Source organism: Panthera leo, chromosome F2, assembly GCF_018350215.1.
Source record: "Panthera leo isolate Ple1 chromosome F2, P.leo_Ple1_pat1.1, whole genome shotgun sequence".
NCBI classification, from domain to species: Eukaryota; Metazoa; Chordata; class Mammalia; order Carnivora; family Felidae; genus Panthera; species Panthera leo.
Genome location: NC_056695.1, coordinates 6,296,934 through 6,368,749, shown reverse-complemented (window position 1 = coordinate 6,368,749; position 71,816 = coordinate 6,296,934). Strand labels below are relative to the sequence as shown.

Below are 71,816 nucleotides of genomic sequence, written 5' to 3'. Positions count from 1 at the left end.
TGTGGCTAAACAAATTGATAAGTACTCTAATTTTAAACCATCTTTGCATTTCTGGGATAAATACTAATTGATCTCAGTTTAGTTTTGTAATGCATTGTTGGATTCAGTCAACTATTCTATTGAAAATGTTTATGCCTGAGAAATTTAACAGAAGACCATAGGGGAGAGGAAGGAAAAAAAAAAGTTAGAGAGGGAGGGAGTCAAACCATAAGAGACTCTTAAAAACTGGGAATAAATTGAGGGTTGATGGCGGGTGGGGAGGATGGGTGATGGGTATGGAGGAGGGCACCTGTTGGGATGAGCACTGGGTGTCGTATGGAAACCAGTTTGACAATAAATTTCATATTAAAAAAATTAAAATAAAATAAAATATTTATGCCTACGTTACAAAATAAAACGGACCATCTGAGGCTAGAGAATTTGGGGAGGAACATTTTTAATTACCATTTCAAATTCTTTAACGATTGTTAATTTGTATTTTCTTCAGCCTATTTTGGCATTTTATATTTTTCAGAAATACATGAATTTCATTTATGTGTTACCATATTTTTCTTTGAAAATCTCTCTTGTGAGTGTATATTTTTCTTTTTTATTATGAAGTTTGGTATTTCATTTTCTTCTTGATTGATATCACTACAGATATATCTGCTTTACTGATCTATTCAAAGCTTCTACTTTTTTGTGTATTTCCTCTGTCTCTAGCTCCGCCCCCCCCCACCTCCTCCCAAAACTTTTAGGTAGTTAGGGTTAGGCTCATGTGCAAGTTACAGGAGAACTCAAAATATCAGTGGCTTAAGATAAAGTGTTTCTTATTTCTTAAATTGAGGAAGTCTGCAGGTAGTTCAGGTCTGTTATTTACTCTGAGTGTCAAGGATCAAACTATCATATCCTGCTGCCCCACCTGGCATGATTTCCAGCTTGATCCAAGATGACTACTGAGATTCTAGTTATTAAGATTATATTTCTGGGGGCACCTGGGTGGGTCAGTCAGTTAAGTAAGTGTCCAACTCTCAGTTTTGGCCCAGGTCATGATCTCACAGTTGTGAGTTTAAGCCCTGCATCGGGCTCCATGCTGGGTGTCAGCTTACTTGATTCTCTCTCTCTCCATCTCCCTCTCCCTCTGCCCATCTTTCTCTCTCAAAAAAGAAAAATAAAACAAGAAGAATACCATATTTCTTCCAGCAAGAAGGAGGAATATCTTTTAAGGACACATTCCAGGAGCTGCACATACAATTTTACTTACATCCCATTGAGCAGAATTTGCGCAGAAACACTCTTAGCTGAAGACAGAATGAGAAATGAGTCTCTATCGTGGACAGTTTTGTGCACAGATCAAGATTAGGTAGACAATTGACAGGGCCCGATGCAAAAGGAAATGTGGGGCCCCTTGTTATACAAGTATTAAGAATTTCAAGATGGCAACAGCAAAGCATTAGAGTAATCTTGGGACGCTCTGAGCACTGCATCGTGGGTTACTGCCCATGAAACTGATTCTGACCCGGGATTCTCTAAAAATTGGGGTTCTCTAATGAAGAGGAGGAGGAAAACATACACTGAGGGACAACTCAAAGTCTATGCCTCATTATTTACTTTTTGAGACTCATACACAAGAAGAAGACCTATCCAACTAGTCAGATAATACTGACTTTCTTCCCCAAGGTCGTTTATTTAAATTGCAGTTGGTTAAGATACCGTGTAATATAAGTTTCAGGTGTCGAATTCAGTGATTCCTCACTTACGTACACTATCCAAAGCTCATCACAACAAGTGTACTCCTTAACCCACTCCCCAACCCACATCCCCTCCAGTAACCCTCAGTTTGTTCTTCATAGTTAAGAGTCTGTTTTCTGGGTTGTCACTTTCTTTTTTCCCCTATGTTCATCTGTTTTATTTCTTAAATTCCATATATGAGTGAAATCATATGGTACTTGTCTTTCTCTGGCTGACTTATTTACTCTCTAGCTGCATCCATGTCACTGCAAATGGCAAGATTTCATTCTTTTTTGTGGCTGATTAATATACCATCATATATATATGTATATACATATATATATACACAGACATACGTATATGTATATACATACACACATTTGTATGTATGTATATGCTACATCTTTATTTTTCTTCAGTGGAGGCTCTTTCTTTTAATGTTTATTTATTAATTTTTGAGAAAGAGAAAAAGAGCACAAGCAGGGGAGGGGCGAGAGAGAGGACACAGAATCTACCAAGCTGTCAGTACAGAGCCCGACACAGGGCTCCAACCCACCAACCATGAGCTCATGACTGGAGCGGAAGTCAGACGCTCAACCAACAGACCCACGCAAGCGCCCCTACATCTTCTTTGTCCATGCGTTAGTCGATGGCTATTTGGACTCTTTCCATAATTTGGCTCTTGTTGATCATGCTGCTATACACATCAGGGTGCGTGTATCCCTTCAAATCAGTGCTTTTGTATCCTCTGGGTAAATACCTCATAGTTTAATGGCTGCATCATAGGATCGTTCTGTTATTAACTTTTTGAGTAACCTCCGTACCGTTTTCCTGAGTGGCTGCACAAGTTCGCATTCTGACCGACAGCATAAGAGGGTCCCACTTTCTGTGCACATGATATAGGTTTTATCCCCACTTTACTAACCGGGAAACAGAGAGAGTCAATAAGTTGCTTGATGTAACACAGCTACTAGGCGGTAGAGGGAAAATTTGAAGCCGGGCATGATTCCAAAGATCATGCTTTTCATTAATGCATTCCATTACTTCCCAGCCTTCTCCATATCAAACTTTCAAGTCATATTGATAATATAAAGGCAGCTCGATTTGCTGGATAGGGTATTGTAACAATGAAAATTCTGTCCTCTAAATTTATGGTTACGTCATGTCATTAAAGGGTATGCAATTGGTAGTGACACAACTCTGGGTAGCAAAGAGGGGGAGCCATTGACAGCTGGTTTGGTGGATTTAAGAATATGAAGATCTCTCTCTCTCTCTCTAGTTTCTGTCTCTCTCTCTCTCTTTCACACACACACACACACACACACACACACACACCACCTCTTGGTGAGATATGATTACTTCTTGGGTGAACTAAAGAGAAAATGAGCAGTAATGATCTTTCTTTGAGGAACAGGAAACGACCGAGAAGAATAGGGGCTGAGGGAAAAATGGTCCTAACCAGAAATATACAAAAGGTCAGAGGGGCAGATTGTTTTCCTTCAGAAATGAGAAGTCGAATTCCCAAAGGAGGGAATGAGAGCAGGGACCTCAGGGATTTGTTAGAAGACGGGGTTAAAGAGGAAAACGTTCAGGGGATTTGTTAGAAGATGGGGTTAAAGAGGAAAACGTTCAGGGAAACTGAGAAGGGAAAGAGGTCCCAAGGATAGAAATTCTCACAGAGGCGGGGCGCCTGGGTGGCTCAGTCGGTTGAGCGTCCGACTTCGGCTCAGGTCACGATCTCGCGGTCTGTGAGTTCGAGCCCCGCGTCGGGCTCTGGGCTGATGGCTCAGAGCCTGGAGCCTGCTTCGGATTCTGTGTCTCCCTCTCTCTCTGCCCCTCCCCTGCTCATGCTGTGTTTCTCTCTGTCTCAAAAATTAATAAACGTTTAAAAAAAAAATTAAAAAAAAAAAAAAAAGAAATTCTCACAGAGGCCACCCTCTTTTTGGAGGCCCCAGTCCGAAAAGCTTCACGTTCCCATATAAGGAACTCCTGAAGATGAATGGGTTCAAGTCTCTATTTCTCCTACCCCTTGCTAAGAGCTGCCTCCATAAGCAATTTTGTATACTTTATGTGGTTCTTCATTTGAGTGAGATTAGTAACACAGGGCAGTTCAAGAAGGGTCAGATTTCACCAACCCCCTAGTACCCAGTGACTCTAGTAGAGATGGACAGGATGTGTTATACCCACATATAAACTTAATTTCTTTAATTCAGATCTTAAACTATGTATCATTTATACCTTAGTTTCATCACTTAATATTAATTTATTATTTCTCGTGTCAGAAAGCATTCTTTGAAAACATTATTTCTGTTGTTGCAAAACATCCATCTTAGGGATGCATCATAACTAATTAAACCATTCACTTCTTGGATATTTGGGCCAATCAGGTCCTGCTTTTTCCGGTTATAAATAATGCTGCAGTGAACATCCTTACACATATATCTTTGATCATCATCTCTGATGACTTCCTTGTTTGCATTTCTAGATATCAGGTCACTAGGTCAAAGGAGATGCTTTTTTCAAGTCTCTTGAAACAATCTGAAAACAGTCCTCCCCAAAGACCTCACCCCTTTATGCTTCCAGTGGCAAAGCATGTGAGTACCGGTCACATAACACTTGCCAGCATGCTGGCTGTGATATTTTTGGGGAAGAAAACGTTTTCCCCAAATAGCCAGGACACATGAACTGATAGAACTTAGCCATCTGCCAAGAAGAAATTTGAGAAGTTTGGTCTAAACATGGATAAGCTGATTGCCCTTGTCACAGATGGCGCCCCTGCAAAAAAGGGGGAAAATTGTTGTCAATACCTGATTTTCATCAGGAAAGAAGAGTTGTGCAAGCCCAGACTCCATGCCTCTTTCAGAAAAAGGGTGCGTGGTATGAAACAGTTGTGCTGAGTCCTCTGTGGTTTCATGGAGGTACAGATCAAGACCTCCAACTTTACTCATGCTCACGCCCTTAACTGGTACTTATTTATGGTGTATTTGGAAGAAGACGAAGTAGGGTGTGGACACCTAGTTTATTTTAAGGACATGAGATTACTTGTTTAAATTTATTAAAGAAATAAAATAAAAGATTCAAAGCTAAATGACTCAGAACTAAAGGACTCCATTTTGGTAGGTCCCCCAGTGTCATTAGGATTAGTCTTTCTTGGGGCGCCTGGGTGGCTCAGTCAGTTAAGCGGCTGACTTCGGCTCGGGTCATGATCTCACGGTCCGTGAGTTCAAGCCCCGCGTCGGGCTCTGTGCTGACAGCTCAGAGCCTGGAGCCTGTTTCAGATTCTGTGTCTCCCTCTCTCTGACCCTCACCGGTTCATGCTCTGTCTCTCTCTGTCTCAAAAATGAATAAACATTAAAAAAAACCAACTATGTGCTTAATAAAAAAAAGAGAAAAAAAAAGAGAAAAAAAAGATTAGTCTTTCTTACTGATATGACAAATACTTAAACACATTGAAACTTAAACTTTAGGAAATGAACCAAGGCAGCAACTGACTTCTTCAAGGAAGTGAAGACATTTAGATAGAATATGAGTCCTAGAACCTCATTCTCCAGTACTCAGAGGAGTAACAAATTTTAGAATCATAAAGTCACATGGTAGAAATAGAGTGAGTGTTTCAGAAGAGATTCACAGATTATGATACCAAAGAACTTAAATATCCAGAATTGTTGTTGGAGTGCAAATTTCAGGATGTGCTCAAATTAATATACATCTCTTCTATTAGTTTTAAGAGGAAGTGATTGGTATGTAAGTTAACTACGTCCAGTAAACGGTCACAGTATCCCTAAAATTCTGTATGCAAATATATAAATCTCAGAACTATCTGAAAATTTATGCCTATGTAATGAAATGCTTGGCCATGATTCTTTTTAATACAATATGTGAAAAGAAAGCTGAATATCATAAGTGATATAAGTCTGGAATTAGAACTGAGATGTTCTCTGATTTATAAACACAGCAGTTTTCAAAATAGTTCAGCCAGATAAAAATCTATTTCCTCACTGAACTGATCAAAATAGGTCAGTGACTAATCGTAGGCCTAAAGCTGTATATTTCTTTCCTAATTAGTCCATATGATTAATTTTTCCAAAACACTTTTATTACATGTTAATACATCTTAATTGGATACTTTTGAACAGCTTAAATGCTTCACTTCCCATCACTGTATTATAGAATGTGACATGTATAGGTAATATACTATGATAGGCACACGCTTTGGAGCGTGACAAGTCTAGCTACAAATCGTGGCCCCATCAACCCATACAGCTCTGTCCTAGGCCTTTAATGTCCAACATGACTTTGCTGGGCCTGACTTTCCAATCTCTCCTCCTACCGCATTCCTCCTCATTCACCAACGCTCCAGTCACACAGGCTCCTTGCTGTTCCTCAAACACCTCAAGCTTGTTCCCCTTTGCATCTTTCACTGTTACCTGTTTCCTGTTCCCTCACTTGGGGTTCCCTTCCCTCATATCTTCACATCATTTGCTCTCTCATCATTCGGGTCTCTATTCAAATGTCACCTTGACAGAGAAACCTTCTCTGAGAACTCAATCAAAACAGCTCCCACATTCAAGCATGCATTATCACATTATGCTTTTTTTTTTCACCATCTACAATCATAAATTCTATTTAATTTTTTGCCTACTTATTGATTGGCAATCTTCCCCACCGTAAGCTCCATGGAAGTAGGAACCCGACCTGTTTTGTGCCCTGCTGTATCTCCAGCAGCTAGAACAGCTTCTGACACAGAGTGGATGTTTAATAAGTAGTCTTGAATGAATGAGTGAATAAATGAATAAACAAACAAAAGGTAAGAAAGCTCTGTGTACAGGTTTTGGGGTCCACAAAGGAAGTGTGCCTAATGTACACTTGCAATTAAAATGGACGAATGATCGAAGGAGATTTCCTAGAGTCAGGTAAAATGTGAATTGAGTTTTGAAAGATAAGTAGGGAAGAGGGAAGAATCCTAGGTAAAGGAGCCAGTAAGAGATGTAAAGAGCAGAGGGTAAGAGAGAACACAGCTTGAATGCTCAGGAAATGCAGGCAATCTGGGATGACTCCCAGAGGAGGGGAACAAGGGGAACAAGAGAAAAATGGCTTCTGTGTGGTACAGGAATGGAGTATAGTCTGATGTCGTATAGTGATTTGAACCCCATAGGTGCTAAAAATATCTTCTGTCCAAAGGCCCCCAAGTGTGATCAAAATAATCTAGACTTTCTTTCCGGTAGTTTTCAGTGATACGAGAAGTTAAAAACATTTGTTGGGGGAGTTCTCGTCCTCAAAATTCTCTATAGATGCCTTGTCCACCCCCTCCCATGCCCACTCTCCAACTAAGATTTAGCAGGCACCTGGGCCCACTACCCCTCAGAACATCCAAGAAGATCTATAATCATAAACCAGCTTCTGATAGGATTAGAGACAGATTCTGTAAGGTAAGGGCATCTCACGTAGCTGTGTTTAAGGTTATCCAATGATTAGTGTTGTTGCTCTACACGATCCAACTGACATTTTAAGTAGTAGACTCCCCCCCCCCCCAACACCTTTCCACGATAAACTGATTGCAAAAGACACAGTTTCATACATGGATATTTTCACAGCTCCTACAGATGTCAGTTTAGGAGTCACATGTCCTCTGGATTCAGAGGGAGAAAGAGTACACGTTGCTTTGCAACAGGTAAAATGGTGCAAACAAAAAACCACATCCATACCCCAAGGAGTTTGCAATCCCAAAGCAAGTGTTCCATGCTATGGAACACCGCAGAACAATACCCACACCATACAGGCAGATGGAGCGGCTTATGTCCACCACAGCTGGAATGCTTTGTAAACCATCCCCCAAAGCATTGCTGGTCTTTGAACACTTCCCCAGTTTAAACTACGAACACCATCTATCATCAGCCAACTCCGAAAAGCCAAATGAAACGTTTAAAAGCAGCCTTGAGTGAAGGTCATATTCCTAAAGGGTGCAGACCTGAAAAATAAAGCTCTCTGATGAGAAGCTAACCACTGCCTGCTCTCAGTGGTAACACGTTCTATATCCTTGCTGTGAGAGACAAACACAATTCACGGACTTTTCCTGATAAGATGCTACTAACCAACACTTAAATAAAGGTCTTAGATAAATGTCTTTTAAGGTCAAATAGGCAGGAATTATTCATTTGACTTACGTTCATTAATCATTAAAACCCTAGTGCTGTTAGTGCTCGCCTTGCTGCTAACCTTTGGGAACAATAGATAGATATGTAACTAGACATTTAAACTAGAGTCAGAACAATGTTTGATTCCCAGCAAGTCACTTCATCTTTCTGAACTCTACTCTTTCGAACTGCAAAATGGAAGTAAATAATGGTATCTACTTCACTAGATGGTTTAAAGATTAAATGAAATACTGTATATTAAGTCATTTCCTAAACTAGAGAGTAGTGGATAAATGTTGGAGCTTATTATGTAACATTTATTGTGTTCTCTTCAATCCCCACGGAAGCTCTTTGAATGACCCTGCGAGCGTTTTTATTTGTTAGTGTTTTTTAATCAATTTGTTTTTTAGAACAGTTTTAGATTTATAGAAAAGTTGACAAGCTAGTATAAAGCGTTCCCTTACACCCCACACCCAGTTTCCTCTATTATTGACGTCTTATATTAGTATGGTATATTTTACAATGAATGGACCAATATTGATACATTATTCTTAACTAGAGTCCAGAGTTACTCAGATTTCCCTCGTTTTCCCAAATGTCCATTTTCTTTTCTAAGATACTATGCAAAATACCACATTCCATTTAGTTGACAGGTTTCCTTAGAATTCTCATGTTTGTGACATGTTCCCAAACTTTCCTTGTTTTTAATGACCTTGTCCATTTGGGAGAATAGCGCTCAAGTGTCTTGTTGGATGCCCTTCATTGCAATTTATCTGACGTTTTTCTTATGATTAGGCTGCAGTTATGGATTTCGGGGAGGAAGACCAAAGAGGTAAAGTGCCGTCTACATCATATCACATCAAGGGTATATACTATCAATATGACTTATGACATTGATGTGGTTGATTGCAGCCCATTTGTCTGGGCCAAGAGGCCAGATATCTGTTGAAACGTCATTGTGAATGTTTCAATGAGAATGTTCTTAGGTGAATTTACTATTGAAATCAGCGGGCATGGAGTCAAGCACACTGTTCTTCCCAACGTGGGTGGGCCCCATCTAATCAGTTGAAGGCCTGCATAAAGGAAACGGCCAACCTCTCATAGGCCATGAGGCTCTCTCCGGCACACTACTCTTGGATTCCATCTGCAACACTGGCTCTTCCTAGTTCCATGGTAGACAGCTTTTGGATCCAAACTACACCTTCCTCTTGGGTCCTCAGCCAGCAAGTCTTCCCCTTCAAATGTTGGACTCACCAAACTTCCATAACCACAAAGGCACCTTTCCTTTAAAGAAAGGAATGCTGCCTTGAGAGAAAACAGCAGCATCTCAGCTCACTCACTCCATACAACGAACACCGAAGTGCACAGTTGAGCGATGCCCCATAAACGACATGGGAAAATCCAGGCACACAGCAAGGGTGTGTGTGTTGACAGTTATTAACCCTAGACTGCAGACGATGACCTACAGAATGAAGACTACCCTCTGCTTCCACAGCTTCTTTTTTTCTGTAAAGAGCTCCGGGATGGTGACATGGGAATATTGAAGTAAGACCCCTCCCCAGGGGCAGGATCCTTGGGCATGAAGATGGGGTGTTTGGTTAGATTGGCCCATGGGGCAGTGACGGAAGTGCCCCTCAGGTTGACCTGGATGATTTTACTGTTTTTCCTTTTAATATTTTTATTACTTATTTTTGAGATTGAGAGACAGAGCACAAGGGGGGAAGGGGCGCGGGGAGAGAGTCAGATTCCGAAGCAGGTTCCAGGCTCTGAGCTGTCAGCACAGAGCCAACACAGGGCTTGAACCCACGAACTGTGAGATCATGACCTGAGCCGAGGTCGGATGCTTAACTGACTGAGCCACCCAGGTGCCCCTGGACATGTTTTCATACATAGAATTGACACGTCTTGTTTAACTGACACTGCTTAGTGTTGCCCCTTTTGCTTCTGACCCCGAGGAGGGAAGTAAGCCCAGATGGGCCAGCTGGGAGGAAGCAGCCAAGAGTCCTTGGTCATCTGGTACTCACTCCAGGCAGAGTGGGAGCATCACCGGAAGCCTGGCTGCCTGGCAATAATGTACAAGCCACACAGCTTGGGATCAATTTTACCCTGTTGCATGCTTTGGATACGTCATCTGTACCAAGGGCTGTGAGGGGTAATCACGTAATCCATAGAGTTTTGGGGATTGGAGATAGCACCTGACCCTTGGAATTGCCAACGTGTGATTCTGCTCTTGGTGCATCAGGAGAGCACCCGGACCCTCAGACTTGGAACAAGGAAGACCTTTTGAATTTGTGGGATCAGCAGACAGTGAAGGGGCTGGTCTGTGAAGCGGTGAGCTCCCTGCCCTGCCGCGACATTTCTTGCTGACTCAGCAGGCAGCAGCAAAGCTCCCCATGGTGGCCCACACAAGATCTCAGACAGTCCTCATCCCACAAAGGCTGGGGGCAGAGCTCAGGCAGATACAATTTCCTGCCCGCCCATGCAGCTTCTGTGTGGTCCGTGGTCCCGCCTCACTGGTCCCTTAGCTAAATTATTTCTCTAGGACCTGACAGAGGTATGGTCCTCTGGTTTGGGGGAAAAGGTGTCATCCTGTCTGGATATTGAGAGTCTGAGATCAGGATGCCATGCTTGGGTCTGGGGAAATCTCACACAGCGGAGAAAGAGAACACAAGAGCAAGCTGTTTCCTGGCTTTATAAAGCTACTGCTCCCATGGGCTCCGCCCTAATCACCTCTCCAAGGCCCTGCCTCCTAATACCTTCCGGCTGGGGGCTAGGGCTCCAACACAGGCGCTTGTGGGCAACACAACTCAGTTCATGGCAGAGGGGATCTCAGCTGGGCCCCGCCTGCAACTAAGGATCTCACCTGAAGAAGGCACCTGATGTCTCACTTGTCTCAGCCAATCCGAGCTTAGACAGGAGCATGCAAAACAAACACTTCCAAAATCCCTTGTCCCTCAGAGTGCCCACGCATCCGTGCTGGCCACTCATGACCTGACAGAAGTGTCTTCATAGGACCCATATGAATGAGGAGGACGTGATGCAAACAAACAAAAATGGGCCAGAAGGACAGCCAGGGGTCACGTATGCAGTTACCTGCTGGGAATTCTCCCTCTCCCTGCACCCCAGCTCCAGAAGACCCTCACACCCATCTCCCCCCCGCTTCCACTCTTCCCCATGGTGACCACCTACTCTGAGAGCAGATGCAGGAGAGATCAGCGGAGATGTGCCTCCACCCTATTGGGTCTGAAGTGACCAAACGAAGAAGCAGAAAACTCCTCCCCCACCAATTTACCCAGCACACGCCTACCTCGTTTTATTGTGCTTTGCTTTTTTGAGCTTTGCAGGCGCTGCATTCTGTGCAAATGGAGGGTTTTTAGTGACAGTGTGTAGGGCGAGTCTACTGGGGCCACTTTTCCAAGAGCATTTGCTGCCTCCAAGTCTCTGCTTTGCTAATTCTTGCCCAGTGTTATATTCTTTTCATTATTATATCTGCTATGGTGATCTACAATCGGTGATTACCTATTGCTGAAAGCTCAGGTGATGCTTAGCATTTTTTTTAACACGAAAGTGTTTTTAAGGGGCACCTGGGTGGCTCAGGTGGTTAAGCACGGACTCCGGCTCAGGTCATGATCTCACAGCTCCCGGGTGGGAGCCCAGTGTTGGGCTCTGTGCTGACACCTCAGAGCCTGGAGCCTGCTTTGATTCTGTGTCTCCCTCTCTCTCTGTCCCTCCCCCACCCATGCTCCATCTCTCTCGTTCAAAAGAAAAATGACTATATTAAAAATGTTAAAAACCATAAAGTGCTTTTTAATTATGGTATTTTTGTTATTTTTTTCAACATAATGCTATTGCACATGGCAGACTCCAGTCAAGTGATAACTTTCATTCCCACTAGGAATCCAAAGGATTCATTTGAGCTGCTTGGTAGTGGCATTCATTTTATTGCAGTGTTCTGGACCCAAACTCGCAACATCCACGCATTCCGGAAAATGCCTCTGGGAGATGCCTGTGGTTGTGCGGGATCAGGCATTGCAGCCAGATTTGGATGGAGGAAATGGCGCTGGGCTGTCCCTCCCTTGAGAGCCAAGGAATGACCATGGTTGGAAGGACCACACTGGCTCTTGGTGAACCTGTAAAGGAGGCGACATGTGTCATGTGCTGAACTCATCCCCCAAATCTGCCCCCTGGCTGAGCTGGAGTAATCCACCAGTTAAGATGCTGGACCACAAGTAAAAAAAAAAAAAAAAAAAGACTATGATTGTGTTTTAATTAAAATGCAATGCTAAGCCATGAAAACAAGCTCTCCTATTTCATTTTCATTTCTTACTGTCCCTCAAGTTGCCAGGCCATACGTACTCTCTAAATCTGGGAATATAAAGGACCGCCTTTTCCTGCTGAGGACTGAGCCGCTGACCTCGCCACACCAGCATTCTTCTCAAAGCCAGAACAAACCATCCTAAAATCTGTGGAACCACGAAAGACCCAGAATAGCCAAGGTAATATTGGAGAAGAAACCCAAAGCAGGAGATATCACAACCCCAGACTTTAGCCTCTACCACGAAGCTGTAATCATCAAGACAGTGTGATATTGGCACAAAAACAGACACATAGACCAACAGAATAGAACACAGACCCCAGAATTGGGCCCACAAATGTATGGCCACCTAATCTTTGACAAAGCAGGAAAGAGTATCCAATGGAAAAAGGTCAGTCTCTTTAACAAATGGTGCTGGGAGAACTGGACAGCAACATGCAGAAGAATGAAACTAGACCACTTTCTTACAGCAGACACAAAAATAAACTCCAAAAGGGTGAAGGACCTGAATGTGAGACAGGAAACCATCAAAACCCTAGAGGAGAAAGCAGGAAAAAACCTCTTTGTCCTCAGCTGAAACAATTTCTTACTTGACATATCTCCAAAGGCAAATTAAAAGCAAAAATGAACTACTGGGATCTCATCGAGATAAAAAGTTTCTGTACTGCAAAGGAAACAATCAACAAAACTAAAAGGCAACTGATGGAAGGGGAAAAGATATTTACAAATGACATATTGGATAAAAGGGTAGTGTCTAACATCTATAAAGAACTCACCAAACTCCACACCCAAAAAACAAATAATCCAGCGAAGAAATGGGCAGAAGAAATGAATAGACACTTTTCCAAGGAAGACATCCAGATGTCCAACAGGCACATGAAAAGATGCTCAACGCCACTCATCATCAGGGAAATACAAATCAAAACTACCATGAGATATCACCTCATGCCAGTCAGAGTGGCTATAATGAACAAATCAGGAGCCTATAGATGCTGGCGAGGAGGTGGAGAAACGGGAACCCTCTTGCACTGCTGGTGGGAATGCAAACTGGTGCAGCCACTCTGGAAAGCAGCCTGGAGGTTCGTCAAACAATTAAAAATAGAACTACCCTATGACCCAACAATAGCACTGTTAGGAATCTGCCCAAAGGATACAGGAGTGCTGATGCATAGGGGCACTTGTACCCCAATGTTTATAGCAGCACTCTCAGCAATAGCCAAATAATGGAAAGAGCCTAAATGTCCACCAACTGATGAATGGCTAAAGAAGATGTGGTTTCTATATACAATGGAATACTACTCGGAAATGGGAAAGAATGAAATCCGCCCATTTGCAGCAAAGTGGATGGAACTGGAGGGAATTGTGCTAAGTGAAATACGCCAGGAAGAGAAAGACAGATAGCATGTTTTCACTCTTATGTGGATCTTGAGAAACTTAACAGAAGACCATGGGAGAGAGGAAGTGGAAAACAAAAAAAGTTACAGAGAAGGAGGGAGGCAAACCCTAAGAGACCCCTAAGGACTGTGAACATACGAAGGGTAGGCAGGGGTGAGGGAGAAGGGAAATTGGGTGATGGGCAGGGATGAGCCCTGGTGTTATATGGAAACCAATTTGACAATAAGTTATATTTAAAAAAACAATACTTTGGGCGCGCCTGGGTGGCTCAGTTGGTTGAGCGTCAGGCTTCGGTTCAGATCATGGTCTCTCAGTTAGTGAGTTCGAGAGCCACGTCGGGCTCTGGGCTGACAGCTAGGAGACTGGAGCCCGCTTTGGGTTCTGCGTCTCCCTCTGTCTGCCCCTCCGCTGCTTGCACTCTGTCTCTCGCATTGTCTCAAAAATAAATTAGCATTAAGATAATAATAATAGTAATTTGTATTATTAATTTAATAATTTTAATTTAAATTATTTAATTAAGAATAATTAAATATTGTAATTACTTGATATTATTTTAATATGTAATTTAATACAACTATATCACAAATAATAATACAATTAAAAAGTAAATCAAATAAAAATTTTATACCAAAAAAATGATAAATCTTGGAATGGATCGCAGATCTGCGGAGCCACACCGGGTTGCAGTTCCCACCTCGTCCAGAGGTGGCGGTAAGTCCACCGCAGGACCCTGGTCCTTGGTTTTCAATCCGGTCCGCCAGAGGGGTATAAAGGAGGAGGAACAAGCGCGGCTTCAGCCATTCGTGGGTACAGTTGCGCCGAGCGTCTCGGGGGCGCCGTCTGGGCGGGAGCCGGGGCTTCGGAGCCGTCACGTCTCCAGGTACAGCCATCGGGTGGGGGTCTTCTCGGGGGTTTCAGGAGCCATCAGGACTCGGGGCTCTGCCCTGGGTGCCCTCGCGCGGGGGTCTGCGACCTCAGGTTTCGCAGTTCCGCCCTGGGGTCCGTCGCGGGGGTGTCCCACCGGTCACTTCCCGGCACCGCCCGGCGGGGTGGGTGCACTCGAGGGGCCGTCAGAGCCCTCATGTCCCCTGGCTCCGCCCTGGGGGCCATCGCGGGGGTGTCCCAACTGTCACTTTCCGGCACCGCCCGGGTGGGGGTGCCCTCGCGGGCCTGTGGGAGCCATCAGGTCTCGCGGTTCCACCACCTCCAGGGCGCCACCTTGAGGGTGTCTGAGCCATCGCGTCTGCGGCACCGTCCTGGGGGCCCTCGCGGGGGTTCGCAGAGCCGTCAAGTCCCGCCGCACAGCCCTGGGGCCCTTGCGGAGGGCGCTGGGAGGACGCAGTGTCCCGCTCTGGGCGTGCTCTCCAGGGTGGGCTCCTCGGCTCTCTGGAGGCGGGCGCCGTCAACCCCCCTCCCCCCCCAACACCCCCACGGGCGTCTTCCAGGACCGCCAGCGCCTGCTGCTGATAGAACGAGCTCCTTGTGTGAAGGCCGTGATTATCCGGGATGTGTTTGCAGGATGGTGAGTGTCAGGGGCCAGCTTGGCCTTGGAAGCCTGGCTCTGGATCCAGGTTGGAGAGTTCTTGGGGGGGCTTCCGTTTCTGGGCGAGATCTTGAGGCTTATTGTGCTTAGGAGAAGCCAGAGCTGCCTTCTCATCCCCCAACCCTTCCCCCGCCCTCAGGATTGTGCTCAGGACACTTGTGCCCCAGGCCACCCTGGGGAGCCAATGAGCAGGTCAGGGCCAGGTCATCCTGGGGGAACCGGTCTGGGTCACTTCAGCGGGTGATTGCGGGGTTTTAGGACCCGAAAGGTTTCCCATTGGAAAACAGTTTCGAACTGGGTTTATCCACCAAAGGTGGGAGACTTACTGCATGGACCCTGAAGCAGGGGGGCCCAGACCAGGTGGATCTGGGCCTGGTGGGCTGTGAGGCCTGCAGGTGGAGAGATGACCCTCGCGGCAGGAGCCACCATCAGAGAGGCTGCGCGACGCCCAGAAAAGCAAAATTGAGTCTGAAAGGCAAGTAAAACTCAAAGGCTGTTTTTTCCCTTCTCCATCTTCCGTTGCAAAGTCAGAATTTTGAGCACTCTAAGTTGCTAAGTTTGTGTTCTGTATGTAGGAGCAAAGAGAGTTTTTCAAATTTATTTCTTTTGAGAGAAGGTGTCCAAAGGAGAGGGGCAGAGACACAGAATACCCTGCAGGGTCTGTTATGTGGTTGCAGAGTCCAAGGTGGGGCTTGAACTCACCGACTTTGAGGTCAGGACCTGAGCCAGATCTGGAGTTAGGTGCTTAACAGACTGAGCCCCACAGGCGCCCCACAGAGACTTCTCTTGAAGGCAATGCATAAATCCAACCACCTGCAAGGCGCGAGTGAGGAATTTGTCACTGTGTCCGTGATCTCTAGTCTATGTGTGAGGGACGGGGTTGGGAGGGTGCGCAGGTGAACCCAAGTGTGGTTGGATGAGCACATGGCAACCATTTTATTTGCGAAAGAGAAAAATTGAGGATGAGCCAATTAATGCGCTTGGAGATCAACGCCATGATAAGTCTTGCCTTCCGGCCTCCGAGTGTCCTGGTTCGAGTGAAGTAAGTCAAGGCATTGGGTTGGCGAGTCGTTAATGTGCTAGTGAACCAAAGTCACGACTAAGAACTTACCGCAGACCCTGGGAGAGGGACCTAAGAGGAGTTCCAGGTGCCAGACAGACAAGGCCTGGGCTATCCTGGCCTGTACTGCAAACAAGTTGCTTTCTCTAGGTCCAAGGTGTAGGTTCTTCAAACAGGAAGTGAGATCCGGGGCTCCAGGCATGGGGTTTGTTGGTCCATCAAAGCAAAAATTCAGTTGTTCCCACTGCCAGCAAGCTGGAGGGGAGGTAAAGGCAGCTGCTGGCCAACCACGGAGCTGGGGGAAGTCTGGGCCTGTCTCTGGATGCATCCATCCTTCACCAGGCGTGTGAGAGAAAAGGGAGTCAGGGTGACTTCTGTCTCTTCTGGGACATCTTGGCCATGTCTCTGGCCTGAAACCCTGGCCGTGTCCCTGGTTACCAATGGCTCCTGTTGGGCCCCATCTAAGGAGTTGAAGGTCTGCATAAAAGAAAAGGTCAGCCTGTCAGAGTGTGGCTCTAGGGTGTGGGCAAGCATCTCAGAGAGGCCGAGGTCTGGGCTCGTGATGCACATCTGCAACACTGGCTCTTCCTAGTTCCATGGTAGCCCGCCTTTGGATTCGAACTGCACCTTTCTCTTGAGTCCTCCGCCAGCAAGCCTTCCCCTTCAAGCTTTGGACTCACCAAACTTCCACAACCACAGGGTCCATTCCTTTAAAGAAATCTCACCAATATTTAGATGATAGATAGACAGACGGACAAATAGATAGATACTAGATATTTAGATAAGATGATAGGTGATAGATAGGTAGATAGACAGATAAAAGGATAAGATGATAGGCGACAGATAGGTGGAAGACAGCTAGCTAGGTAGCTAGATTGAAAGATACGTGATAGATAGGTGATAGGAAGCTACACCTGATAGGTGATAGGAAGATACATTGGTGTAGATTGATAATTAGATAGATAATAGGTATATAGATAGATGATAGATAGATAGATAGATAGATAGATAGATAGATAGATTACAGGCCCATATGGCCTTGTACTTGTCATGATGAACTTCTGGCTTCCTCCTTGAAGAAATCTCAGGTGGCTTGAACACCAGTTCTGTTCCTGGCCCCAGGTGGGGCATGGCGCCCCTAGAGGCCAGACCAATGGCTAGGGTTCAGTTTAGGTCCTAAGAGGGGACCGGGGATGAACCAACAGCATTGCAAGCTCTCCCCCGTGGTCTGAGTGGGGGGCACCTGATAGGGCACTGGAGAGCATTTGGGGCTGTCTTGAAAGGCCAGATAACACTGTGTGCAAGGTGGAGGTTTGGGCTCTTTGGAGGTTTGGGTATCTCATTCTCTAGGCACAAGCCTCAAAAGCATGGAAATGTCATTGTCAACATCAGGCTTTCTCGCTGAGCTGTTCCGCACCAGTGAAGTGCCTCAAGTCACTTCTCTCCTCACCCTGGTTTGTTGGACAATCTCAGAGCCAGAGACTTAGATAGGGACAGGGTTCGGTTCCTGAGGGTGGCACGGGGTGTACCGCAAGCAGTGCAGTCATCTCCCCTGTGGGAATGGTTGAGAGCACATACCAGGGTGTGGATCAGATTTAGGGTTTGGCTTCAGGGATTGGCCGATAGTCTAGGACAGGCTTCAGCTTTAGCTGGGGATCCCTTTGTGGAGTTCCACCCCAGACATGAAACGTCATAGTGATCTGCTGTATTCTTCCCTGCGAATGTCGTTCAGGTCAGGGGTCTCAAGTCCATTCTTTCTACAGACCTAGGATGCGGGACCCCTAAGACCACAGCCAAGGTGAGGGTTAGGGTTAGGTTTAGGTCCCTGGAGGAGACAAGGTGAAAACCAACATCAGGGCCGTGTTCCCCCCAGACGACTGTGTTGAGGGCATGGGACAGGGTGAGCATCAGGCTGAGGGTTTGGGCTAGAGGGCCAGCCGATGATGTGGGTGAGGGGTAGGAGTGGGTTCAGAATGCCCTTCTGTAGCCCCGTCATTACCTTGGAAGTGGCATGGGGAACTTCTGGGCTTCTCCCTGAATCATTGAGTGCCTGGTGTGGGCCCCGATTCTGTTGTTTGCTGACTACCTAGTGAGTGGTCCCCCTGAGGGCAAGAACCGTGGGTAGGGTTATGATCAAGCCACTGAAGGACACAGACTCTGAAACAACAGCCATGCAGTGAGTGACCTGCCCAGAGGGCTGAGTTGAGGGTGTGTGTTAATGTTGCGGTCAGGCTTAGCATTTGGTTCCAGGGTGTGGGCAAGCATCTCAGGCCGAGGTCTGGGCTCATGATGCACATCTGCAACACTGGCTCTTCCTCGTTCCATGGTAGACAGCCTTTGGATTCGAACTGCACCTTTCTCTTGAGTCCTCAGCCAGCAAGCCTTCCTCTTCAAACTTTGGATTCCCCAAATTTCTACAAACCCAAGGGCCCATTCCTTTAAAGCGATCTCTCCAATAGATTATAGATAGATAGATAGATAGATAGATAGATAGATAGATAATAGATAGATTGCAGGCCCACCCGGCCTTGCACTGGTCATGAAGAACTCTGGCTTCCTCTCTGAAGAAATCTCAGTTGGCTATGAGCACCAGTTCTGTTCTTGGCCCACAGGTGGGGCATGGCATCCCTAGAGGCCAGATCTATGGCTAGGGTGAGGTTTAGTTCCTGGGAGGGGACCAGGGATGAACCAACAGCATTGCAAGCTCTCCCTTGAGGTGGAGGGCGCCTGATAGGGCATGGGTGAGCATTCGGGGCTGGCTTCAAGGGCTGGCTAACTCTGTGTGCCAGGCAGATGTTTGGCCTCTGGATCTCATTCTCCAGACACAAGTTCTATTAATAAAAAATATAAAAAAATTAAAAAAATTAAACCTTCAAAAAAAAAAAAAAAAAAAAAAAAAAAAGAAATGACCTCCATTCAGGGGAAGGGCTTCTCCCCATGTGACCTATGGACCCCTTGGATCTCACTGCGTGCTCCTGGGGATTCGCCTTGCTTCCTCGCCAGAGAACCACCTGGTATTGAGCTCCAGAATTTCTGACTTTGCACTCCCCTGTTGATAGAGCCCTAATGGTATTGAAACTGTCTCCCTTATCACTGTCAGTGGTTTTGGGGAACAGATTTCGTGTTCAGTCCTTTGTGACTGTTTCCACTCTTTCTCTTTCTGTCCAGCTACTTTGGTGGGGAGTGCTTTTCCTGTACTCTCCCATTGTACCACACTATCCCCCCCAACCCTTCTCTGTCCTCTCGCTGCAAAAACAGCTCCCTACCCTCCATGGCTTCTCTCTCCCAGTTCCCCTCTCCAGAGCACATACCTGCTGAATTCTGTGGCTCAAGTTATACAGATTGCTAATGTCAATCCTCAGATCAATTTCCTAGGTATGCAAAATGGTTCGGAGTTGATGTAGCTGCATTTCAGAAGCTGAGAACATCCATGCTGTTCAGTCATCTCGGCCCCCTTTGAAACTATCCCTCAGTGGGGATTTATCTGATGTGTTCCCTCATAATTAGAAAGGGGTATGGGTTTGAGGAAATACAGAGATAAAGTGTCATTCTTCTCACCTATCAAGGGAGCGTGCTATCAAGATGGTATCACTGTTTATAGTGACCATAATCACCTGGCTGAGTTCATGCATGTCGGGTGTCCCTACTGTGAACTGATTCTTTTCCTCCCATTTCCATACTGTATTCTTTGGAAGGAAACTACTAAGTGCAGCCCATGTTCAAGGTTCCTGAAAACAGAGTATTTACCTAAATTATTTAAAATTCTCCTACGTGGAGAGTTGTCTCTTTTCTCCCATTTATTTATTTATTTAGTCATTCATTTATATCGGTATGTAGTTCTAGATATTTATCTTGTACTTGGGTTAAATCCAATACTAATTTACTGATTTTTTTCCCCCTCAGATTGTTTAAGCTTTGTCTAGTGCAAGCTCTTTCAGTTGTGTCTTGTATACCTGTGACCTGTCCCCATCCTTTTACAAGCTCTTCATTATTTGTAGCACTGTAAGATGTTCTTGTGTATTCCCTGCCACAGCCCTGGGATCAGGCATTTCTCCTAGGATCCTTGCTTCCTTTTATTGGAGAATGGAATTAGAAACCAAGATATGGGTGATAAGTGTGCTCCTTTCTACTCGTGTATTATTGTTTCTTGGCTCTACCCAATTACAGTGCAGAAAATATATCTATAGCTATCACTCGGTATATATACCCATGTCTGTCTATCTATCTATCTATCTATCTATCTATCTATCTATCTATCTAATCTATCTATCTTTCTATCTATTTATGTATATGTATTCTCCCCTCTATATCTAGTATATCTGTGTGTATAAACATGAGGGTGTCAGGGGCTCCGAGACAAAGCAAGTAATGTCAACAAATTTCCTCATTTTTGTTTTTCTGAGAAAGCCTTTATTTTTCTTTCACTTAAAAGCATTTTTTTAAAGTTTATTTATTCTGAGAGAGAGAGAGAGCAAGAACTGGCCAGGGACAGAGAGAGAGAGAGAGAGAGAGAGAGAGAGATAGAGAGAGAGAGAGAGAATGAATATCCCAAAGGAGGCTCCATGCTGACAGCAGAGAGCCCATTGCAAAGCTCAGTCTTCCCAAGCATGAGATCATGACCTGAGCCAAAACCAAGAGTCAGAAGCTTAACTGACTGAGCCACTCAGTTACCCCTTCTTTCACTTTTTAAGAATAATTTTGCTGTCAGGGTGCCCGGTGACTCAGTTGGTTAAGCATCTGACTCTTGATTTTGATTCAGATCATGATCTCATGGTTTCATGAGACTGAGCCCCACACCTGCCTTTGCACTGATAGTGCAGAGACTGCTTGGGATTCTCTCTCTCCCTCTCTCTCTCTCTGCATCTCCCCTGTTCATGCATGTGCACTCTTTCTCTCAAAATAAATAAACATTTAAAAAACAAAGGAATAATTTTTCTGGATACCGAATTCTATGTTGACTTCTTTCAATACTCTAGATAGTTCACTCCATTCTCTTCTTACTGGCATGGTTTCTGAAGAGAAGTCCAATGTAAATATCACCCTGTTCTTCTATAAGTGAGACACTTATTCCTCTTATTTCTTACCAGAGTTTCTCTTTATCTTTGATTTTCTACACTTTGAATATGATGTGCTTATGTAGATATGGAGTTTTTAAAAAAATACTATTTGGTGTTCCTTGAGCTTCCTGTATCTGTGATTTTGTGTCTCTCTTTGATTTTGGAAAAGTCTCAGCAATTCTTACTTCAAATATTTCTTCGATTCCTTTCTCGCCTTTCCTTCTGATATTCTAATCATGTTTGTGTTATTCCTTTAGTAATTGTCTCACAGTTTTGGACATTCTGTTCTTTTTCATTCATTCTTCGTTTTGTGTTTCGGTTTTAGAACTTCCTATTGACTTGTCTCCATACTTACTGAGTCTTTTCTTCCTTCTGTCCAGTCTACTGATGAACCCTTAAAGACATTCCTCATTTGTTACTATACTTTTTATTTCTAGCATTTCCTTGTAATTCTTTCTTAAAGAAAGGAAAGATCTTTCCATCTCCCTGCTTACATTACTACTGCTTTCTTGCATGTTTCCACTTTTCCCATTAAAGCCCTTATCATATTGCATATATTAATCTTTAACTCCCCTGTATAATATTCCCAAAATGTGCCATATCTGAGTCTGGGTCTTATCCTTTCTTGGTCTCTTCTGTTTATTTTTACTTTTAGTATGCCTTGTAATTTTCTGTTGAAAGGTGGATGTACAATATTGAGTAATGGAAACTAGAGTAGATAGGCCTTTAGTGTGAAGTTTTATGTTTATCTGGTTAGGGGTTAGGCTGTGTTACAGCTGTAGGTGTCAAAGAATAAAACTTCCAGCATCTTTGGTTTTGTGTTCTCTGTTGTCTTTGGGTTTTCCTAGAGAATAATTAAAGAGAAGCTGCCGCCTTTTCACAATAACCGCCTATTATTTTGCACGAGTGATCTTGATCCAGTGTTAAGATGTGGTGGGAAAGGAGACCTTGGGTAGTTGTATGATTAGGTCTCAGTCTTTTAGTGAGCCTGTACCCCTGGGATATGATCTTCACAGGTATCTTTATTTCAGTTCTCCATTCTGGGGTTTCAGGAAAGGTAGAGAGGGCCAGAGATTGGTATTACCCTTCCCTCAGGTTTGTTAACTTCCCATAAAACAGTTTCTCTTGAGGGCACGCCTTGTTAAGAGCAGAATGCTGTCGGGGGGTATTTCAGAATGGCTACTTTCCCCTCCTCCTGCCGGAAGCACTAAGGGATTTTCCTCCCGTCTTTCGAAAACCTGAGAACCTGATGTGCGACTCCTGGAGGTGAAACTCACAAAAGCATGGGGTCCCCCATAAGACCAGATCCCCAGGAGTTTTTAATTCTCAACTAGTTCTCAACTTACTTTTATTTGGTTCTCAGTAATTTTAATTCCCAATTAGTGCCCCCAGCAATTCTTAAGTTACGGTTTAAAGTCTTCGTGTCAGCAACTTCTACTTGTGAGATTCTGCTCAAGTAAGCTGTGTTTCTCTCGGTCTGCCACTCCAGTGTTGGGGGCAGCACTCTGCCCTGGGACCTCAGTTCTCTTGTGGATCCTGGAAGAGTTTTGATTTCAAGTTGTCTTCTTCTTGTGAGAATGGGAGTGAGGACCTCCAAACCCCACATGCTGGACTGAGATTTGGAAGGCTACAATCCATTGCCTGTAAATCACGCAGACAACGTGGCTTATGCTGAGCACTTGCCTTGCTTTGGGGAGTCGTTTTGGTTAAGTGCAAGGCAGCGGGTGTCTAGATGGCTAGCCTTAAGGAAACGCCTTAGGTGCTGAGTCACTGGGGACACGGTGTAAAGACCTGTGTTGTCACAATTCATTGCTGGAAGAAGTAAGCATGGCCTTTGTGACTCCACTGGGAGACAGTCCTTGGCACCTTGCACCTGGCTTCCTCCCGGCTTTGATCTTACGCCTACTTCTTTTGCTAGTTTTCCCTTCTTTTCCTTCCTTGTAATAAATCTTAGTGAGAAGTATGACTACATCGTGAGTTCTGTGAGCTGTCTTGGGGGATCAGTGGGCCTGGGTAGGTCAAAACAAAACAAAGGAAGAGAAAAGAAAACCAGCAAACGTGTTCGGATTTTGATAGAGGTGTCGTTGAAACTGAAGATCACTTTGGGGAGTGGTTCATCTGAACAATATTAAATCTCCTAATTGATGAAAATGAAGATTTTTTTTTCCATTTTATTCAGGCCTTTTAAAATTTCCTTCAGCAATACATTACAGTTCTCAGCGCACAACTCTGTTGTCTCTTTGGTACTTTATTGCTATTTTATTCCTTTTGATGCGATTGTAAGTGAAATTGTTTCCTTAATTTCATTTTTGTAGTGTTCATTTCTAGCGTATAGAAATGCAACTGCTTTTCACATATTGCTTTTATACCCTGCAACACTGTGGTGTTTGCTTTTCAGCACCAATGATATGTCAAGTTTTTTTTTAAATATATAATATGCCAGGTTTTTTGGGGGGGGGGGAGGGCGTGAAATCTTTGCATGTGTGTGTTCCAATCACACTTCATTTGTAAAAATAGGCTGTAGCTAACTGATTTCTGCCTTAAACGAAAAACCTGGGGATAATTTGCTGTGACCATGCACAGACGCACTGAGGACACAGCCCAGTTGTGCTTCTCACGTGAGCAAATAAGCCCTTTCTTCCTCCATTACTGTCTTTTCTTGCTTCATAGCTTAAGAGTCATTTTCTTATTTTTCCTTTATTTAATAAAATGTAAATATTTAAGGTATAAAATAGTATCCTTTGATATATATACATATATATATATACACACATATATATGTGTATATATATATATAGTTAAATAAACATAAATATATACACATATATATGTATATATATATATATATATGTGTATATATATATATATATATATATAGTTAAATGATTATTACAATCAAACCAATTAACATATCCATCTCACATAGTTACTTTTATTTTTTGGCAGTGAGAGCATCTGAGAACTACTCTTTTTTAATTTTTTTAACATTTATTTATTTGTGAGAGACAAAGAGAGACAGAGCATGAGCAGGAGAGGGGTAGAGAGAGAGGGAAATGAATCTGAAGCAGCCTCTACGCTCTGAGCCCGATGTGGGACTCGAACCCACGAACTGCGAGAACATGACTTGAGCTGAAGTCGGACACTTGATCGACTTAACCACCCAGGGGCTCCTGAGAGCTACTCTTCTGGCAAATTTCTAGTATGCAGTACAATATTATTAACTATAGTCAACCTGATGTACATTAGATTTCTAGAACTTGCTCATCATGTATAACTGAAACCTGGCCGCCTTGACCATCCTTGCAACTGAGAATTCCACCTGTTCACAGCGAATTCAGCTTTTGCTAGGATTTTGTGGAGGTTTTTTGCATTTTTATTCATCAGGAATATTGGCCTGAAGCTTTCTTTTCTTGTAGCGTCTTTTTCTGGCTTTGGTATCAGGGTATTTTGGGCCTCATCGAATTAATCGGGACATGTTCATTCTTCTTCAGTTTTTATGGGAGGGATGATTTTGAGAAGGATTGGTGAAGCCATTCAGCCCCAGGATTTTCTTTGTTGGGGGTTTTGTGATTATCGATTTAATCTCGTTACTATTTATGGGTCTATTCCGATTTTTTTTACTTCTTCATGAGTTAGTTTATGTTGATTGCGTGTTTCTAGCAATTTGTCCATTTCACCTAGTTAATCAAATTTTTGGTGTATAATTTATCACAGTATTCTCTTATCCTTTTTATTTATGTATAATTGGTATAATCGCTTTCATTTCTGATTCTAGTAATTGAAGTATTTTTCTGTTTTTCTTTTTTTTGGTCAGTCTTGTTTGTCAGTTTTGTTGATTTTTTTTTTTCAAGGAACCAACTTTGGTTTCATTGATTTTCTCTATTGTCCTTTTATTCTCTCTTTTATCTGTATCTGCTCTAACCTTTACTATTTCCTTCCTTCTACTAGTTTTGAGTTTAGGTTACCCTTTTAAAAAATTCCTTAAGATGTACAATTAGGGTATTGACTTGAGATCTTTTTCAGTGTGTGCATTTACAGATACAGATTTCCCTCTCTGGACTACCTTTGTTGCAATCCATGAGTTTTGGTATGTTGTGTTTTTGTTTGTCTTCGACTAAAGGCATTTTCATTTTCCTTGTGATTTCTTCTCTCACCCATTGGTTGTTTAAGCGTGTGCCATTCAATGTCCACCTAGTTGTGACTTTTCCAATTTTTCTTCGGCTACTGATTTCTAGTTGCATTCCACTGAGATCAGAAAAGATGTTTTATAAGATTGGAATCTTTTTAAAATTTATTAAGACTTATTGTGTAGCCTGGGGAACCTGGGTGGTTCAGTGGGTTAGGCATCTCACTTTGGCTCAGGTCATGATCTCTCGATTGGTGGCTTTGAACACCACCTCGCTCTGTGTGGTGACAGCTCGGAGCCTGGAGCCTTCTTCAGGTTCTGTGTGTCCCTCTCTCTCTGCCCCTCCCCGGCTCGCATTCTGTCTCTCTCTCTCAAAAAAATAAACATTAAAAAAAAAAACACAGCAAAAAGCCTTATTGTGTAGCCTAACAAATAGTTTATCCTGGAGAATATTGCATGTATTCTTGAGAAGAATGTGAATTCTTCTCTTCTTGGGTAGAGTATTCTGTATACGTCTGTTCTGTATGTATACAATTGGTTTATAGTGTTGTTTAATTCCTCTGTCTCTTTATTTATCATCTCTCTGGTTGTTGCATCCATTATTGAAAGTTAGGCATTTTAGTCTCCAACTACTATTGTAGAAAAGTCTATTTCTCCTTAGGTTTTTGCTATATATATTTTGGGGCCTGTGTTGTTGGTGCCTGTGTGTTTATAATTGTTATATCCTCTTATTGTGTTGAACCTTTTATTAAGAGTCTCTGTTTCTCATAACCCGTTTTGATTTAAAGTCTATTTTCTCTTTTTCCTTTTTAAAAATATTTTTAATGTTTATTTATTTTTGAAAAGGAGAGAGAGAGAGAGAGAGAGAGCGTGCAAGCATGAGTGGGGGAGGGGCAGAGAGCGAGAGACACAGAATCCAAAGCAGGCTCCAGGCTCCGAGCTGTCAGCACAGAGCCCAAGCAGGGCTCGAACTCATGGACCGCGAGATCATGACCTGAGTCGAAGTCAGACGCTCAACCGACTGAGCCACCCAGGCGCCCCTAAAGTCTATTGTTTCTGATAGTAATCTAGCAACCCAGCTGCCTTTTGGTTACCCTTAGCATGAGATATCTTTTCCATCTTTTTACTTTCAATTTTTTGTGCGTACCTACATCTAAAGTGAATATCTAGCATCTGGATGGAGGATGTATTTTATCCAACATTTCAATTTATGTTTTTCATAGGACAGTTATTTTCATTTAACAAGTTTACTGATAAAGAAGGATTTACTTCTCTTTTCCAATTTGTTTTTGGTACGTCTTTTATGCTTTCTGTTCCTCAGTTTCTTTATTACTGCCCTCCCTTTTCTGGGTAGGGTACCGCTTTGATTCCCTTTTTAAAAGTTATTTCTTAATGACCTTAGAGATTACAATGAACACGTAACAGTGTGTTTTACATAATGTTGATTCAGTTTCAATAGTGTATACTCCAATCCTATACATCTCTATTCCTACTCCAACTATTATTGTCTTGTGCATTGCATAGCCATTAATATTGATTTAAAATCATTGTATTCTGCGTTTGGCTATTATATAGGAAGAAGAGAGAAGTTGCAAACGATACGAAAAGTACAGTAATACTGGCTTTCATATTTACCCCTGTGGTTACCTTTACCAGTGTTCTTTCCTTTTTTCTTACGACTAGGAGTTACTCTTCAGTGTCCTTTCATTTGAGCCCAAGAGATTCTCTTTAGCGGTCCTTTTTTTTCATTAATAACTTTTTAAATGTTCTTAAAATTTTATTTTTGAGAGAAACTGGTAGTGGGGGAGGGGCAGAGAGAGGGGGAAAGAGACAGAATCTCAAGCAGGCTCCACACTGTCAACGCAGAGCCTGATATGGGGCTCAAATCCACAAGCCATGAGATCCTGACCTGAGCCGAACTCAGTGCTCGAGCTTCTGAGCCCCCCCGGGCGCCCCAAGGGAAATCGACTCTTCATTGTAGAGTGGATCCTTTGTAGGTGATGAATTAGTTTTCTCTTCCTGCTTTCTAAATTCCTTCTTTGGGTTTCAACAAGTTGACTGTAAAATGTGTCGTGGTGTAAATCTCTTTGAGTTTATCCTCCTTGGAATTGATTGATATTCTTGGATGTGTACATTCATGTGTTTCCTCAGACTTGAGAACTTTTGGGACATGATTTCTTCAAATATTTTATCTGCCCGTTCTATCTCTCGTCTTCTTTGGAACTCCTAAAATGAGAATGTTGATGAGTTTGATGATGTCCCACAGACTCTGTTCATTTTTATTCATTCTTTTTTCCTTCTTTTCTTCGTGCTGCATAATTTCAAGTTCACCAATCCTTTCTTCTGCTTGCTCAAATCTGATGTTGAACCTCTCTACTGAGTGTTTTGTTGTAGCTATTGTACTCATCAGCTTGAGAATTTGTTTGGTTTATTATTAAATTTCCTATGTCTTTACTGATATTCTCATGTTTTTCTTACATCATTTTCCTTATTCCCTTTAGTTCTTTGTCCAGGGTTTCCTTTAAATTCATTGTATACCTTTAAGAGAGTCGATTTAACATCTTTGACAAGTAATTCTAATATTTGGTCTTCCTAGAGGATGATTGCTTCCAAATTCTTATCTTTTTTCCTGTAAATCAGCTGTGTTTGCCTGTTTCTTTGTATGTTTTACTATTTTTTGTTCAAAACTCAACATTTTGAGTGTTGTGTAATTCTGAAAATATAATCCTCTCAGCCCTCAGTGATTGCTAAGTCTTGCTTATGAAGGGTTGGATTTATCCGTTTGTGACTTTTCCAAACTTTTTTTTTCCTTTTTTTGGTAAAGTGTCTATTCCTCATTGTATGTAGTGATTGAAGTTTATGTTCTGTTATCTCTGTGATCAGCCAGTGGCCTAAAAATGATTTTCTTAAATGTCTGACTCCCAACGGTGGCGGGGGGGGGGGGGGCGGGAATATTGCCTTTTTAAATCTCCTGGGAGCTGCTTCAGCCTTTGAGGGTTAAAACTGTGGCCGTCAGCCTTTGTGCTGGCCCCTCAGTGATCAAAAGGAGCATCGGCACTAAGAACACACAATCTGGATGTAGGGAGGGGAAGGTCCTTACTGGCCACTCTGGCTCCAGAAAGCTGTACCAGGAACAAGTTCAGCTTCCCCCACTGCCTCCTACCAGGAGGATGGGGAGTAACACCCCACAAAATGCTGAAATTTGCTAACATTTACCAGCCTCTTCATCATCTTTTCCCCTGGGTGTTGCAAATGTTTGACTGACTCTATAGCGTTCCAGAACATTTGATTCAGACAATTCTGCCAGTTCAATAGCTGTTTAGGTGGAGGAATGGATCTTTGGAGCTTCCTACTCTATCATTTTCTTTCCGTATGTAGGTTTTTATTTCCCTTGAGTAAATACCTGAGAGTGAAATGGGAAGCATATGTTTAATTTTTTAAGACACTGCCAAACTGCTCTCCAGCATGGTTTCCAAAGTACCATTTTAAACAATCCCACCAGCAGTGTATGAGAGTTCGGTTGCTCTGTATCTTTACCACTGATACATATGGTCAGACTTTAATTATAGAAATTCCGGTAAGTGGGTAGACGTATCCCATTGTCATTTTGATTTGCATTTCCCTAATAACTGGTGATGTTGAACATATTTTCATATGCTTTTTCCATCTGCGTTTGTTCTTTGGTGAAGGACCTGTTCAATCTTTGGCCCATTTTTACTTGGATTGTTTGTTTTTTTCTTAGTATTGAAAGTAGAGACGTCTCCCCCAATCTCTCGTTCTCTCACTCTCTAAAAAATAATAATAATGAAAAGAATGAAAAGGCCAACCAAAGATTGGGGGAGAGAGGTGGAGGGGGAGAAACAGACAGAGAATCTTAAGCAGGCTCCACGCTCAGTGAAGAACTCAGTGTGGGGCTCTATGCCATGACCCTGGGCTCATGACCTGAGCCTAAATCAAGAGTTGGACTCTTAACCGCCTGAGCCACTGAGGAGTGCCAACCTTTTCATTCTTTTGACATATCTTTCAGTGACTATTCTTCATCTCCTATTGATTATTCTCAACAGGTAGACTATCTTATTTACTTATCAGAAAATAGTAGGGGGGAAGTTTTGCAGGTGAAGAAACTAAGGCTCGGAGTTTTCCACTTGCACATGACCCCCAAAGATGTGAGAGTAGGATATGAAGAAGGGGCATTTACAGAGTACTTCCCAGCCTCTATGTCCTGTGATGTTTTTTCCCAGTAGTTGCCTCCTCGCTGCTGTGGCTCCAGCCTCTGCCGGATCACCCTTCCAGGATTCTGGTTTTGCCGGGGGACCCTAAACGCCAGTTCTGGGACCACCACTTCCGCCATTTGTCCTTCTAACCTAGTGATGGCAGCGGCCTCCTGCTGTTACCGATCTCTGGTTTGACTCCTAGCTTCTCAGCTCTTCCATCACCTGTGCAACCAACTGCATGCATTAAATTCCTTTTGTTGAAATGTCAAAAGAAAGAGAGAAAGGGAGGGAGGGAGGGAGCTAGATGGAAAGAGAGGGAGAGAAAGAGACAGAGAATGAGGAATTGGGAACATTTTCCCGATAAGGGAAACAAGTGATCTTATACATTCAACTTGCATATATGGAAGTGTGATGGTGTAATTGCAAACTGATTTTTAATTTTTAAATGTTATATTCAATTTTGAGAGAGAGAGAGGGAGAGGGAGAGAGAAAGAGGGAGAGAGAATATGTGGGGAGGGACAAAGAGGCAAGTGGCAGAGTATCTGAAGTAGACCCTGTGTTGACCACGGAAAGCCCAATGCAGGGCTCGAACTCACGAATCTTGAGATCACCCTAGCGCCTCTGCGAGCGTATTTTAAAAGAAACTCTTGAAAAATCATCCTCAAGTGTGTTGGCAGGCTACGAGCTGCCAAAGGAATTAACTTTGGGATCGTTTGTTTGGCTCAAAAGCTGATGAGGAAAGTGTAGGTGGCCAGGATGGACACCACGTTGGCCTTAGGGTTGTGGTCAGGTGACTGACGAACAGATTTCAGGAGACGAATGGTGTTTCAAAGATGCCATTCGGTCTGGAATTTCCGGTCTACAGGGAAGCGAGCGATGGGGTCGGTGTCACGTCTGGTGACTCACAAGTGTCTGTCTGCCAACCGGCACTTCCTATTTGCAGAGGCCTAGCAGCCAGTGTGAGATCACACAGCGGGTACGTGGCAGGACAGGGGTGGCAGCCCAAGCGAGCCTGACCTCAGATCCCGTGCTCGTCGTCCCTTCTTATTGCTCAGCTGCCACCGCTGCCCCCATAATAGCTCCCTGGGCTAAGGAGGGCAGCAGGACTGGATTTGGCTGCAGAGACCCTGAGAAGGCCAAGGGGCCTTGAGCCCTGGCCCCTTGGCTGTGTGTGTGTGTGTGTGTGTGTGTGCATGAGTGGTTATCTGTGTTTCCTGTGTCTCTCTGTGGGTTCATATCTGTCACTACTGCACCTTGTGAAGACTCCACGCTGCAGTGAATCCGTGCAAAAATTCCCTTCCCAGGTGGAAAAGGCGGTGAAGAAGCTGACCCTCCAGGTGCCCACAGCTCTTCGCTGGGGATGTGTTTGGGGTGCCGAGACCTATGAGACCGTCAAGCCAACAGATGGAAGTGTGAGGGCACTTCCTGCACTCCCTCCCTGCGCTCCCTCCACCTTCCCCCTCCAAGGCCTCCTCTCTCATCTACTGCTCCACCCGGTGTCTGGGGATCCTGGCTTAGGGGGCCTCTACTTGCACACAGAATGGTTGCGGTCAGATTCCAGTCCTCCCTACGGGAATGGCCCAGAGCGGAGCTGGAGCCAGGGAGGCAGGAGGATTCCAAAGGTCTGGAGCCTGCTTCAGAGACTGGGAGGAGAGCTAACATCCCCCATGGAAGAAATGAAGCCATTCCCTCCCCCTCCCCGTGTCAACAGTAACCTCAGCATGGGCCTTACCTTCTTGAATATGTGACACCCCACTGTTGGGAATTCTGCCTTGAATCCCATGTTTGTCAGACTTTCTCGACCTTGACCCTTTTATGTCATGACCCAGTACGCGCATATTGTAGTCTCACACACGTACACACACACACACACACACACTCACACACACATGCCTACCTGGAACAACACTTCCTCCTACAGGTGCATACTTAGTTCTCCATTCTGCCCTACCGATAGCATCCCTCAGGGCCTGCGGGAAGCACATAGCACACTCAGCTGGGTCACTTGAAGGGAGTTTAAAGAAAATAATTGACAAAGGGATAGACCGGGCGTGGGGACACAGACAAGGGGATGCAGTGCCCTCAGGCAGAAGCATGAGCTGTTACCACCTTGAGGCCTGTTTGGGGAATCCCAGAAGGGAAGCTGTCTGGACAGGGTTGCCTGGGTGCTGGGCCCTTGGGCGGGAAGGGTGTACCATGCGGGTGGTAACCGGCAGGGTCCAGGCCTTGCACCTCCCACTTCTCTCTCCCCCTGGCTTTCCTTTGGCCAAGCCCAGGTGTCAGGAGGTATGGGAGGCTGCACTATAGTGCCCATGGGCACTGCTGGACCCAGAGCAAGGATGGGGACAGGAATGGTCCTGTCATCTTCCACATGTAGACTGTTTCACTTAAGAAATAGTCTTTCTTCCTAGGACTTACCAAATTAATCACCTTCTGCTCTTGGTTTGACAATTTTAAGCTGATCCTCAGCCTCAAGGCTGCAGCCTGAGTCTGTTTCCCTTTCTGGGCTCAGCGGGCAACTGAAAAGAAGGGTCCTGGTATGGAGAAACGCGAACAAGCCTCTTCGAAGGTCCCTGCCTTTCCTCATTGTGCACACCCTTCCAGGGCCCTCCCGTTCACCTGCTGTCCCCACTGAGCCCGCCCACTTGGCCAGGGAGCAGCAACTTGAGGCATCTGTGTACCAGCGTCCGGGGAGGGCTTCACGGCACTGTTCCACCACGGGTCATCTGCCAGGTGTCCCTGGCCCAGGTCGGCGATGTTGACAAGACAGTGATGCCACTAAGGGTGCCTTTGAGATTGGATTGTGGGGGAAGATCAGTGCACGGGATTGAGCCCGGCTCCTATACAGGTGAGAGCCCCACAGCCTCCTGTCAGCTACCCCACCTTTTGTTTGGGTCGGAACTCCATGCTTGGGTTTTGCCAGGCGTAAGTTGGGGTCCGAGACAGGTTGTGCAACCGAGGCCTGAGGCTCAGAAAAGGCTTCTCAGAGGAAGTGACTTGAGACGCAGGAGGGATGTCACAAGACGCAAGTAGCCTTAAGGGAAAACTGTCCTCAGTGGAGGGAACAGTGTGATTAATGATGAGGCACAAAAGTGGAGGTGCTAATCAGATGGGAGCAGTAAGCTGGCAAAACTAACAGATAGTCCTGGGCGGTCTCGGACATGTTCACCACTTCCCTGAGTGGACTGGACCAGAGGAGAGATCAGGGCTATTTTATGTAGAAGCCAGTGACAGAAGCACGGGCTCCGGTCTTCCCGGTGGTCCTCACTCAGACCTCCCTGACTGCTGGAATCTGCCATTTTCCTTGTTTTCTAAAACCAAGGAAGAAGGGGCTCTCTCCCCTTAGCTTCATCAGAACTATTAGGGAAGGACGTAGAGTTGATCCACTTAGGACCATGGGGTGGGAGTGCGGCCTGGAGGAGAGATACTATTCCCTTAGAACCAGGTGGTCCCAGTGGGGGAGGAGCAGTTGCCCCCCAAGGAACTGGTGTGATGTTTTCAGTAGGGAGGGCGCTGCACAGAGGAGCTAGGCAGTGGCGAAAAGCCTAGTGAACAAGCCAGTTTCAGGAGCCTGACTTCTATGCTCTGGGTCCTGGGGAAGCTGTCAGGCATAGAGGCTGGTCATGATGTGGTCCAAATGTACTTGTCATCTGGTGGGAGAGAGGCCCCACCTTGGCCTTGCAGTCAGAATGCCATTTTTTTTTCCTATTCAGAGGCCAGAAGCACCAGGACAGCCTCCAGCCTCCAGAAACACCTGGACACCCGATCCAGGCCCAGAGAGAGGGGCCTGTCTAGTTTCAAAATGGGTTAGAGATGGTGCAGGTTGGGGCAAGCAAGGGTGCACCCAGCCTGCTCTAACGCAAGCTAGTTTCAAGACCCCTTGAAGAGCCTGTCAATTTTAGGAAGCCGTTGCCTAGTGACCTAGTGCCCCCAGATTAGGCAAAACTGAACCATGCAAGCCCAGGCTGGTGATGCCGAGAGAAGCCTTCTGGCCCTGAAGCAGGGACTCCAGAGGTGGATGTTTGCGGACCCAAGAGTGTTTCCCTTGAGCAGTTCTGCTGCCATCTAGTGGCTTATGTCATAATAACACCACCAGCGACATGATAGTGAAGGGTTGAGTCAGTCCCTGCACAGCTCTGAGTAGAGACCTGGGCTGCTTTGACAGACATCTGAAGCCCAGACCTGAGAGCTCCCAGGAACCTGGTCCTGCCTCATGCAACCTCCCAGTCCCCATGGTGGAGGTTCGCCCATTGCTGGCTCGGGAGGGAGCAGCCCCTGGTTCAATGAGGAAAATAGAGCACCATGGATACATATTATGGAAGACAGAATGCATTATAGGGTTGAGACATTATGCAATTGTGGGAGACACTAGGAAGAAAGGTCCAGAAAAGAGTGTTAGAGAAAGTCACTAGACAGGCCCCAAGAACCACTGAGGGAGAAGATAGAGCCTCTCGGGAACCTAGAGGCCAATGTCCACAGCTGCCAGAGTGGGGCCACCGAGAGCTGGTGGCGGAGTCTGTAGGAAGCTGTCATCTTTTGTTTAGACACTTCCTTAGGTCCACAGACAAGAATCTGGTGGTGACCCAGGCTGCTGGAAGTGAGGCTGAGCCTGTGTGGCACCCCACACTTGCCCTTCCTCGTGGCTGTCCTGAGGACCTCTGGGATGATGGTGGGTGCTTCGCTGCCCTCCCCCCTGGTGCTTTCTGGGGACAGGATGCTGGAGGCAGAGGTACAGCTCAACGAAGTTGACAATGAACAATCCCACTCAGTTCTCCTCCCCGAGCCTCCCAAATGGCGTGCTGAGGTGATAGTTACTTCAGGGCTTTGTGACCTGGCCACATCACATGCAGGTGACACTGTCTGGCAGAACTGGAGGGATTTGGGGCTGATCGAGGGAAAAGATAGGACTATGAGAAGGCAGAAAGCACAACAGGCTTCAGGAGGCGACACCCCCATAGCGGGAGACCCTCCAGAGACTGTAGTGGGGCGGTCTCTACTCAGAATGGGAAGGGTGCAAAGGAACTTTTGGAGGTTGGGTGATCAGAGAGGGGGGCTCCCGAGTCCTGGCAATGTTGTTCAGCAGCAGAGCAGGGATCTTTGGGTCAGAGGGCTGGGAAGGCAGCAGCTGTAAGTGCATAGTCTATCTCTCCAACGATAATAGCTGTCGAGTGGGGGATGCAAAGCAAGACGACTTTAAATAGCTAAAGTCTGCTTGTTTGGGCTACGTTTCAAATAATTGGAGACATAAATGTGTATCCAGCAAGCTTTTAAGCTGACAGGTCTCACCCTGCAGTGAAGAGCTGAACAACTAGAGGCCAATTCACAAAGACCAACTGTGGCTTGTTTATAATACAGATTTATACCTGTGACACATCTGTTTTTCTGGTTGATACAACCCTAGGCTTTGAAATGCCACCACATGGTGTTTTTGTTATTTGGTCTGTAATGCTTCTCAAAAACTGATTGACACCTTGGCTATTCTTAACTAGAGAATTCCCTGGATGTGTCACTGTCTGAAGTAACCATGTGGCTATGCAACTAGATTGCCTGTGTCTGTTAGGCCCACAGTGTCACCCACAAGCCTTATGCTGCATACTGACTGTGTGCCCAGTGGCTGTAGGAGGTCCGTAGGGAGCAGGAGACCAAATCCTGTCCCAGGCCTCAGGGAGAGCCAAATAGTCCTGGAATAGTCAACTAAGTGACTATCTGTAACAGTCATGCAAGGTTTGAAGACAGGTGGAGGTTGCTATCAGGACACTGGAGGGATAGGTGATTGGTGTAGAGTGGGCAGGAATTAGGGTTGGCTTCCCAGGGAGTGTGAGTGTGTACTTTGGGTGTTTAGGCCAGGCCATGGCTGAATGCAGAGAGGAGCTGGTCAGCAGTCTTTCGTCCCAGACTTCTCTCTGGGCCAGAGCTCTCCCATGTACAGGTTTGAGAGCCGCTCTGGGTCTGAGGCCTCCACCTTCCTCGGGGCACCCTGTCCCCTGAGCACTCTGCTCTTTGGGCTCCTTTATATCAGAGAAGGGGGCAAAGATCTAATTCCCAGGCTGTCCACAGAAGCACACCCACCGGAATCACAGGAGGGCAACTGGATTTCAGAGAGTTCACACTTCAGGAGGGCGCGGTGTAGACGAACCTTCCCTTGAATCTCTCCCATCATCCCACCTCTCCCTCCCCACGGATGCCATCCTTGGGGGCACGCTCCACTGGATCTGCTGGTGCTTGAAGCTGGACATGCTTTCCCCTGGTCAAGGCTGTCCAGAGACAGAGGGGGTGGCCTTTTTGGATGGTGACCTCCTTATCCCCTCCGCCACCCCTTGGCCAGGTTGGCGGACCTCATGGAACAGCAGCAGGAAGAACTGGCCACCATGAAGGCTCTGGATGCAGGCACTGCCTTCACACTGGCCCCGAAGACCCACGTGGGCACGTCCATCCAGACCTTCCGCTACTTTGCTGGCTGGTGCGACAAAATTCAGGTGGGGCTGAGGCTCTTGCCCAGTAAGTGAGAGCTCACACAGGCAAGCTGGGCTCAGCTGGAAACTCTAGGGCAGTGTGTTAGCCGATAGGCTGCACAACAAATGACCCCAGTTTATTGGTTTACAACAACCCTCAGCTCACATTTCTGCAGATGGGGCGTTCAGGCAGGCTTGGCTGGGTTCCATGCCAGGATTTCACAAGGTCAGCGTCAAGGTGTAGCCAGGCTGGGCTTTATCTGGAGCTCTGGGGAGACCCTGGCTGCAGGCCTGCCTCTGTCAGGTGTTGGAGAACTCAGCTCCTGTTGTTGTGGGACTGAAGGTCCAGGTCCTTGCTGGCTGCTGGCTGAGGCTAACGCAGGCCCTGCTCTGGCCTCACTCTGGCCCCCCACTCCCCTTGCCTTTCTCAGGCTTGGCATCCTTCAGATTCTCTTAAACTGGAGAAAACTCTGCCTTTGTGGAGGCTCCCGAGGTCATGCTGGGGCCATTTGCATTGTCTCCCTATCCTAAGGTCAACTGTGCAATCCTGCATCTTTGCAGAAGGGGTAGCTCACCACGTCCTGGATCCCAGGGATCAGTGACCTTGGGAGCCATTTCCAGAGGTTTGCCCACCGGAGGCAGGGATGGGTCAACCTTTCCCAGAGATACCCATCACCAACAGGTTCATTGGGGTCTCTGCCAGAAACGCCTCTTATCCTCTCCATGGGGCTGAGAGGTGCAGGCCAAGCACAGTCTGGCTGCCCAGGGGGAAGGGGAAGGAAACCATGGAGCCCCCTACCAGTGACTCCCTTTGCTTCTTCCGGGGCTCCACCATCCCCATCCACCAGGCCAGACCAAGCCACAACCCGGCCTTGACCGGGAAGGAGCCTATTGGGTGAGTCACAGCGCCGGGCAAAGACTCACCACACACTATGCACTTTTCGCGTGATTCGTAGTGTGAGTGGTCATCCCTTTTTCACGCGTCTATCAAACACTATTTATTCACCGATTACTACATGCCATACATTCCAGGTGCGGGATATACAACAATGATAAAACTGATGGCAATGCCTGCCCTCAGGGGACTTAGATTCCAGCAAATAAAACAGCTTTCACATTTAAAGTACCTGCTCTGTGCCAAGCACCGTTTCGATGACCTTGTAAGTGTAATTTTACTTAATCCCCACAATAGCCGTGTATCAGTCAGGGTCATAGTGGGAAACAGAGGGCACACCTGAAAAATTTTATCTGCAAAGATTATAATGATGAGTATGCAGAAAATTAAGAACTACAGGGCACCCAGGAGCAGTGTAAAAATAGTAGAGAAATAGACAAAGGATAGGAACCAGTGCTCAACAGGAGACCGACACCTGCCCAATCAACATAGAAAAGACTAGGAATTGGGGACATGATGTTAAACCCAGACGTGAGGGGCCTCGCCTCACCATCAGATGGTCCCAAGGCCTAGGGAGAGAGGGGAGAGAGAAGCCCCCTCACACTGCCTGGGGTGGGACAGAGGGTCCACCTTTGTGAAAGGCAACTTGGCAGTGACTGTTCAGTCCCCAAATTGGGGCCTTGAGAGCAAAACCCTGCACAACCCGTGCTGAACTCTGCGGCCTCCTAACCGGGGCTTGGCGCGTGGCTGTGCGAAGGCCTGGGACAGAGAGAGCTGTGGGGACCGCGCGGAACAGCTCCAGGAGAAACTCGTGTGAGGGAAGCACACTGACGAATGCCCTCTAAAATCGTCAAAGGTGCACCAGAGGCCCAGAGTGGTCAGCACCCGGCAGGCATTCCCACCTACCCTGTGCCCCTTGCAATGTGGGGCCTCTGGGATCCACCAGCAGGGCCCTCACCTCCCTGTGGATGGTGGTCAAGGGCACTCGGCTTCTTTGGGAATGGGGGGGGGTGTCAGAAGGAGAATGTGTTCAGCTGCCATTTGCATTGACAGAAATGAGTACAGATGACCACACCAGGTCCTGAAGGACAGGCCTGCTGGTGAGGGCAGCCCCTGTCGGGAGAGTGGGCTGAGGATGCAGGAAAACCCTGTCCTGTAGCCCCCAGAGAGGGGGCAGCCTGGGTGGGATGTGGCATTGACCCCAGGGCAGGGGTTCCCACCCAGCCTGTCCCCCAGAGGACACAATAGGTAGGCCCGGGACAGGCCCCCACAACAAGGAACAACCCTGCCAAGACGTCAGAGTGAGAGCCCTGCATGGCCCATGTGCTCGGAGCCCCTTCCTCGGGCACAGACCTTGAGAAGGGCTGGTCAGGGGGACCAGGGGCCACCTGGCTGCCAGTCACAGGAATCTGCATGGTCACTGCTCCTGCAGATGCCTCCCGAGGAGTCTGTCGCCATCAGACTGAGGAGGACACTGATGCAGAGCCTCCCAGGGAGTTGGGGGACTGGGAAAGTTGTCCCTATATGGGCGGGTTTATGCATCTGCTTGTGCTGCCATAACAAAGTGCTGAAACGAAGAGACTCAAGCAGCACACATCTGTTGCCTCAGCATTCTGGGGCTGGAAGTTCCAGATCCAGGTGTCAGAGTGTTGGTTTCTTCTGAGGGTGTGAGGGAGAATCTGCTCCAGGCGTCTCCCCCAGCTTCTGGTGGCTTACCGGCGATCTTGGGTGTTCCCCGATCTCTGCCCTCATGTTCACTTGGCGTCCTCCTTGTGCATGTCTGTCTGTTCACATGGCTCTGTTTTTTGAAGGACATCAGTTCTATTGGGTTAGGTACACACCCTATTTCAGTATGACCTCGTCTTACCTAAGTACATCTGAGGTGGCCCAATTTCCAAATAAGGATGTTCTGGAGTTAGGATTTCAACTGAATTTTGGGGAGTACAGTTCAGCTATGACAGTGGGACTTCATGATGTTTTTTCTCCTTTGGAGCCCCCACAACCCTGATGACCTCACCCTCTTCCCTGGACACACTCACCGTGCTCCCTCCGCCTTCTCATCCTGTTGGGTCTGCTGGGTGTACGTGGGGGTGGGGGGTGGCTCTCCAAACCCCTGAGTGCACCCTGTTGTTCCCAGGATGGTGTGCTGGGCCCCAGATTGTCCTGACCTCAGCCTTCACACACGCTCTTCCCCCTTCCTGGGTTCAGCTAAGTCCTCTTTAGGGAAACATTCTGTGGTGGTGATGATCATGAATATGATGAAGAAAACAAGTTAGGCAGCCTGAGCAGCTCTGTGTGGACCGGCTCATTAATTGTCTGACATGGACGAAGACAGTGCCCTGGGTTTTACAGGAGTCAGGGGAAAGCGGGGCCTCATGCCTGCTGGGACCACACGTGTCACCATTAGGCCCCCCCGGGACCATGAGGGGCTTCCCTTTGATGGAGACACTGCTCACCCAGAGGCTTTCTCTGGGACCAAGGGGCACACTGATGCTGCGTACCATCTCTTAAGGCAAAGCAGACAAGCCTTGTTAGGCCTCCCCAGCTGACGGCTTCCTTTTCTCCATGGGACTACACCCTGGCCTCACCCAAGAGGACCCTCGCCGACTTCCTCCTGGCCCACCCATTTCCAACTCTCTCCCATGTTCTCTCTGCCCACCTGGGTGATCCCTGTCCTTCTCCCTGGCCCTGCCTGCTGTCAACCCCTCACTGCCTGGTGTCCTGCCCTACTGGACTGTCCTTAGGCAGGTCTGACAGTTCCGATGAGAAACCACGTTCCCTGGCATTGTGCCCTGCCAGGAAGAGGGGCTGTTGCCACGCCGGACATACTGCCCCATCAGGGACTGGAAGGCCAGGGGTGAGCTCTCTCAGGGGGACCTTGGGCACCATATCAAGATGCTTGGAGTGGAACGGGTGTCAGGCTTGGGGACAGGAAGCAGTTGGCAGGTGCAGTCTGGCACCCAGGCCGAGTGGAGAGACGAAGACCCACTTCTTTGTACCACAGGGTCTGTGGCATCGTCATCCCCTGGAACTACCCCCTGATGATGCTCTCCTGGAAGACGGCCGCCTGCCTGGCTGCTGGGAACACAGTGGCGATCAAGCCTGCCCGGGTGGGTCTGGGCGTGTTCCGGGCGGGGCCTATGGACTGTAGAGGAGGAGGCAGGTGTCCCGTTGGGCCCTCTGCCCACCCAGGACTGGTACCTCCTCAAGGGAGGAAGGGTACTGCTGATGAGGGCTGGCCTTCCATGGGCTCTGCTCACAGAGGCGGGGGGCAGCACGCAGCAGGGGTCAGTGTGGGCTGTAGGCAGCGTCCGTTCATTCGACCATGGGGTGGCTGAGTCAGGTCAGCCGGCTGTGTGTGTATCTGCAGCTACTTGGTGAGCAGAGTTAGGGATTCTCCCACAGGCACCAGCCCTCTGGATTTGGGGGAGCCGAAACCCTGTTTGGTATCCCTTGTCCAGGCCTCATACTCTGAGAGAGCTTTGGTGCCTTATTTGTCTTCAGCGCCTGAAAGTCCTGGAGGGAGCAAGGAGTTGTGGGATTTGTGCACCTGCACCCCCCCCCCCCCCCAGCCCCTCACACAGAAGCTGCACAGGTAGATGTCAGGGTCACTCAGGCAGGCTGGAAGGGCCTGAGCAGGGTCCCCTGGGGATGAGGACACCCCCTGCACGAGCCTCGGCTGCTTCACCTGTATACTGAACGTAACAGCCTGTCCCCTGCCTGCCCCCAGGGGTGTTAGGGGCTGAAGGCAAGATGCTCCATCATGTGGCTCTGGACAGCGTGCCCAGGAGGTCTCCTGGCTGCTTTGGGGCGGCTTGGCTCCAAGAAAGTTATAATTTAAAATCCTGCAATAGCGACAGCTAGCATTTACAGTATTCACCCTGCGGCAGCATTTTAGTGCATAACAAATTATATGAAAATTAAAAATTTGCATACATTCGCTTACTTGAGCATGGCAGCAACCCATAACCTGTCGCGTTATTGGGGTTTGCTGTGCACAGATCCAGGAATTGTCCCTAGAAGGCCCGGTAGCAGGCCTGTGCCCTCCCAGGGCCAGCACCCCACAGATTTTGTGGCTCAGCCTAAGACCACGTGGTGGGCGGGGCACAACCCAACCTCTAGAAGGAAGATTACCTGGGTTAGAAGAGGAGACGCTGCTCACGGGGCTGGGGAGGGCAACGGCCTCCAGCCACGAGGTGGTAATTAGAACCTCGCACCCACCAGGGAGCACTGGGCACTGCCTGGCACTGAGGTGCTTCCAGGCAGTCCTGGATCGCTCCACGCCCTGAATGAAGAAGGTACGAACATTCAGGAAGGGGTCAGTCCTGGCTACAAGGCTGGAGCCTGCCAGGAGAAGGCACTAGAAGACACAGGAGGGAGCAGGCCTTACTCCCCACTTTCCACTGGAGCTGTGGGGAAGCTGCCTGGGTTGGTGGTACCCGCTACGATGGGGCTTTCCCCGGAGGGTCCTCTTGCCATGACTGCTTCTCCCTGCTTGCTACCTCGGCTGCTGGGAGAGGAAGGCAGAACCCCACTTTCCGGTCCTTCCTGACCCAGCCTTCTCTGCCTTCCCAGGTGACTCCACTCACAGCCTTGAAGTTTACAGATTTGACCTTGAAGGCTGACATGGCCAAGGGCATAGTCAACATCCTCCTCGGATCTGGTAAGGGGTGTGGACAGGGGCATGTGGGGGCACCAGGGCTCCAGGAAGTCAGAGATGCACTGGGTCAGAACAGGGCTTGCTGCATGATGTGATCCAGTGGGGAAGAGTGATCAGGGGCCCAGCGATCCAGTGGGGGTGGCCAGCCTGGCGGGAAGATGGCCCTCTCCCAGGGTGGGAGAGACCCAGACCTGGAAGGGTTCTTGCTTTCAAATCTTTGCCCAATTTTTTTCCACTCTTTTTTGTGTGTTTATACGTGTTCTGGAATAAATTACATAACTTGGGAATCATTATATTTAAGAGACTGTAGAACATTCTAGGCTTAGAGCATGTGTGGAGGTATTACATAAAATTGCTTATTTAGTTTCTTCTGTGGTTAGTGGTCTAGTTTATTGGAAATGTTGTCCCTTGTTGCGTACATTTAAAATACATTGGCATAGAGTTGTATCAATAATTTCTTATAATTGGTTCCTTTTTTGATTCTCCCTTTGATTGCTATAATACTTCGTTATACTTTTCATTTTTCTTGCTCTGTTAAAATTGATTAAATTTGTGAAAAGTTCTTGTTTATCCCTGTACTCCTCTCAGAACACAAAACCCAACAAAACAGCTCTCGAATTACTTTACCCATCCCATGGCTATTCTGTCTTATTTTTTCCGCATTTATCGTTTTTATTTCCTTCTGTGTTCTCCTATGTGCTTTTGTGGTAACTTTTCGAGTTGGAAGTTTAATTCATTTATATTTTTTGCCATTTAAAGGAAAGCATTGAAAGAGAACTTTGCCCTCATAATTTTTAAATTAATATTTTCATTATTATAAATGCCCCCATTTATTTCTATAATAGTTTTTGTCTTCATGTTTGCTTCGTCTGATATGAGCATAACTACTCTAGCTTTCATGTGGATTTTGTCTGCATGATGTATTGTTTTCAATCCTTTACTTGCAACATATTTATATGATGTCTCCTTCGAGGGCATATATGTGGATCTTGTTTTGATCCAGTGTGAGAGTCTCTGAGTTTCTGACTGGATGGTTTAATCCATTCACATGTACTGTGATTATTGACATAGTGGATTTATGTCTGCCATTTTACTTTTTACTTTCTGTGTCTCCTGTCTTTTGTTTCTGTTTCTCTTTTACGGCTTTCTATACATTACTGAATATTTTCCAGTGGAACATTTTAATTCTTTTAATGATTTTTTTCACAGTAGAATTTTTAGGTATTTTCCTAGTGGTTTCTCTAGGATTCGCCATACACTTCTTCAGTTATCAGAAAATACTTCAGTTTTATGATAGTGTATTTCCAGGAAAATATACGAATACTATTCCTCCATAGCTCTAGGACCTCTGTGCTGTTATATCACATATTTTTGTGCACCCATCACGTTGATATATGTTACAATCGCAATAGTACATTGCTACAACTTTATATAATTTTATGTCTATGAGAGAAGTTAAAGAGAAAGGGGAGTAAATATATAACTACATAGTTTGCTATCTTATCCTTATTGAGATTACTGGTTCTTTTCATTTGTTCCTGTTGTTGAATTACTCTGGTATCACTTCCTTACTCCTTTTCGGTTTTGCTCCCGCCTACCTCCTTTCTGATTATTTTCAAATATATTTCATTTATAGCTGTTGTAAATCCAACAATACACTTATGTACACATTGTTTTTATACAATTGCTTTTTAAATCGGTTAAGGAAAGAAAGACACCATGCATTTTAAGCTGTCTTTTATAATTATATAATTACCTTTCCTGGCGCTCTCTGATGAATTTAAGTCACTGTCTGAGTCACTTGCTTCCAGCTGAAGAACTTCCTTCAGTATGGTCATAAGGTGGGTCTGTTAGCAACAAATTATCGAAGTTGTTGTTTATCTGGAAATGCCTTTATGTTTTGCTTTTACTTTTTGAAAGACAACTTGGCTAAATATAAGATTCTTGGTTGACAGTTTTGTTATCTGTCAGTATTTGGAATACATCATCCCACTACCTTTTAGGCTCTATTGTTTCTGATGAGCAATCAGATTTTTCTGTTAATCTTATTGGGGTTCCTTTATATACAATTCGTCATTTTTCACTTGCTGCTTCCAAAATTTTCTTTTGGATTTGTTTTTCACCATTTTTACTAAAATGTGTTTGAGAGTGGATCTCCTTATGGTTATTTTACAGGGAATTCATTGAGCTTCATGGATGTTTAGACTAATGGTTTTCATCAAATTTGGGAACTTTTTAGCCGTTAGATATTGTAAAAGTTTTCTCTGCTCCTTTCTGTTTTCCTCCCTTTCTGGAACTCTAATTATGTGTATGTTGGTGTCTTTCATGGTAACCCACTCTTTTCTGAGGCTCTTTTCATTTAAAGAAATTATTTTTCTGTTTTTAGATTACTTAATGTCTAACTATCTTAAAGTTCACTGATTCTTTCTTCTGCCAGTTTAAACCTACTGTTGAGCCACTCTACTGATTTTTTTTTTTTTTTTACTTCATTTACTGTACTTTTTCATTCCAGAATTTCTCCCTGGTTCTTAAAAATTTTGTTACTGATATTGTCTACTTGATGAGACAAGTGTGGTCTTTATGCATAGTTTCCTTTAGTTCTTTGAACATATATATATATATATATATATATATATATATATATATATATATATATATATAATGGCTGCTTTGACCTCTTTGTCTGTTGAGTATGACATCTGGGCCCGCTCAGCTTATATTGCCTGCTTATTTTTTTCTTACCTGTGATGGGTTATACTTTCCTATTTCTTTGCTTGCATCATAGCTTTGCTAAAAGCTGGACAGTTTAGGTAATATATTGTACCAGTGCTGGATACTGATCCTCTTCTTCCCTTCCCAATGTTCATTTTCATTTTTTGCTTGTTTATGTCTTTAGTGACTTGGCCAGGCTATTTGAGTGAAGTCTATTTTCCCTGTGGTGTGTAATCAGTGATGTGACTCGTCAGGGAGCATAGCCTTGAGGGTGGGATGATAGCAGTTTCAGCAGGGCTCTCTATCGCTCTCTTTTCCCCTGGTCTGTCCATTGCTATCTGTCCTTTTGGTCATACTTGGTCATACTTGGCCGTTCAGATCAGCTAACTGAAGTCTGGTTGATCTACTGTTTCCAACAATGCCCTGGGACATCAATTGCTCTACGATAGGTTCCAAGTAAATTTGGACCCCTTTGCAGGAGTAGTTTCTGAGGCCAGCCTTTGAGGTTTGTTTCTACCCAGAGGGCTCTCCCGTGGTTCTCTCTAGTAAACTGACCTGTGGTTTACCCGAATGCTGTCATAGAGCTATCAGCCTTCTCTTAAATGCTCATCCTCAAGGTCTCTGTTGTGTTTGAGAGGGCCCTTAAAATTGAACTTCACCACAGTTTCAAATAAAGTCAGTGTTTTTTAGGAGCTCTCTGTTCTTACAGAAATCTTCTCCCCCTGCCCCAAATCTCTGAACCTCTGGCACAGGTGATGGGCCCTATGAGGGAGCTGGGGCTAGGCAGATGTGGTCCCAGTAGTCTCAGCCTGCCACACCTGGGTTAGAGCCTTCACTTTTTGAGTAGGGACTAGGTGGAAGCCATACTCAGCAGGAATTTAGCCACTGAAGCACAGAGTTGGGGGTGCCTGGGTGGCTCAGTGAGTTAAGTGTTCGACTTCAGCTCAGGTCATCATCTCGTGATCTGTGGGTTCGAGCCCCATGTCGGGCTCTGTGCTGACAGCTCAGAGCCTGGAGCCTGCTTTGGATTCTGTGTCTGCCTCTCTCTCTGCCCCTCCTCTGCTCATGCTCTGTCTATCTCTCTCTGTCTGTCTCTCTCTGTCTCTCTCTTGCTCTCTCTCTCTCTCTGTCTCACAAAACTAAATTCAAAAAAATGTTTTAACTAAATTAAAATGCCGAGTAGAAGGAGGTGAAATATGGTGATGGCCTGCCCCTGCCAGTGAGATGTCATATCCCTGAACTGGGAGCTGGAGGACAGGAACACTGCCTTCCTGACCACATCTGCCTGGGGTGGAGTTTCCACCCTGTCTTCTCTAAAGACTCACCTCCAAGGCAACATTCTCATTTTTTTAAATATGAAATTTATTGTCAAATTGGTTTTGGGGCGCCTGGGTGGCTCAGTCGGTTAAGCGTCCGACTTTGGCTCAGGTCATGATCTCGCGGTCCGTGGGTTCAAGCCCCGCATCGGGCTCTGTGCTGTCAGCTCAGAGCCTGGAGCCTGTTTCGGATCCTGCGTCTCCCTCTTTCTCTGACCCTCCCCTGTTCATGCTCTCTCTCTCTCTGTCTCAAAAATAAATGAATGTTAAAAAAAAATTTTTTAAAAAATTGGTTTCCATACAACACCCAGTGCTCCTCCTAAGGGGTGCCCTCCTCAATTCCCATCACCCACCCACCCCTCCCTCCCACTCCCCATCAACCCTCAGTTTACTCTCAGTTTTGAAGAGTCTCTTATGGCTTGGCTCTCTCCCTCCCTAACTTTTTATTTCCTTCCCCTCCTCCATGGTGTTCTAAGTTTCTCAGGATCCACTTAAGAGTGGAAACATATGGTATCTGTCTTTCTCTGTGTGACTTACTTCACTTAGCATCACGCTCTCCAGTTCCTTCCACGTTGTTACAAAAGGCCAAATTTCATTCTTTCCCATTGCCAGGTAGTATTCCATTGTGTATATAAACCACAATTTCTTTATCCATTCATCAGTTGATGGACATTTAGGCTCTTTCCATAATTTGGCTATTGTTGAGAGTGCTGCTATAAACATTGGGGTACAAGTGCCCCTATGCGTTGAGGAACCTTCACACTGTTTTCCAGAGTGGCTGCACCAATTTGCATTCCCACCAACAGTGCAAGAGGGTTCCCGTTTCTCCACATCCCCTCCAGCATCTATAGTCTCCTGATTTGTTCATTTTGGCCACTCTGACTGGCGTGAGGTGATATCTGAGTGTGGTTTTGATTTGTATTTCCCTGATAAGGAGTGACATTGAGCATTTTTTCATGCACCTGTTGGCCATCTGGATATCGTCTTTAGAGAAGTGTCTATTCATGTTTTCTGCCCATTTCTTCACTGGATTATTTGTTTTTCAGTGTGGAATTTGGTGAGCTCTTTATAGATTTTGGATACTGTCCCTTTGTCCGGTATGTCATTTGCAAATATTTTTTCCCATTCCTTTGGTTAGTTTTGTTGGTTGTTTCCTTTGCAGTGCAGAAGCTTTTTATCTTCATGAGGTCCCAATAGTTCATTTTTGCTTTTAATTCCCTTGCCTTTGGGGATGTGTCAAGTAAGAAATTGCTGCGGCTGAAGTCAGTGAGGTTTTTTTCCTTCTTTCTCCTCTAGGGTTTTGATGGTTTCCTGTCTCACATTCAGGTCCTTTTTCCATTTTGAGTTTATTTTTGTGAATGGTGTAAGAAAGTGGTCTAGTTTCATTCTTTTGCATGTTGCTGTCCAGTTCTCCCAGCACCATTTGTTAAAGAGACTGTCTTTTTGCTATTGGATATTCTTTCCTGCTTTGTCAAAGATTAGTTGGCCATACATTTGCGGGTCTAGTTCTGGGTTTCTATTCTATTCCATTGGTCTATGTGTCTGTTTTTGTGCCAATACCATGCTGTCTTGATGATGACAGCTTTGTAGTAGAGGCTAAAGTCTGGGATTGTGATGCCTCCTGCTTTGGTCTTCTTCTTCAGTATTACTTTGGCTATTCAGGTCTTTTGTGGTTCCATACAAATTGTAGGATTACTTGTTCTAGCTTTGAGAAGAATGCTGGTGCAATTTTGATTGGGATTGCATGGAATGTGTAGATAGCTTTGGGTAGTATTGACAGTTTAACAATATTTATTCTGCCAATCCATGAGCACTGAATGTTTCTCCACTTCTTTGTATCTTCTTCAATTTCCTTCATAAGCTTTCTATAGTTTTCATTGTACAGATCTTTTACATCTTCAGTTAAGTATATTTCTAGGTATTTTATGATTCTCAGTGTAATCGTGAATGGGATCAGTTTCTTTATTTGTCTTTCTGTTGCTTCATTATTAGTATAAGAATGCAACTGATGTCTGTACATTAATTTTGTATCGTGCAACTTTGCTGAATTCACGTATCCGGTCTAGCAGACTTTTGGTGGAGTCTTTCGGGTTTTCCATGTAGAATATCATGTCATCTGCAAAAAGTGAAAGCTTGACTTAATCTTTGCCAATTTTGATGCCTTTGATTTCATTTTGTTGTCTGATTGCACTCTCCCAGCACTCTGTTAAACAACAGTGGTGAGAGTGTATATCCCTGTTGTGTTCCTTATCTCAGGGGAAACCTCTCAGTTTTTCCCCATTGAAGATGATATTGGCTGTGGGATTTTCATAAATGGCTTTTATGATGTTTAAGTATGTTCCTTCTATCCCGACTGTCTCGAGGATTTTTATTCAGAAAGAATACTGAATTTTGTCAAATGCCATTTCTGCATCAATTGACAGAATCATGTGGTCCTTTTCTTTTTTTTTATTAATGTGATGTATCCCATTGATTGATTTGCGAATGTTGAACCAGCCCTGCAGCCCAGGAATGAATCCCACTTGATCATAGTGAATAATTCTTTTTATATGCTGTTGAATTTGATTTGCTAGTATCTTATTGAGAATTTTTGCATCCATATTCATCAGGGATATTGGCCAGTAGTTCCTTTTATTGCTGGGTCTCTGTGTGGTTTAGGAATCAAAGTAATGCTGGCTTCATAGAATGAGTCTGGAAGCTTTCCTTCCATTTCTCCTTTTTGCAACAGCTTGAGAAGGATAGGTATTACCTCTGCTTTAAATGTCTGGTAGAACTCCCCTGGGAAGCCATCTGGTCCTGGACTCTTATTTGTTGGGAGATTTTTGATAACTGATTCAATTTCTTTGCTGGTTATGGGTCTGTTCAAGTTTTCTATTTCTTCCTGTTTGAGTTTTGGAAGTGTGTGGGTGTTTAGGAATTTGTCCATTTTTTCCAGGTTGTCCAGTTTTTGGCATATAATTTTTCATAGTATTCCCTAGTAATTTCTTGTATTTCTGAAGGATTGGTTGTAATAATTCCATTTTCATTCATGATTTTATCTATTTTGGTCATCTCCCTTTTCTTTTTGAGAAGCCTGGCTAGAGGTTTATCAATTTTGTTTATTTTTTTAAAAAAAACTGACTCTTGGTTTCATTGATCTGCTCTACACTTTTTTGATTCTATATTATTTATTTCTGCTCTGATCTTTCTTATTTCTCTTCTTCTGCTGGGTTTGGGGTGTCTTTTCTGCTCTGCTTCTGTTTCCTTTAGGTGTGCTGTTAGATTTTGTATTTGGGATTTTTCTTGTTTCTTGAGGTAGGCCTGGATTGCAATGTATTTTCCTCTCAGGACTGCCTTCGCTGCATCCCAAAGCACTTGGATTGTTGTATTTTCATTTTCATTTGTTTCCATGTATTTTTTAATTTCTTCTCTAATTGCCTGGTTGACCCATTCATTCTTTAGTAGGGTGTTCTTTAACCTCCATGTTTTTGGAGGTTTTCCAGACTTTTTCCTGTGGTTGATTTCAAGTTTCATAGCATTGTGGTCTGAAAGTGTGCATGGTATGATCTCAATTCTTTTAGACTGATTAAGGGCTGTTTTGTGACCCAGTATGTGAACTATCTTGGAGAATGTTCCATGTGCACTTGAGAAGAAAGTATCTTCTGTTGCTTTGGGATACAGAGTTCTAAATATGTCTGTCAAGTCCATCTGATCCAATGTATCATTCAGGGCTCTTGTTTCTTTATTGATCCTGTGTCTAGATGATCTATCCATTGTTGTAAGTGGAGTATTAAAGTCCCGTGCAATTACCACATTCTTGTCAATAAGGTTGCTTAGTTTGTGATTGATTGTTTTATATATTTGGGGGCTTCCGTATTTGGCGCATAGACATTTATAATTGTTAGCTCTTCCTGATGGATAGACCCTGTAATTACTATATAATGCCCTTCTTCACCTCTTGTTACAGCCTTTGATTTAAGGTCTAGTTTGTCTGATATAAGTATGGCTACTCCAGCTTTCTTTTGGCTTCCAGTAACATGATAGATAGTTCTCCATCCCCTCACTTTCAATCTGAAGTGTCCTCAGGTCTAAAATGAGTCTCTTGTAGACAGCAAATAGATGGGTCTTGTTTTTGTTGTTGTTTTTTTAATCCATTCTGATATCCTATGGTTTTTGGTTGGAGCATTTAGTCCATTTGTCTTCAGTGTTATTATAGAAAGATATGGGTTTAGAGTCATTGTGATGTCTGTAGGTTTTATGCTTGTAGTGATGTCTCTGGTACTTTGCGTTCCTTGCAACATTTCACTCACAGAATCCCCTTAGGATCTCTTGTAGGGCTGGTGTATTGTTGATGAATTCCTTCAGTTTTTGTTGGTTTGGTAAAACCTTTATCTTTCATTCTATTCTGAATGACAGACTTGAGGGATAAGGGACTCTTGGCTGCATATTTTTTCTCTTCATCACATTGAAGATTTCCTGCCATTCCTTTCTGGCCTGCTAAGTTTCAGTAGATAGGTCTGCCACTACGCTTATAGGTCTATCTTTGTAAGTTAGAGCCTGTTTATCCCTAGCTGCTTTCAGAATTTTCTCTTTATCCTTGTGTTTTGCCAGTTTCTCTGTGATATATCATGCAGAAGATCAATGCAGCTTACCTCCGAAGGGAGTTCTCTGTGCCTCTTGGATTTCAATGCCTTTTTCCTTCTCCAGATCAGGGAAGTTCTCAGCTATGATTTGTTCAAGTACACCTTCTGCCCCTTTCTCTCTCTTCTTCTTCTTCTGGAATTCCTATGACACGGATATTGTTCCATTTGATTGCATCACTTAGTGCTCTAATTCTCCCCTCATATTCCTGGATTTTTTTTATCTGTCTTTTTCTCAGCTTCCTCTTTTTCCATAATTATACCTTCTAATTCACCTATTGTCCCTATGCCTCTTCAATCTGTGCTATGGCCACCTCTATTTTATTTTGCACTTCATCTATAGCATTGTTTAGCTCCTTATGACTATTTCTTTGTCCCTTGATCTCTGTAGCATTAGATTCTCTGTGGTCCTCTATGCCTTTTTGAAGCTCAGCGATTAATTTTATGACTCTTATTCTAAATTGTTGTTCCGTTATATTGCTTAAATCGTTTTTGATCAATTCATTAGCTGTCGCTACTTCTTGGAGTTTCTTTTGAGGAGAATTCTTCCGTTTCATCATTTTGGGTAGTCCCTGAGGTGACTCCAAACTGCAGGCACTTCCCCTGTGCTGTCTGTCTCACAGGATCCCCCTTAGGATCTCTTGTAGGGCTGGTTTAGTGGTGACGAATTCCTTCAGTTTTTGTTTGGGAAGACCTTTATCTCTTCTTCTATTCTGAATGACAGACTTGCTGGATAAAGGATTCACGGCTGCAGATTTTTCCTGTTCATCACATTGAAGATTTCCTGCCGTTCCTTTCTGGCCTGCCAAGTTTCAGTAGAGAGATCCGTCGCTAGTCGTATCAGTCTCCATTTATATGTTAGAACATGTTTATCCCTCGCTGCTTTCAGAATTTTCTCTTTATCCTTGTATTTTGCCAGTTTCACTATGATATGTCGTGCAGAAGATCGATTCAAGTTACTTCTGAAGGGAGTTCTCTGTGCCTCTTGGATTTCAATGCCTTTTTCCTTCCCCAGTTCAGGGAAGTTCTCAGCTATGATTTCAAGTACACCTTCAGCACCTTTCCCTCTCTCTTCCTCCTCTGGAATACCAATTATGCGTATATTATTTTTCTTTAGTGCATCACTTAGTGCTCTAATTCTCCCCTCATATTCCTGGATTTTTTTATCTCTCTTTTTCTCAGCTTCCTCTTTTCTCATAATTTTATCTTCTAGTTCACCTATTCTCTCCTCTGCCTCTTCAATCTGAGCCGTGGTTGTTTCCATTTTATTTTGCAGCTCCTGTATCACATTTTTTAGCTCCTCCTGACTATTCCTTAGTCCCTTGATCTCTGTAGCAATAGATTCTCTGCTGTCCTTTATACTGTTTTCAAGCCCAGCGATTAATTTTATGACTATTATTCTAAATTCACTTTCTGTTATATTGTTTAAATCCTTTTTGATCAGTTTGTTAGCAGCCGTTATTTACTGGAGATGCTTTTGAGGGGAATTCTTCCGTTTCGTCATTTTGGATAGTCCCTGGAGTGGCGCGGGACTGCGGGCACTTCCTCTGTGCTGTCTGGAGTAACTTGGGTTGGTGGGCGGGGCTGCAGTCAAACCTGATGTCTGCCCCCAGCCCACCACTGGGGCCACAGTCAGACTGGTGTGTACCTTCTCTTCCCCTCTCCTAGGGGCGGGATTCACTGTGGGGTGGCGTGGCTGTCTGGGCTACTTGCACACTGCCAGGCTTGTGGTGCTGGGGATCTGGCGTATTAGCTGGGGTGGATCGGCAGGGTGCACGGGGGCGGGAGGGGCAGGCTCAGCTTGCTTTTACTTCGGAGATCCGCTTTGGGAGGGGCCCTGCGGCCTTGGGAGGGAGTCAGACCTGCCACCAGAGGGATGGATCTACAGAAGCACAGCATTGGGTGTTTGCGCGGTGCAAGCAAGTTCCCTGGCAGGAACCAGTTCCCTTTGGGGTTTTGGCTTGGGGATGGGTGAGGGAGATGGCGCTGGCGAGCGCCTTTGTTCCCCGCCAGACTGAGCTCTGTCGTCCGGGGCTCAACAACTTTCCCTCCCGTTGTCCTCCAGCCCTCCCGTTCTCCGAGCAGAGCTGTTAGCTGGTAACCTTCTGGATGTTAAGTCCCGCTCGCTGTCGGAACACACTCCGTCCGGCCCCTCTGCTTTTGCCAGCCAGACTCGGGGGCTCTGCCTGGCCGGCGGGCTGCGCCTCCGCCCTGGCTCCCTCCCGCCAGTCCGTGGAGCGCGCACCGCCTCTCCGCCCTTCCTACCCTCTTCCGTGGGCCTCTCGTCTGCGCCTGGCTCTGGAGACTCCGTTCTGCTAGTCTTCTGGCGGTTTTCTGGGTTATTTAGGCAGATGTGGGTGGAATCTAAGTGATCAGCAGGATGCAGCGAGCCCAACGTCCTCCTACGCCACCATCTTCCCCTATCTCTCAACACATAGGTTCTTTATCCCCCCTGTGTTGTCTGGAGTAACTTGTGTTGGTGGGCAGGGCCACAGTCAGACACGATGTCTGCCCTCAGCCCATCGCTGGGGCCATAGTCAGACTGGCGTGTACCTTCTCTTCCCCTCTCCCAGGGGCAGGACTCACTGTGGTGTGGCCCCTGTCTGGGCTACTTGCACACGGCCAAGCCTGTGGTGCTGCTTAGATGGGAACTGGCCAAGGGGTTATTAGAAGGGGAGGGTCTGCAAGGCGCACAGGGGCTGGAAGGGCAGGCTTAGCTAGCTTTGCCATTGGTGGTCCCCTGCAGGAGGGGCCCTACAGCACCATGAGGGAGGCAGGCCAGTCAGAGATGGATCCACAGAAGCACAACATTGGGCATTTGGGGGGTGCAAGCAAGTTCGGTGATGGGAACTGGTTCCCTTTGGAATTTCAGCTGGGGGATGGGAGAGGGAAATTGGTCTTGCCAGTGCCTTTGTTCCCTGCTGAGCTGAGCTCTGTCTTCCTGGGCGCAACAACTCTCCCTCCTGGAGTCCTCTCACCCTCCCTGCTCTCTGAGAGCAGAGCTGTTGACTTTTAACATTCCAGATGTTAAGTCCCACTGGCTGTCAGAACTCACAGAGTCCGCCCCTCCACTTTTGCAAGCCAGAATTCGGGGGCTCTGCCTTGCGGGGCGGGCTGCCCCTCCACTGCCCTGGCTCCCTCCCGCCAATCCGTGTAGTGTGCACCACCTCTCCGCCCTTCCTACCCTCTTCCGTGAGCCTCTTGTCTATGCTTGCCTCCGGAGAGTCCGATCTGCTAGTCTTCTGGCAGTTTTCTGGGTTATTTAGTCAGATATCGGTGGAATCTAAGTGATCAGTAGGATGCGGTGAGGCCAGTGTCCTCCTACACCGCCATCTTCCCCTCTGGAAGCAACTTCTTAATAGACATGTCTCTTGTGGTAGGGAAATAAAAGAAAAATAGAGTATTGGGAATTCATCTAGATAAAATGTTTCTGCACAGTGAACTAAATTATCAACAAAACTAGAAGGCAGCCTTCAGAATGGGAGAAGTCATTGCCAACATCATACCTGATAAAGGGTTAGTATCCAAAATGGATTAAAAAAACTTATAAAAACGAACACCAAAAAAACAAATAATCAACTTAAAATGGTCACAAGGCAGGAATAGCCATTTTCTGAAGAAGATAGAGAGATAGCTAACAGACACATGGAAAGATGCTAAAATCACCCACCATTCATTCTTTTTTTAAAAAATTTTAATGTGTATTTACTTTTGAGAGAGAGACAGAGGAGTGAGTGGGAGAGGGGCAGAGAGAGAGGGAGACATAGAATCTGAAGCAGCCTCCAGGCTCTGAGCAAGGGTCAGCACAGAGCCTGATGAGGGGCTCACACCCATGAACTGTGAGATCATGATCTGAGCCAAAGTCGGACGCTCAACCGACTGAGCCACCCAGACGCCCCCCAAAGGTTTTAGACTGCTGTGTTCTCATTATTATTTGTTTCCATATATTTTTCATTATGTTTTCAAATTTCTTATTTGGCCCATTTATTCGTTAGCAGTATGTTGTTTAACATTCACGTATTTGTGGTTTTTCAAAAAAAAAAAATTGTGGCTGACTTCCAGTTTCATAGCATGGTGGTTAGAAAATAATCATGGTATTATCTAAATCTTTTTGTACTTATTGAGACCTTATTTGTGACCTTGTATGTGATCCTCCCTGGAGAATGTCCCATGTGCAGTTGAAAAGAATGTGTAGTCTGCTTCTTTAATATGGATAGTTCTGAATATATCAGCTAAGTCCATCTGGTCCAGGTGTGTCTTAAATAGCCATTATTACCTTGTTGATTTTTGCGTAGATTATTTGTCCACAGCTGTAATTGTGGCCTTAACATCTGTTAATACTATTAATGACTTCCTGTGTATTTGTTACTGTTCTGTGTATTTGAGTGTTCCAATTTGGGCATAAATGTGTACAATTGTTAGATCTTTTTGTTAATTAGACCTCTTTATTATGATAGAGCGACCTTATTCATCTCTTGTTAGCCTTTGGTTTAAAATCTAGTTTCTCTAATGTAAGTATTGCCCCTCTGGCTTTCTTTTGACATCCATTTTCATGATAAATATCTCTCCATCCCTTCACTTCCAATGTGCAGGTGTCTTTAGGTATAAAATGATTCTCTTAAAGGCAGCATATTCGTGGGTGTTGTTTTTCTTATGCATTCTGACACCCTATGTCTCTTGATTGGAGCATGCAGTCGACATTCAGAGTGACTATTTTCAGTTATTAATTTACTGCCATGTTTGTTTTGTCATTGCTTATGGAGATTTTCTCTTTTTCCTTCTAGTCTTTGTTGTTTTTGTCTTTCTCACTCAAAGAATTCCCTTTTACTATTTCTTGAAGGTCTCGTTTAATGCTCATGAACCAATATAGTTTTGTTTGTCAGGGAAACTATTTATCTCTTCTATTCTGAATGACAGCCTTCATGTATAGAGTATTCTTGGCTACATATTTTTCCCATTCAGTGTGTTGAATATATCATGCCACTCCCTTCTGCTGGCCTGGTTTCTGTGGGGGAAGTCTGCTGTTACATCACTTGTCTTTCCTTATAGGTTGGACTTCTTTTTTCTTATACTTTCAGGATGTTTTTAGTATCTCTATATTTTCCAAATTTTATTACAATATGTATTTGATTTTGGCTTGTTTTGTTGAATTTGATGGGGCTTCTCTATATCTTTTGGATTTGGATGTCTCAGATTATGGAAGTCTTCAGCGATAATTTCTTTTTGGTGCAATTGTAGCTGGGATTTTTTATCTTTATGCTACATCATCATGAGTATAGAAATGAACAGATTCCTGCATAATAATTGTGTATTCTATAACTTTATTGAATTAATTTTCAATTCCAAGGTTTCTTGGTAGATTCATTAAGGTTTTTTATATAGTGTCATATCATCTGCAAAGAGTAAGTTTTCATTCTCCCTTACCATGTTGGATGACTTTTCTTTCTTTTTTCTTGTCCTATTGCTATGTTTACCACTTTTGGTATGTTGAACAAAGGTGGTAAAAGTAGATATTTGTACTTCCTTCCTGATCATAGAGGAAAGGTTTTCACTTTGTCACCATTGAGTATGTTAGCATGTTTTATTTTTATATATGGCCGTTTTCATGTTGAGGTATATACTTTCTAAACCCACTTTGTTGAGTTGTTAAAATGAACAGATGATGTATCTTGTCAAATGCTTTGCCGCATCTATAGAGATGATCGTATGGTTTTTACCCTTCATCTTTTTAAATATGATTTATAAAATTGTTTTACCTGTGAATTGTAAACCACCCGTGCATTCCTAAAATAAATCACAGTGGATTGTGATTAATGATGTTTACGTTTTAGGGGCGCCTGGGTGGCTCTGTCGGTTAAGTGTCTGACTTCGGCTTCAGGTCATGATCTCATGGTTCGTGAGCCATTTGCTGAAGGGGAGTTGGTGTGAACATCTCTATGGATTTGTATAACTTCACAGTGCGTTCTCCATTTTCAGAGCAGAAAGAAGATGTCTACAAAGGTTTCTACAAGTGCACCCATGGTCCACCTTCAGCTTCACTGTCCTGTGACTCCCTCACAACCCTGTTTCTGGTGAGTCTATCGGGGGCATCGCTCAACTTCACCTGTCTCAGCCCCTCCAGTCCTCCACCCTGCAGTCCGGTCCTCCCACTGCTGCCACACTGAGGGGCGCGCAGCACGAACAAGCTGAACTCATCTTCAAGATTCCCATGTGGAGCTGAAGTGTCTGACTTTGCGAAGTGGTTATAGACATCACTTCCATTTCAGGAAAACCACTCCTTGCAGGAAAGGGTCAGGGTTAATTTTGGAAAAACACAAAAAATAAAAACAAAAAAACTTCCCAAAGATATGTTTTACTTAGCCCATAATGAATGGGTTCCCCCATCTTTGGGGCCAGACTGATGGAATATTGGGGAAAGTGTTCTGGGAGGGACCTATTTGGGTTGAAATGACTGATCCATACATTGAGAGGTACAAGGATATTCCCCTCATCCTGTCTGATTGGGGTGATCTGAAAAGTCAACTTACTCCAGCCATTCTGTGTCGCTGTGTTCTCCAGTGTAAGTGAAGATGCTGGTTTTGCCTAAAGAGAGGAAGAACTAACCTGTCAAGAAACAAGCACATGGGGCATGCTCCCCAGAAAAGGCTGGACTAGGGATGGAAATGGCCTTGGGTGTATGTCTGAAGGAAGAACATGAGACCCCAGATCCTGTAATTAATAGTGAGTGTTCCACATCTCCTATGGAGCGCCAAGGTGAATGTCAGAGGACCCCACTCCTGTCCCAAGTTTATGCAGAGAGAGGGAGGGACTGGCCTCGAGGTTGCCAGATGAGCTGACCACCAGCACATTCCTCTGTGACTCCACTGTGGTGGTGGGCATGAGGCAAAGGTCATTCCCAAGCAGGCATTCGGGAAGTGTGGCTAGAGTGGATGTGTCATGTCTCACACGAGTCAGCGCACCAGTTCAGGTCTCACTCCTCTATCTGACCTGGCTCCCTTTGGCAGGTATTGGGGGGGATGATATTTAGGCTAAAGACACCAGTAAGAGGAGCCAATTTGATGTAAGCTTTGAGCAAGCCCAACATCAATGACAACCATCCCATTAAAACCCATCATTGCCTACTTCCACTAGAATAAACTAAACTTCTCAAATGCCCTCAACACACAGAACACACTTTTCCTCAATAATTCCCACTCTCAACCAGACTTTTGGTCTTTACAAGTACTTATCCTTCCATCTTTGGAAATACGTTTGGCAAACGATGTGTTTTAGCTACCCTATGCACTCATCGTTGCCTGGAGAGAAGAAAGCCACGATGATGTGACTTTCCACACAGGTTGCCCTGTATCTTCCCAGCTGGGTCTGGCCAGGGCTCACTGTGCTCCTTCTGGTTTAGGCACAGAACTGGGGCTACATTTGGTAGTCACAGTCTTATTGACCCACCACTTGCTAACACACCAGATTTAAGAACATCCAGAGTCTTCTGACACACCCCAAATATGAAAGATGAATAATTAAGAACACTCGCCAAATAAACCCCAGAGAAATGTCATCTTGAATATGTCACACGATTCACAGACCCTCAAAGCCAATGATGACCTAGGAGTTAGGATTCCCAATGGATTTGAAAGGAGACATCATTAAAAAAATGCTTTAGCGAGCAATTACAAATGTGTTTGAAACAAATGAGAATAAGCCTCAGGAAAGGAAGAAAGGCGTAAAGAAGTACATAATCAACAACTACAACTGAAAAGTATAATGACTACAATTTTTAAAACACACACACACACACACACACACACAACACAAAGAATAAAACCTAATATTTATGTCACAGGAATCTCAGAAAGAGAAAATATAAAAAAGTAGGGACTAAAAACATATTTCAAGAGGAAAATCAAAAAATTGTTTCAGGAAAACATGGCTGATTTCCCAAATTTGACAAAAGATGTGACCCTAATGATCTAAGAAAATGAGTAAATACCAAAGAGTTGAAACCTCAAGAAACCCACCAAGAAACATGCCATGGACTACACTATGCTCCCACCCCATTCACAATTTTCCAATTCTATCCCCATAAGCTTGCATGTGGGGCCTTGGAAGATAACGAGGTTATGTTAGGTCACAAGTTTAGGACCCTCATGATGAAGTTAGCATGCTTACAAGGAGAGATGCCAGAGAGCTGGCACTCTCTCTCCATGCACACATACAGGGAGAGGTCATGTGAGCACAAAGCCAGAAGGTGGTCATCTGCAAGCCAAGAAGATGAGTCTCCCCGGAACGTGACCACACTGGTGCCCTTGTTGGATTTCTACCCTAGACAACTGTGAGAAAGTGCATTATGGATATTTAGCCATTGGCTTAAACTTAGTGTATTTTTACACATTGCAATAAAGCAAGATTCAGAAACTAAAATACATGGTGAATTGGACTTTATCAAGATTAAAACATTTTGCTCTTTTAAAGAGCCTGTTTATTAGCTAACTTAATATAACATATAATTATATTACTTATATAAATAATTAATATAATTATAATTATACAAATAATAAATATAATCATTATAATTATATTAATTATATAAATAATAAATATAATCATAATTATAATTATATTAATTATATAAATAATATCATAATTATAATTATATTAATTATATAAATAATAAATATAATCATAATTATAATTATTATAATATAATAGAAATTATATTGAAAATAATGTAGGGGCACCTGAGTGGCTCGGTCCGCTAAGTGTCTGACTTTAACTGAGGTCAGGATCTCCTTGTTCATGAGTTCGAGCCCCGCATCAGTCTCTGTGCTGACAGCTCAGAGCCTGGAGCCTGCTTCAGATTCTGTGTCTCCCTCTCTCTGCCCCTCACCCACTTGTACTCTGTCTCTCTCACAAAAAAAAAAAAATAATAAACATTAAAAAAATATCCTGTGATTAGGATAAAAATACAAGCTCTACACGAGGCGAACATGTTTGCAAACCACACATGTGACAAAGAACTTGTATCTGCACAGTATAAAAAAATTCAGAATGCAACAAAGAGTAACAACAAATAATAAGGAAAACATTTTCCAAATAGGAAATGGACAAAAGACATGAAGAAACATTTCAGCAAAGATAACATACAGGTGGCATAAGCACATGAGAAAATGTTCTACATCACTAGCCATGAGGTAAACACAAATGACAACTGAGTAATCACTCCCCGCCTGTTAGAAGAGCTGGTTGAACTGAAACAGTGAAAAGATAAAATGTTGGAAAGAGGCGGCTCTCTCATGCATTGCTGGTGGGAATGTAAATAGCACAGCCACTCTGGTAAGACAGTTTGCTAGCTGAACCTAAACCCTACAACCTAGCGGTCAGGTTCCTGGACATTTATTTATCCCAGAGAATTTAAACTTAAAATTCCACAAAACACTGGGCACAAATGTTCACTGCAGGGTAGTGTGTAATAGCCAAACCACTGGAAGCAAACAAAATGTCCCTCGAATGGATAAACAAAGCATTCCATCCACGCTAGGGAGCCCTACACAGTGATAAATAACATATATATATATATATATATATATATATATATATATACATACATATGTGTATATATATGTATATATGTGTATATATATGTATATATATATATATATATATAGGTATATATATATGCAGATATATACATATATATGTAGATGTATACACATATGTATACACATACGTATATGTATATATCTACATATATATGTAGATATATATGTATGTATATGTATATATATGTAGGTATACATATATGTATGTATATACATATGTATGTATGTATATATACGTATGTATATATATACATATATATGTATACGTATACACACACACACACACACACACACACATACAAAGTAAACTCAGCTAAACAGTCTTCTCAGTGGAGATGCAGAGCCAGGAGGGAGGCATCAGCATAATGTTCAAAATGAAATGGAAACATCATTCACTTACATTTCAATACAGGCCATGACATGGAGACACACGTCAGGGTTCTGGTAGATAGGAAGCTGCTTCCAAGGGGAATGCAGGCAAATGGTGTGTATAGAGCCAATGAAGCAGGAGTCCACTTCTGGGATGAGACTGATAAATGAGGCAGAAAACTGGTAAAGTTTTTAATGCTGGCAGAGGTCACTGGCTATTGTATAGCATGAGATCATTGACATTGCCCCTGGGGGGAGAAAGGTTTTGCGTCTCTATTCTCCTAGGCTTGTGGCTTAGTTTTCTCTTCACTTGTGCACTTGAAAGAGTCCTAACAGGTCCTCATTGTACACAGTAAGTCAGAGTCGCCAGAGTCCAGAGTCCCTTGGTGGGCTTGTGTGATGGTGCCCTTACCATGACCATGAAGTCCACAGACGAGTCTTGTGCTTTTCCTGTAAGTCCTGCTTCTAACAGGTCCAGTCTGGGGGTGCCTATTTGCAAGTCCTCAGGTGAGGACATGTGATGAAGGCTGGACATTGGGAGTAGCCTTCGATGATCCATATTTCCATGACTCCCTGCTCTCCTTCCAGTGCTACGTAGGTTCGTGCCCTTGATGCTCCTTTCATATAAACCCTTGACTACTTCGTCTCTCTACTCCTCCTCACCCTGTATGGCAGTCCTGTGGCTTCCCTTGAAACCTCAGGCATAAGTTTTCTTGCCCACCTCGGCACACTGGCCCTGCAGATCAGGGTCTGGTACGCCTTGCACGTTCAATAGATGCTTATTGAAAAATCGCACAGGTGATGCCCTGTCTCTCACCAAAATAAATAAACATTGAAAAGAAATTGAAAAAAGAAAAGACAAATCGCACGGATGAGTTGGGATCTGAGGCACACTGTGAAGAAAACATGGGGGGTGGGAGGTAGTAGAGGTGGAAAGGCGGCTCCACAGAGTTGAAGGACATGACAAAGTCAGCGGTGGAAGGGTGGACTTGAGGGTGGGACCCATGGTGGTGTAGTCCAGGTAGGGCCATGGGAAAGGCATGCAGAGCTGAAAAGCACCGACATTTCAAGGAGGAGGGAGGTGGAAGGAGTCTCGTATTCCCATTGTGTCTCCCTGTCCCTTAGGGCTGCCCTTGCGGTCACGGGTCACGAGTGGGGAGGGTGCATAGCTGCAGATGTCCACGGTTGGCAGGAACGTGAGGGAGAGTAAGGAACAAACACAGAGGCCTAGGAGGCAAGAGGGAGCACTAGGTTCACGTACAGCCGTCTCCCTGCAAAACCAGCTTTGCAAAATCTTCGTGGGTCTCTTCCGGGGTGACAGGGAGGTCTCTACTTGGGGAGGAGACACCCGACAGTTCCCCTCCCGCTGGCCTGGACTCTGGAGCCCTCTCCCTGGCTCCTGGCTGTCAGGCTGGTGGACTGGCGGTCAGACCATCTGGTGGGGGCACCGAGGTGTGGTGTTGCAGACCCCGGTGCCCAGCAGCTGTGTCCCCTGTACTCTCACAGAATATTTATTCTGAAGACGTTCATATTTTTGATACTATTGTAAATGGCATTTAAAAAATTAATTTCCAGTTGCCTGGAAATTGTCTGACATACAATGTATATTTGTATGTTATTCTCGTATTTTGCAATCTCACTAAACTTTCTTGTCTGAGCCCCACTGATTATATACGTAGGATGGCAAAGATTGTCCCTACCTGTTAGGGTCATTTGGAGGATTTAATGTCAGGGAGTCTGATATAAGTACTCAATAAATGTTAAGATGATGGTGATGATGATAATGATGATGGAGTTTGAGCTTATTTTGTGTGAGTGTGTGTGTGTGCGCGCGTTTTTCTCCCTTATTAGACCGTAATCTCCCTGAAGTTAGACATTACATCTTTATTTTTGGACAGTGGCCCTACCCCCCCCTCATTACTAGGTGCTCAGTAAATCTTTGGTACTTACCGATGAATCGTAGTGCAAATGGAGAGAAAGATATTGAGGGAGGAGGTACTAAAGGAGACAGAATAAACAAAAAAAAAAATGTCTAGTCTTTTAACTGAAAATGATGGAGAAGAGAGGGAGGAGGTGAGTCTGACTTTTAGGTCTCTGGCTTGAGGGAACGGTGGATGGTAGCCCCATTCACCATCGGCGGGGCCAAATGAAAGGTTTTGGGGAAAAGGAAAAACACTCAGAACTTCTGAGTTGAACGTGGCAATTGCACATCGAGGGCTGATGTAACCAGAGTTTTGAGCCCTTACGATGCTCTACTTTGGGCCCACGTTTGGGAAATTTGACCGCACCTGATTTTCTTTTTTTGTTGTTGTGATAAAGGACACATATACAAAATTTCCTATGTTAAGTCTATAGTTCAGTAGTGTTAAGTACCTTCATATCGTATGGCCGTCACCGCCATTTATTTCCAGAACTCTTTTCATCTGGTAAAACCGCATCCCTGTGATGGCGCCTGTTTAGAAAGGTAAGTTCCGTGACTCATAGTAGAAGATGGTTTATAAACAACATAATTTTTCTGGAAAACTTAAAAAAACCCAATGATATCATAGTGATGGTAAGTGATTTGTGACTTTTGTGCAAAGCTCTTATGATTAGAGTTATTTTTTATGCCACCGTCTAGTCAAATATCCAAATTGGTGCAGGTTATCGTAGGCAATTGCTCTCTATTCTTTCTGGAAAGGCAGGGGGTGTGATGATATCTCTGGGCTTTATGTGCAGGTTTTTTTTTGAGAAATAAACTTTTTAATTTTAATTTTTAATTTTTTCCTTAAAAATCATTGTACTCTTTTGAAGTTAAAAGAACTCGGGTCCAGAAATCTTGAGTCAGGTATTGGACATTTCGGATAAATGATTCTATTGGTTATATTGAAATCAAGGGCAGGCCAGGTGCTCTGAGGCCAGGTGAATCTGGTTGTCTGTGAAATCCAGACCAGCCTCCACCTTATTGGTTGGGACTCCTAGTGGTCTTTGGGGCTGGTGAGAATGAGAAGGCAGGTCGTGATCCCCACGAGACCTTGTACCATAGTTGATACAAAATGTGGTTATGAAATTTTAAAAAATCATAAAATTAAAAAAAAATCATAAAATTGCCTTTGCTAGTGAGATGCCCTGTGGGGGTGTGTTTTCTGGATTTCTGAGAGGGAGTTGGAGGCAGATCATGAGATTTCCCTCACAAATACGATGTGGGTCCTGAGGGCTGTTGGAACATCCAGCTCCAGAAATACAAATGGTGACAGTGATGGGTAGAGTAATAACACATAGGAGGCTGCAAAGTGTTTTGATTCAGGCTATTTTTATGAAGGCTACAAATGTCATTGTTCCTTTCAATGAAAGAAGAATGCAAGGTTACCGCATTCTGCCTGGGATTGCGCCTGGCTGGGGCTCCCTATGTCTCCAGTGCTGCTGGATGGTTCAGGGGACAGCTCCATCTGAGAGAGGGGAGGGAGTAAGGCAATGATACGTTATTTTAGGACTGGTAAATGATTGTTCTCTGGAAAGGGCCCATTACATTTAAATAAGTTTTTCTCCCAAATCCCTGTTTTGCTTGCACAAAGATGTCTAATAACAAATTCTCTTTTTACTGGTTCTACAAGGTCCTCTGGCAACGCAAACATGGCCAAACCTGTCCTGTCACCCTTTTCCTTTTATATATCTGTGACCCCTGAAGTTACAGGTCAAGTTGAAAGCAAAGTAATCACGGTGATTATTTCACCGTTACATATGAATGAGCCAATTTTTGAAATGAAGCCTTTGTCTTTTATTTTGTCCTTGTGCAGATGAAGCTATCAAAAAAATCACTGAATGGTTCTCTTCGATATGTATTAACCTTCAAAATGTCCTTCATCAGGCTTTTCAGTGATATCTAACTGGGCAAAGAGGGAAGAAAGGAGAGCCTAAGAGGACCATGTGGGAGGCTTATGCACACCTGGAGGTGACATCAAGACTTCCACCATATTCCATAGGTATGAACTCAGCCCCTTGGCCCCTGGGTGCCGGGAGTCATGGAAGATGTAGTTGCTGTCCAGAAACATCTCTACCCTGTAGAAGGTGGACAGCTAGCCATCTCTGCCACCAGTCCTACATGAGAAAAGCAAATCAGGCATATAGGTACGTTGGAGACATTGTAAAAATTTACCCAGGGGAACCTGGGTCGCTCACTCAAGTGAGCATCGGCGTCAGCTCAGGTGATGATCTCACGGTTCCCACGATGTGGGAGTTCGAATCCCACATCGGGCTTATTGCTGTCAGTGTAGAGCCCACTTGGGCTCCTCTGCCCCGCTCTCTATCTGCCCCCTTCCCTTTGATGCTTTCAATCTCTCAAAAAATGAATAAACACGTATTAAAAAAATTACCCGTGAAACTATAAAATTTTATCTACATTTTATATTGGTTGTAACCAAACAATGGAGATATGGGTAAAGCATCATTCTCCAACACCTCTCTCTCTCTCTCTCTCTCTCTCTCTCTCTCTCTCTCTCTCTCGTTTTTCTCTGTTGACAGGACTTTGTAATGACAGGCTTTGCTTCTGGAAGGTATCTTGGAAACATGTTCTCTTGATGTTCTATCATTAAAAAATCTTAATGACCAAACAACTCAGTGCCTCATTAACACTGTGCCTCTTCTCATTCCTGGCGCGGTGCTCTTTCATCTGGAGCCCAGCCAGCGTGGCAGGGGGTGTCGTCGGGCCTGATGCTGGGGGCTCTCCTTTTCACTGTCTCCCTCCCTGTTTCCTCCACTTGGCTGGTTTGGAGAGAGAGGAGCCTTTGACTTGTGTTAAAAGCTACAGCACCTGGGAGTTTTTAAAAATGAGGTTTGGTAAGACGTGTAGATATGGGCACGCTCCCCGGAAGGAAGACGTTTTTATTTTCCTCACGGTCCCCTAGACACAGGGAGGCATGGCGCTCCACACATGGCCGCAGGGGGAGGCAGGGACTTGGGATGAGCAGACACAGAGAGAGGACCTGTGGGCCAGCAGGAGCCTTTATTGCGGTTTTGTGGGCAGGAAGCAGGCTGAGCAAGCTAAGCTCAGTTTTGATTTCAGGGGGTTCTGGGCATAAGAGCGTCCCTAGTTGTGTGGTGTCCGGCCCTGGGGCGATTAGGGCAGGAGGAGAGTGGCCCGGAGCGTGAGATCAAGGGGATGGTTGGGAGTGTGGGCTGTGGCTTGATCCATTTGTGTACCCCACGTGCTGTCCTAGGAAAGACTTTACCGTCTCCAGAAAGTCTGCCCCTGGGAGGGGCAGTCCCTCCAGGTCAGCAAGGCCCCAGATGTTCGAGCATCATGAATACAGAAAACAAGAAGACATAGTTAATACACAACTCAGTGCTAATCCTCAGTGTATTCACTCCACTGGCTTAAATAGAACAATGTAGAAACCAACCAGAGGCTGCCTTTCCAAATTACTTATTTTTATGATACAGTTATTTGCGAAACAAAAGATTATCTAATATAAAACTATCTGATTTATCTTGACTAGACCTTCTTATTGATAACATCTCTCTCTCTCTCTCTCTCTCTCTCTCTCTCTCTCTCTCACACATACACACACACACACACACACACACACACACTTTTATGGCAGAGGCACAATAGGCTAAGAACTCAACTGTAGGTGAGCGTCTGTCTTCTGATGGACCGTGAGTGGCCCTCGGTGTTCAGACTGTCTCCCCTTGGGGCAGCGAATACCACCCCTGCAGCGGGGGTTGGGGGGGGCAGACAGGAGCACCTGCCTGAGTGAGAGCCAGGCCTCTGGCAAAGAATGGACCTCTGGCATGAGGAGAGCCCTAGGACCTGCAGGGGAGCAGTGTTGCTGAGGTTTAGAAGCCCAGGGTTTCTCTAGGGAGTGAACCCTACTCTGTTGACCCTGGAAATGGTTCGTGCCCATGCTGTCCCTGCTTACATCTGGTAGGTTCCATACAGACATACGTTAGGCAGCCCAGCACGTGGAGCCGGGTGGGACGAGGTAGGCCTCACTGGGATGTGGCCATTGGGTATTGGCAAGATAAAGGGCACGCCAGCCCTGTGAATTAGGACTCTACGCATGCACTCTACGTCCAGCTGTGTGTGTTTCCAGGTGGAGGGGCCTCTACTCGAGGAACACTCTAGGTCTGCTACCTCGTCCCCTTTCCTCTCTTCCCCGGTCATGCCATGGGTTACCCGATTGGCAGCTGACCCTCCACCTCGACTGGGTACCGCTAATCCATTAATAACAGGAAAGCACCAGGGATTCATTTCCTTCTCTCTTCCCGCAATCCTGGGTCCACATGCGTGCTTTGTAGCCTCTCGGGTGGGGTGGGCCGTGAGCAGGATCCTCTGACACATGTATAGAACCATATCTTGAAAATGACTTAACAACAACAAAAATGTCATTATAAACTCCATCTACTGGTTGCCCAGTTGCCTCATTTCTCAATGGATTACGACCCGCAAAGGAGAAAAAAAAAGTGCTCTTTATTGGTTTCCTACACGCCAGCATCATCCCATGGTTTTTCCTGTGCACGTGGCAGGAGGAAGTCTCTAGAGAGAGGTGCAGAGGCCTGGGCCTCAGTCTTTACCTACCCATTCCTCACTTGTGACCCCACGCAGTTCACTGGACTTCCTGGCTCTCTGTTTCCCATCTGTTGAGTGGATGAGTCTGTCTAAAATGACCTCCAACAGGGGCGCCTGGGTAGCTCAGTCGGTTAAGCATCCGACTTCGGCTCAGGTCATGATCTCACAGTTCGTGAGTTCGAGCCCCGCGTCGGGCTCTGTGCTGACAGCTCGCAGCCTGGAGCCTGCTTCGGATTCTGTGTCTCCCTCTCTCTCTGCTCCTCCCCTGCTCATGCTCCGTCTCTCTCTCTCCTTCAAAAATAAATAAAAATATTAAAAAAAATTTTAAATGACCTCTGACAATGTTTGATTTCTACCTTTGCTTCTTCTCCAGGTCCCTCCTTGTGCACTTTATCTGAACATTGTGGTACATGGGGTGCTTCCTGAGCAGGGTAGTTTTATAAATGAAGGTCAAGGGTTTGGGTTTGCATTCCACCCGATGACACTGGAAACTGGCCGTGATTCTTACCAAAGACCCAGGAATGGGTTCCAGGGAGTCTGTTAACTCTCTGACATTGTATGAAAATGGTGTATTTCCACAGATCCTCAGTTTCTCAAGTGAGTAGGGATTGCTGCTGCTGGGGAAGTCACCGGGCAGCATGATGTGAGTGGGGAAACCTGTCCCCAGTCGGAGAGCAAGGCCTCGAGAGAACAGCTTAGGACACGATCGGTGCACGGAGTGGGGACCAGCCTTGTGTCTCATCCCTGATGCACAACTGAATGAACTTTAACAGTCTTGCAGGGCTGCTCGGCCATTCTCCACTTCTCCGCCTGTTTAAGTGAAACACATTAGTTGATCTTCACGGACAAAGAGAAGGTCATTAATTAGGCGGTGAGGTTTGGGACCAACTTAATGGTTGCCTCTAATGTCAAAACAATTGATGAGGAAGTTTCCAAGCGGATTAAAGAAAACCTTAGATTTCTCCCCTGTGGAGTTCTCCGTGACTCAAATGAACCAGGCAGTTCTCCATATGATTTTGTGCTGTGTGGACGTGCTATAGTCTTTTGTGGGCTCTGCCAGTTTTCCTCTCGATCAGTGACTCTACAAAGTATTGTCTTTCGTGGCCAGTTTAAAGCCTTTAATCAAAACCTTTTCTGCTCCTCTGAGCTACACAAATGGAAGGTGTATGCGTATCTCTGATTTCTCTTGCCTTTTCTGTATTCATATTGGTCTCGGGAGAGTGACTTCATATGATATATTAAGCCTTCGAGTTTGTGAACTGTGCAATCGTAAGAAAGATGGTTATTCTACTTTCCAATGTTCTGGGTTTTTGTCTTCACATCCATCCGTGCAATTAACTCTGATCCTATTAATTCTGAAGAGTAAATGATGTTGAAAAAAAAAAAGAAGTGGCTTATAATCAAATGAGATATTTTACTGACAAAGGAAATAATCTCAAAGATATCTGTGTGTTTGCATAAGGCGTAGGTGAAGACTTGATACATTCTGCTGGATGAGGTGATGTGGGAAGACAAAAGTACTCAGTAAATGAAATCTCTGAGAGATCTTCTGAATCATTTCATAAAGCAAGTTCAGAATTTGAGATAGCCGAGTTTAATTCAGTTTTTAATTCAATTGTTTAAGCCACCAGCCGAATCTTACAGTTTTTCTTCGGTTACCTCATATCACCCGCTGGCAAAGTTGAATTTGTGGATTATTTGATTTTGATTGAAGGACCGTCGTCTCAGAGTCCCCAAAGACCTGTATTTCGAACAGGAAGAAGAAAAGAACAATGAGTTACCGATGCCCTGAAAGCTCTCCCCAACTCTATCAAGTGCTGCAGATATTCTGGAGATGGAAGCAATAGCAAAGATCCTGCATCACTGCCGAACTATCAGAGCACAGAGCAGATGTTGGTATGGGAGGACATTGTTGTTGGAGCCTCTCCTGGGTCTGCCGAGGAAAAAGCCGGCCTTAGTCCTGCAATATGCGGGCCGAATAGTTCTCCTTGGTTACACGGACCCTCAGACTGCATTGAAGCTAGTGATGTGATTTCTGCCAAGTTCACAGGCAGGTCAAGAGAGCTGTGTACGTACCTTTGTGACATTTCACTCAAAATGCCGGTGGTGGGGTGAGGGGCACAAAGCGTAATTGGAAGGCAATGCCTTCTGTTTTATGTTTGTTATAAAATGCTAAATGTATTTCTTTACAGTCATTAAAAGAAAAGACTGATTTAAAGAGATATCAAGGATGTGCTATTAAATGACTCAGGCATAGCAGGTAATCCATCTAGTACCATACACTTTTCTTTCTTTCCTTCCTCCTTCCTTCCTTCCTCTCTTTCTTTCTTTCTTTCTTTCTTTCTTTCTTTCTCTTTCTCTCTCGCTTTCTTGCTTTCTAAAAATAACTTTCAACAAAATAGCGTCCCTACAGTATGACTCTAGGTATGCATTGTTTGAACATGGAGAAAACCATGGAAGCGTTGCTATGTGGCTGTATATTGGCTACGCAGGCTGGGGACATTGGGAAGAGTGGTGATGTGCCGCTGAAAGGCATCGTATTCTTCGGTGAGCATATGTTCTCATAAATTTGGAAGAGAAATCTAAAAAAAAATTTAAATGGACAACTATTCATTGCTCAAGTAGTCCTAAAGCAACAGGAACACACAGCTAAAAAAGAGAAAACAGCATCATCCAGAGTATCAGCCCTATAATCCATAATCCCTCAGTTTTCTGTTTTCTTTACTTCTTGTCCTAATGGGTATGTGTTATTTTTCATAGTTAAAGTCATAGTAAAAATAAAATTTTTATTCAGTTTTCCTGACTTACCTTGTGTTAGGTGTATCATTTTATTTTCCTTTAATGTTAATGATTTAATTCCCGACATATTTATAAAACACCATAGAGAGGCGGTAGCATGATTTACTTAACCATCATCAGTTTCTGGAGATTTAAATGTTTCTACTTTTCTTTGTTAAAAATATTAAAATAATGTATAGTTTCTGTATAATGCTGTTTCCATTTTATTTTTTAGTTTTTAGTTTTTTAGAGAGAGAGAGAGAAAGAGCGTGAGCAGAGAGAGTCGGGCAGGGGAGTCTCAAGCAGGATCCTTGTTGTCAGTGCAGAGTTGGATGCGGGCTCAATCCCATGACCCTGAAGTCATGACCTGAGCCGAAATTAAGAGCCAGATGCTTAACTGACTGAGCCACCCAGGTTTCCCAACACTTTTTTCGTTTTAAAAATTAAGTACTTCCTTAAATTAAAGCCCCAGATTTGGAGTTTTAGAAATGGATAAAAAAAAAACTATGGGTCTCTTCATCATAATACACTTTAAGGACTATTAATAATATCTCACTCACATTTCACATTCCCTGAAGCGTTTGGAAAACAATCTGGCAAAAAGACGCCCCAAAGAAGTGTAGAAGTATCTGTGGGAAAAAAAGAAATGTGTATTTATGGTATAGTTAGTAGGCTCAGTTCCTTGACGACACTCCCAACTTTGAACTACGAAGTTGGAGAACTTTGAACTGCAGCCTCTCATGGCTTTGAGATAGGGTTATACTGCTCATTGATTTTGCTTCTTGATGATGAATTAGCCCTCGACAGTCTGAGTCGAACTTGTGAATATGGCAGAGGCAATATGTAGCTATCAAGAAACAGTCTTCAACTATACGTTAGTTTTGGCACAAAAAGACACATAAGGGAGTTGCTTTGCCACGCTAGAAGTCTATTTCTCTTTTACATACCAGTCCAGACCTGGCCAGAAAGCCCTGGGCAAATTAAGCGGGGTTGCTTCATGAGGTTATCTTGGTGGCCGGGCTCCTCAGTTGGCTCTGCTTTCTCAACAGGTAGATATCATCTCAGGGTGCAAGTAGGTTTCTTGGCATTAGTTGGTTGCCATTTCTTAGTCAAAAGTGGGAAAGAGGAAGGGGACATAAGCAGCTTCCTGAAATGAGGCAGAAGTAGCACAAGGCTTCCATTTGTTAAGCATGAGTCACATGGCCACACCCACCTGCAAGTAAGGCTGGGAAATGTAGTCCCTGTTTTGACGGCTTTGTGCCCAGGAAGGGAGAATGGATAGTGTGGGACCATTACCAAGATTTGCTACAAGCTGGGCCACCTTTCCAGAACTTGATCAAGCAAGGATGTGTGAATCCTGATGTCTAGGTTTCAGAGAATAAAGCAATCAGAAAAAGGTGATATACCTTAGTGGTTTTAATGGTAAGAGAGCTGGACTTTTATTTCTAACTTCTAGAAAAATGGGCATTTTTTTTTTTTTTGGTTTGCTTCATACATGCTCACTTATAGATTAAAAATGATAGCTTCTTTTTTTTTTTTACAGTGCTATTATAAGAAATAAGCAATTCTAAGATATAAAAAAAACCTTCCTGATTATGCTCAGAAAATAGAAAGTACAAAGAAGATATCAATGTTCAGTAACCCTGTCGCCATGAGATAACTATTTGTAAAGATATGTATACACATATTTCTTCTAGTAAATTTACGATCATAGTATGCATACAACTTTGTATATAATTTTCCATTAATATCATATTATAAACATTGTTTCTATCACTAAAAAAATCTCTGAAAATATGACTTTTAGTGACTCTCAATATAATGGGCTATTTTTCAAATATTTTTGGGAATTCCTTGTAAGTTTCTGTAGATTGAAAACAGTGCTTCATCATCAAAAACAGACTAGCATAACATGTATGTAAAAGGGACCTTAGAGGTGGTCCTAATATAATATCTGCCTTTTATAAGTCAGGAGGCTGAGCCGCATGGATGATCAATCAATAGCTCTATATTACGAAACAGCAATATCCTCTTTTTTCTGATTCCTGGTTTAGAATTCCTCCACTGCATTACTCCACTTGCATTGTACCCCTTTAGACAGCTTACCATCTAAGGAGGACACAAAGAAACTTTTTCCTAGATAGTCTCCAAACGACAGCTCCTAAAAGTCCTCCTTTATGAAGCCTTCCCCGATCCCTGTGAGACTTCAGTGCCTTTTGGGTTCCCCAAAGCTTGTGTCCACCTCTCATGGGTAGGATGAGCCTGCATTCATGTTCCTAAAATTGTGGAGGCCGAAAGAGCTTTTATTTATGTGAGTTATC

The 71,816-nt window shown here is 44.7% G+C and overlaps 1 protein-coding gene and 1 long non-coding RNA gene across 2 annotated transcripts; one reads left to right on the top strand and one right to left on the bottom strand.

The window, feature by feature from the left end:
* Positions 1 to 11,630: 11,630 nt before the first annotated feature.
* Positions 11,631 to 13,139, bottom strand: LOC122211296. The gene is made up of 2 exons (XR_006198614.1): positions 13,102 to 13,139; positions 11,631 to 11,974 (listed from the first exon to the last, which is right to left on the bottom strand). It is a non-coding gene; the product is annotated as an uncharacterized LOC122211296 (long non-coding RNA).
* A 1,065-nt stretch (positions 13,140 to 14,204) lies between these two features.
* Positions 14,205 to 56,547, top strand: LOC122211269. The gene is made up of 6 exons (XM_042924390.1): positions 14,205 to 14,265; positions 14,316 to 14,434; positions 15,000 to 15,076; positions 35,880 to 36,030; positions 41,477 to 41,564; positions 56,185 to 56,547. The coding sequence occupies exons 1-6, from the start codon at positions 14,205 to 14,207 to the stop codon at positions 56,370 to 56,372; spliced, it is 684 nt and encodes a 227-aa protein (XP_042780324.1). The 3' UTR covers positions 56,373 to 56,547.
* Positions 56,548 to 71,816: the final 15,269 nt, after the last annotated feature.

Coding starts and splice junctions, on each gene's coding strand:
- LOC122211269 (XM_042924390.1), top strand. CDS start 14,205: ATGGATCGCAGATCTGCGGAGCCACACCGGGTTGCAGTTCCCACCTCG. Junction 15,077..35,879: donor CGGGATGTGTTTGCAGGATG/GTGAGTGTCAGG, acceptor CCCCTTGGCCAG/GTTGGCGGACCTCATGGAAC. Junction 36,031..41,476: donor GCTGGTGCGACAAAATTCAG/GTGGGGCTGAGG, acceptor CTGCCTTCCCAG/GTGACTCCACTCACAGCCTT.